We start from the raw sequence: 72,089 nt of genomic DNA on the forward strand, positions 1-72,089 counted from the left end.
AAGAGGGAGAAGACTGAGGACGGCGGTGTGGGAGCGATCCGTGTGCATAGGGCTGGAGAAGGCCCCAGGTATGTATAATTATTTTATTAATGTTCATTTCTGGTGCACTTTAACTCGTTATTTGGCTCTCCTTATCTGTTTATCTCTCTCTTATTTGTTTTCCTTATGTAATACCTTTTCTTAAAGGATACCCGAGGTGACGCGTGACATGATGAGATAGACATGGGTATGTACTGTGCCTAGCACACAAATAACTATGCTGTATTCCTTTTTTTCTTTCTCTGCCTGAAAGGCTTAACCACTTGCCGACCGCACGCTTATACCGTGCGTCGGTAAAGTGGCAGCTGCAGGACCAGCGACGCAGTACTGCGTCGCCAGCTGCAGGCTGAGTAATCAGGAAGCAGCCGCTCGCGCGAGCGGCTGCTTCCTGTCAATTCACGGCGGGGGGCTCCATGAATAGCCTGCGGGCCGCTGATCGTGGCTCGCAGGCTAAATGTAAACACAAGCGGAAATAATCCGCTTTGTTTACATTGTACGGCGCTGCTGCGCAGCAGCGCCGTAAGGCAGATCGGCGATCCCCGGTCAATCAGCGGCCGGGGATCGCCGCCATGTGACAGGGGACAGCCTGTCACTGGCTGCACAGGACGGATAGCGTCCTGTGCAGCGCGGATCACCGGGGGTGGACAGGTAGGAGAGGGAGGGGAGGAATCTCGCCACGGAGGGGGGCTTTGAGGTGCCCCCCCTGCAACACCCAGCAGGCAGGAGCGATCAGACCCCCCCAGCAAATCATCCCCCTAATGGGGAAAAAAGGGGGGCGATCTGGTCGCTCTGCCTGCACCCTGATCTGTGCTGGGGGCTGCACAGCCCACCCAGCACAGATCAGCTAAAACAGCGCTGGTCCTTAAGGGGGGGTAAAGGGTGGGTCCTCAAGTGGTTAAAGGATACCTCAACTGAAATGTAACATAATGAGATAGACATGTGTATGTACAGTGCCTAGCACACATATAACTATGCTGTGTTCCTTTTTTTCTTTCTCTGCCTGAAAGAGTTAAATATCAGGTATGTAAGTGGCTGACTCAGTCCTGACTCAGACAGGAAGTGACTACAGTGTGACCCTCACTGATAAGAAATTCCAACTATAAAACACTTTCCTAGCAGAAAATGGCTTCTGAGAGCAAGTAAGAGGTAAAAGAGGGGAATTTCTTATCAGTGAGGGTCACACTGTAGTCACTTCCTGTCTGAGTCAGGACTGAGTCAGCCACTTACATACCTGATATTTAACGCTTTCAGGCAGAGAAAGAAAAAAAGGAACACAGCATAGTTATCTGTGTGCTAGGCACTGTACATACACATGTCTATCTCATTATGTCACATTTCAGTTGAGGTATCCTTTAAATATCAGGTATGTAATGCTGGGAATACACCAAGATTCTTCAGCAGATAGATGGTTAGATAGATCATTTTCGTCATGTCCGATCTTATATACGATTGTTTTTCTGATCGATTTCTCATAGAAGTGAATGGAAACCGATAAGAAAAGATAATAAAATCAATCGGAAAATTGATCAGAAATAAGATTGGACAGTAAATCGACTGAAAAATCTCATCCTGTATTCCCAGCATAAGTGGCTGACTCAGTCCTGACTCAGACAGGAAGTGAGTACAGTGTGACCCTCACTGATAAGTAATTCCAACTATAAAACACTTTCCTAGCAGAAAATGGCTTCTGAGAGCAGAAAAGAGATAAAAAGGGTCAATAGTTCATAGATTTTAGCTCTGGCATACTTCAATGAATGTGTCATTGAGCAAAAACTTAAATAGTAGATTTAAGCATAAAATAAACGGTGGAATATCTTAAAAGTCATTTTTAGGAGAAGGAAGAGAGATACAATCGTTTATTTTATTAGTTTATTTTCGCCTCGGGTGTCCTTTAAGTTGCCCCTACATGTAGCGGTGTATGGGCAGATCGAACATGAGACAGATCTCCATCCGCCTGGCTGCCCCCAAATGTAAATGTCCCACAGCACAGGAAAGTCTCAAACTGACTTTCAAACTGACTTTCTGGACATGTAATCAAAGTCTAGAGGCGCCCATTAACGGTACAATTTTTTCACTAAATGCGATCTTTCAATGCGATTTGAATGATCAAAACGAATCTGAAGGTAATTATTGATTGTTCACATTTACTGAACGGTTCTTTTTTCAAGTTCAATCATAAAATCCAACTTTCGGATCGATTTTATCCTATTAAGCAATCGGCTAAAGAATCGTTTCTTATCGATTGCCTTCATAAACGTCGAATTTTCTATACAATTCGATCATTCAAATCGCATCGAAAGATCACATTTGGTGAAAAAATTGTACCGTTAATAGGCACCTTTACATACACAAAAATGAACACTACTAACCTTCCCTTCCTCTGATACAGGGGATTCACATTAGGTGTTATGTGGCTGCACTTGTTATGGGTGTGAAGATCATGATGCCAAACTTGTTTTATGGCCCTTGTGAGATGGGCCCCTAGGCCATGAAGGGCACCAAGGGGAGGCAAGAGAACATGGGGGAGGGGCATCAAAGTTTGGCTGGGGGGCCTTATGAATTGTAGTTACGCCCCTGTCCCTGTGATTATTAAAGGACCACTATAGCAAAAAAAAGTAAGAAGTAAAAAAAATTGAACTGACAGGTTTTGGACTAGTCCATCGCCTTAAGAAAAACAAAAGTTTGCTTTCCTAAAACAGAAAGAATTTGCGATAATTCAGGTTGGAGTGAGCTCGAGATGTCTCCCAGGCACCACTGCTGAATATATGCAAATTAACCATTGTACCCTTAAGGTGCGTACACACATGCGACTATAGTCGTTTGAAACGATCGTTCCCCGATCATTTCAAACGACGATTGTTTGAAAAAAAGCAGCCAACGACCATGAAGTCGAACGACGGACGAGCTAGATCGTTCAAAACGAACGATCTAGCTTGGCGGATTTTTCCCAACGACGATCGTTTGCAAAAGTAGTACATCCTTGGAAACGATCGTTCGTACTAGGCTTGACATGCGCATTTCACTGTTTCTCCATGGAACTTTTCATTTTTATGCGCAGGCGCAATAGGTGCTTTTACGTTGTGTAACGTTCGTTCTAACGATGTGATCGTTACACACCTTTTACAACTAACTTTACTTAGGTCGTTCTTTTGTCAGTTAAAAGTTTGTTCGTCGTTGACAACGAACGATCGTTGTCGCATGTGTGTACATAGCATTAGAAGCTAACCACACCTCCAGAACCGCTGGAATGCAATGATGTGTCAGCTTGTTAATTTGTACAGAGCCATAATAATCCAACATGCATACAGACTGTTTTGGATTGTTTTATCCTCATCAGTGCATGGCATGGATTAATTTGGCTCTATGGAGTAGGGCTTGTAAATCCGAGAGGTACAGACTAACCAGCAATCTCATGGTGACCCAGAACTTCTCAAGCTCACTCCAACCTGAATTATCGCAAATTCTTTCTGTTTTAGGAAAGCAAACTTTTGTTTTTCTTAATATCTTAATATCTTAGTAAGGGGGCTTTTAGGACCATTGTAGTCCCTTACACACTCCAATGAGTTCTGGGTCACCATGAGCTTGCTGGTTAGTCTATCCATCGCCTTAAGAGGGAGTCTGAGGGCCGGTTCACACCAAAAACCGCTTGGAGATCCGCAAAACGCTAGCGTTCTTTAAAGCGCTTTTTCTTATTATTATGAAGCATTTTGCTAGCGTTTTGTGTAGCGTTTTTTGGAGCGTTTTTGTGTAGCAGATTTAAATATTGTTACAGTTAGCTGTTACTGAACAGCTTCGGTAACAAAAACACCTGGAAAACCGCTCTGATCTGGCGTTTTTCAAAGCGTTTTGCGTTTTTCCTATACTTAACATTGAGGCAGAAACACCTCAGAAATCCAAAAAATGCTGCAGCCCGGGAGTATGCGTCTCTGCAAAACGCATACCGCTCTGGTGTGCACCAACCCATTGAAATACATTACCCAAGCGTTTCCACATCCGCAAACGGATTTGAAAATGCGACCAAACCCACTTGGTGTGCACCAGCCCTCAATATGTGGTTGCTCTTCCTATTTGCAACATGTTACTAGGGAATGGGATATCCTAGTAGCCTAAATTTCACTATAGTGCCCCTTAACCACCCTGGCGTTCAATTTCCCAGGATTTCTGTGCAAAAAGTGATCCAATTAATTTTCATAACGTTTTTTTTTCCTGTAACTTGCCAAAATGTGTCAAGCAAGAGTCTAGTATACAGTGCAGGAGATTATTGACGTGTATGCATGTCAATACTAGTGTTCACAGCTTGTTTTGTATTGACGTGTATAACCGTCAAACGTCAATACTGCTAGGGAGGTTAAAGCAAACTTGAACTGAAAATTAAAAGTCATAATAAACATAAACAGGTCATACTTACCTTCCGTGTAGTCTACTCATCAATCTTTCTCCTTTTCCGCGCCCTTTTTGTCCACTGTGATCAATGGAATTCTCCGTCCTCCATATTGAAAATTGCCATCACCCCATAACAGCTTCCGGGTGTAAGGATCCCTCCTGTAGCGTGTTCTGTCCATTGCAGTGGAGCTGCAAACGGACAGTTCTGGCTTATCTGCTTGCATTCGGTTGTGCATTCGCAATAAGCCTCATTGTCATTTGCAATTGCTCTGCAGTTCTGGGCAGCTCAGGATGCTGTCATCATTCCACCAATTGCTTGTTGCAGCTGAGCTGCGGCCAGATAGCCCTGGATTTCCTGCATGCATGTTGTTACATAATACTGCATGTATTTCTTATGGGAGTCCTTTGCAATCACAGCCAGCTAGCTAATGGTAATCAAGCCAGCTCAGGATAGAATGATTACCATGTGTGGGAATTTGCATACCTGCATCCATTGGCTGATGCCAGCATAAAAGTCTGCCTCCCATTTCATACCCCGCCCGACATAGCGTTCAGCTCTCTGAGTTGTCGTTGGGTCTATGCTTGTTATTGTAAATGTATAATGCCTTGCTCTGTATAGAACAGTGCTAAGCCCTCAGCCAGCACTGCATGACCGCTGCGAGTTCAGCGGAACTCGTTTGCTGGGGTTTGTTTCCTGGGGGGGGGGGAGGTTTAGTCAGGGGACTTTAGTGCAGGCAGACGGGATTGGTTAGTTAGAACTAGTGGGGGGCGGGGTTTAGCCAGGCACGCAAGGAGGTAACGTCAGTTACCTCCGGACAGGCAGCAAGAGCAAACGTGTTTGTTTGCTCTTGCAGCAGAGTTAGGCCCAGCGGGTTGAGCGGCAGAGCACTCGGCCAGGATGGACGGCGGGGACATCTCGGGCGCACTGCGCCAGTTGAGAGAGGAGGCAGATCGGCGGGGCGTGGATTGGAGGGGAGCCTTAGCGGCTTCCTCCTCCATGGCGGATTCCGCCGCGGGCACCGAGGAGAGCGGCGTTCGCGCGGCATCCAGGCCTCAGCGCGCAAAGCGGGCGGTGGATCGCCTCTCCCCATCCCCTCCGGCTGCTAGGAACAAGCGTGCAGCGGAGGCAGGCAGCATACCGGACGCCCCTCCGACTGGCACTTCCAGCCACCAGGTCAGTGCACCAGGGGAAGGGGGAGCAGCGACCTCGGGGTCCAGCGCCACGGGGGGGAAGGAGAGCAGGTCAGGTTGCAGGGGGAAAGAACAAGGGGAGGAAAGGGGGCAGAAAAGGGGGAGCGCAGCAAGGCAGGGCGGGTGGATCCCCCCGGGCAGGCCCTAGTTCACGGGCCCCGGTCTCAGCACAGGCCTCAGTCCCCTCGCAGGCCCTAGTTTCTTCACAGGCCCCAGCAGAGGCGAGCGGTAGGGGTGATGAGGCAGGTACATCTGGGGGGGCTGGTAGCGTGGGGGGAGCTGTTCCTACACCAGCGGGCATTCCTCCGTAGGGTTACGGTCCTCCGGCGGCATTTGGGGGGTCAGGTTTAGTTGGGAGCGCAGATGCGAGTCAGGGTTTCGGGGGTGGTGGCCATGTTCCCCAACAAGCCTGGGGAAATTTTTTCCCCGGTCCTTGGGGCCAGAATCCACCCTGGGCTCAGTTTGGACCCATGCAATGGCAGGGCATGGCAGGGGGTATGGGTTGGATTCCGCCTTATGCGGGTCCGGGCTGGCAGAGTTTCATGGGGCCGGGTGATGCTCGCTCTGTTTTTCCTCCCCAGGTTTCTTCGGCTGGTGCATGCCCCGAGAGAGGGTCCCCCTCTTCGGCAACCGTGATGCAGCAGGACCAAGCAGGACAAGCGGAGGTCTCATCGGACCGGACGATGGCGGTGGCGGGAGCCGCACCGGATGGCGGGCCTGATACACCCGCGCATTCTGAGGGTGAGTCACTTTCTATCATTCCCATATCTGACATGCAAGAGGTTAGGGGGGAGGGTCGGAGTGAATGGCAGAACTTTATCGGGGGGGGGGTTCGGTCATTGCTAGACAAGTTCCAGGGGTCAACTTCACTTCCCTCGGGGGCGGTGGTAGGAGACGTGAGCAGGGTGTGGGCACCCGCGGCTGCTGCGGCAGCCTCGGGTGATGGCGAGGCAGGCTCCTCTTCGGAAGGGGCATCCGCAACGGCTTCAGTTCAAGGGGAGGTAACGGCAGAGAAAGGGGGGGAAAAGAAGATCCCAATTTCGGATTCAGCAAAAGGTAATGCATATATTTGTTATGATAGTCCTCTGGGGGCGCACCTAAAAAGTGAGGTAAAGGAAAAAATTTGGCGAAGGGAATATATCGATATCTTCACTTTGCTGCCACTGGAGCGATTTAATATTGAAAAGTGGGTGAAGGGAAAGGAGCATAGAAAGGAGGAGGATGAGGATAGGAGGAGGCATAGGTTGATCCCCAGGACTTTCGGTAATTGGTTGCAGGCCTTCACCATCTTGGGTAGCGTGATAGGCGAAAGATCCCCGGAAAAATGTACACCCCTATTTTGTTATTTGGATGCAATCTGGGAGGCCCATAGAGTTTATGGGGGGTTAGCCTGGCTGCGTTATGACGAGCAGTTTCGTCAGCGCATGTCAGTCCAGCCAGACCTGGACTGTCATCACAAAGACATTGCAATTTGGTTAAGGGTCATGAGTGGAAAAGGGGGAGTTTACGGCGCGGCTACAGGCACTCAGCCCTTTCAGGCAGGCGGGGCCTCGGCAGGTGCAGGGGCAGTCGGTGCAGGAAAAAAGGGTTTGTGCTGGGCCTTTAATGATGCTACCTGCAAATGGGGCTCCAATTGCAAGTTTAAGCACGAATGCTCTTTCTGTGGGGGAGCACACCCAGTTAACAGGTGCTTTAAGAAGGGAAAGGGTGGGCCCGGGGGAAAGACGGACAGGTTTGGAAAGAGGGACGACGCCGGTGAGGGTAGAGGCGATGGGTCCCTGGTTAGATAGGTATAGGGATCGGGCTGTGGCACAGTTGTTGAGGGATGGGTTTCAAGAGGGTTTTAGAATTCCATCGGCAGTGCAGTCTGGGCCTCTGTCAAAAAGAAACTTAAAATAGGCCAGATTGCATGTTGATGTAGTGCGGGAGAAAATTGGTAAAGAAGTGGCCCTGGGCAGAATGGCGGGTCCATTTTGTGAAATTCCTATTCCGGGGCTTGTGGTTTCACCTCTAGGGGTTGTGCCGAAGAAGGAAAGCGGAAAGTTCCGTTTAATACATCATTTATCGTACCCAAAGGGTGAATCGGTAAATGATGGCATTGATAAGGAGTTATCATCTGTGTCTTACGCTTCTTTTGATGTAGCCTTGCACATGGTTCGCGAGGCAGGACAGGGTGCCTTAAAGGCAAAGACAGACATAGAATCGGCATTTCGACTGCTTCCGGTGCACCCGGAGAGCATGAGATTCTTGGGCTGTCATTTCGGAGGAGCATTCTATGTTGATCGGTGCCTACCCATGGGTTGTTCCATCTCTTGTTCGTTATTTGAAGCGTTCAGCACGTTTCTGGAATGGGTGATTAGGGAGAAGACGGGTTTCTCCTCGATCACACATTATTTAGATGACTTCTTTTGGGTGGCACCGGCTCAGTCTGGAATGTGCAGTCTGGTATTGAGAGAAATTCAGCGCACTTTTCGAGAATTTGGGGTACCGTTGGCGGAAGACAAGACCGAGGGCCCAGCGACGGTAATGAGATTCCTCGGCATCGAGATTGATACGAGTCAACGTCTCTAAACTCATAAAGTGAGTGATTTGCTGCGGCTGGTGTTGGAGGTGAAGGGAGCCAACAAAGTCACCCTGCACCAGCTGCAGTCCCTCCTCGGTAAATTAAATTTCGCGTGTCGAGTGATACCGATGGGCAGAGTATTTTCGAGACAGTTAGCTATGGCCACGAGTGGTGTAAAGGAGCCACATCACTTTATACGTATCACTCGTGAATTGCGGGAGGATTTGTGTGTTTGGGCTGAATTTCTCTCTTCCTTTAATGGTCTGGCATTTTGGATGGAATCGGTTGTGTCAAACGATCAAATTGAGTTGTTTACGGACGCGTCCGGGTCGGTAGGTTTCGGGGCTTATTTTCAGGGAAAATGGTGGGCTGCGGAATGGCCCCGCAGCTGGTGTGGGACGGAATTGGTCAGGAACCTGGCCTTTCTGGAGTTATTCCCGGTGGTGGTGGCTCTGGAGTTATGGGGTCCGTCGTTAACCAATCGATCTATTCGTTTTCGGTCAGATAATATGGCTGCGGTGTCAGCAATTAACTCCCTGTCGGCTTCCTCGGTTACGGTGGTAAAACTTCTTCGTCGTTTAGTACTGCTTTGCTTACAATTTAACTTGCAGGTATCAGCAGTTCACATCCCGGGTGTGTCTAACGGTATCGCGGATTCCCTTTCTCGTTTACAGTGGAGCCGTTTTCGGGAATTGGCACCAGAAGCCCAAGCGGTAGGAGAGGACTGCCCGTCTTGCCTTTGGGGAATAATTTAGACGCGTTGTGGCTGTTTGTTAGGCGATCGGTGTCGGTGTCGACCTGGGAGGCCTATCACAAGGTATGGTGCATGTGGTTCAAGTGGAAGAGCGATCTGGCGTTCCCGGATTCTGAGGAAGGTAGGAAAGACTTGATGCGTTGGCTTATGGGCACTTGGCTGGAAGCGGGTTTATCGCATGCGGTAATTTCTAAACGTCTGGCTGCCCTTTCCTTCTTAGCAAAACTGTTGGAATGGGGTGATTTTACGAGATTATTCGCGATCAGGCAGGCCCTTAAAGGTTTGAAGAGGAATTTGGGTGGGGGGAGGGGGGCCACCGTAGGCCAATTTCTTGGGAAATTTTGGGGGAAATAGTTGGGCAGTTGGGGTCGGTGTGTTCGTCGGTTTACGAGTCGTTGTTGTTCAAGATAGCTTTTTCTTTGGCTTTTTATGGGGCGTTGCGGATAGGCGAGCTAGTTAGTAAAAATCGCCGGGAGCAAGGGGGGTTGGGTTTAAACGATGTTTGGAGACAGGGGGAGGCGGTAGCGGTGTGCATTCGTAAGTCAAAAACTGATCAAGCGGGTCGGGGTACAACAATACAGTTGTTCCCGTTGGCTGGTTGCGACACGTGCCCGGTAAGTGCATGGATTCAGTTTATGGAGGTGAGGCCGGCAAAGGATGGTTCTTTATTAATGCACAAAGATGGGTCCCCGCTCTCAAGGTTTCAATTTACAGCACTGCTGCGCTTGTGTTTGCAACGCGTGGGGCTTCCGGAAAGGGAGTATGGTTCACACTCCTTTCGGATCGGGCCGCCACTGAAGCCTCTAGGTTGGGATTGTCCCCGGAGATGGTTAAGAGGATTGGGAGGTGGCAATCCCAGAGGTTTCTATTGTATGTTCGTCCCACTCGGGTTCAGAAGTTGTGATTCACGATAGACTTATGGCTGGGGCACGTAGATGCCGGGGGTGGTGGAGTTAGTGATTTTGGTCAGGCTTACTGATAATTAAAAAAAAAATAAAAAGAAAGAAAAAGAAAAGAATGCTAAGAATAAACGGGGGGGGGGGGGGGGGGTAGAAATGTATATTTAAAAAAAAAAAAAAATATATAGAAGTTTACTCAGCCGGGATTTGAATAAGTTTGTTTGGCTGTCTAATGTCATTTTCTTGTTTATTTAGATTCTTCGGTGTGTAGGGTTTGGCTGATCGGTCATTCCTTCATATATTGGGCGGAACAAGGGCTGGAGTCCGACGGAATGGAAAGCAGCTGGGATTTCCAACGAGCAATGTGTTTTTGTCCTGGAATGGTGTGAGGGGATTGCGCTGGGAGGCCCTGCTGGGTTTTTTTTACCGAATGCTGCAAAGGGAGGGATTTCCTCACGTTGTGGTCATTCACGCCGGGGGTAATGACCTTGGCCTCACACCATTGCGGGCACTTGTGAAACAGATGGTTTCCGCCCTGTCCGCTTTGCTGGAATCTGCGCCGGGCCTAATTTTGGTGTGGTCAGAGATCATACCTCGTTTTCGGTGGCGGTACGCTCGGAGTTTTAGGGCGATTGACAAGGTTAGAATTAAAGTTAACAGGGCCGTGGCGAAGTTTGTAAGGGGGCGAGGCGGTTTAGTAGCGCGGCATGTCAATCTTGAGGGGCGGAGGGAGCTTTTTAAGCGAGACGGGGTTCATCTGACAGACGTCGGGATGGACATATTTAATCTTCTCATACAAGCAGGGGTGCAGCTAAGGTTTCTGTGGCCCCAAGCGGACTGCAGGAAGTGGCCCTATCCTGCGGCTTGCGAAGCGCGCCGCGGCAAAAAATGGGTGTGGTTATCCCGCCAAAAGTGGGCGTGGCATAACAGGTGGGTGGAGCAGGGGGATGGGACGGGGCGTGTTTGCGCCGAAAAGTGGGCGTGGGGGTGTTTGCCATGGCCGTTGCCATGACATTGAAAATAAATGCAATGTGGGCAACATTTTCAGCAGAAAACGCAATTTGGGCAACATGTCAGCAGAAAAATGCAATTTAAGCCACATTTCAGCAGAAAACAAATGCAATTTGGGCCACATTTCAGCAGAAAACAAATGCAATTTGAGCCACATTTCAGCAGAAAACAAACGCAATTTAGGCCACATTTCAGCAGAAAACAAACGCAATTTGGGCCACATTTCAGCAGAAAACAAATACAATTTAGGCCACATTTCAGCAGAAAACAAATGCAATTTGGGCAACACTTCAGCAGAAAACAAACGCAATTTAGGCCACATTTTAGCAGAAAACAAATGCAATTTGGGCCACATTTCAGCAGAAAACAAACGCAATTTGGGCCACATTTCAGCAGAAAACAAACGCAATTTAGGCCACATTTCAGCAGAAAACAAACGCAATTTGGGCCACATTTCAGCAGAAAACAAACGCAATTTAGGCCACATTTCAGCAGAAAACAAATGCAATTTAGGGAACACTTCAGCAGAAAAACGCAATTTAGGCCACATTTTAGCAGAAAACAAATGCAATTTAGGTCACATTTCAACAGAAAACAAACGCAATTTGGGCAACACTTCAGCAGAAAAACGCAATTTAGGTCACATTTCAGCAGAAAACAAACGCAATTTGGGCCACATTTCAGCAGAAAACAAACGCAATGTGGGCCACATTTCAGCAGAAAACAAATGCAATGTGGGCCACATTTCAGAAAAAAAAAAAAAAAAGAATTTACTCACCTGACAGAAGTCTTCTCTCCCGGTCAGCCTCTGGCGCGCAGCTTCCCCAGACTGCAATCTCCCGCGCTGAACTGAATAGCAGGGCTACGGAAGATGGCGCCCGAAGCCCTATACTGGAGACACAAATAGTCTTCAGTACAGGGCTTCGGACACCATCTTCCCGTAGCGCTGCTCTGGCCGGGCGCAAGCCCAGTGCGGACAACAGTGTGACCCAGAGGCGTAGCTAGGGTTTTCAGCGCCCGGGGACAGACAGTTTTTTGCGCCCTCCCCATCCTGACAGTCCTGCGGTGAGCAAAAATGGGCGTTTCCACGCATCACAATGTGGAGCTGGGGAGGGAAGGAGCGCACGACCGAGGGGGCTGGGGAGGGAAGGAGCGCACGACCGAGGGGGCAGGGGAGGGAAGGAGCGCACGACCGAGGGGGCTGGGGAGGGAAGGAGCGCACGACCGAGGGGGCTGGGGAGGGAAGGAGCGCACGACCGAGGGGGCTGGGGAGGGAAGGAGCGCACGACCGAGGGGGCTGGGGAGGAAAGGAGCGCACGACCGAGGGGGCTGGGGAGGGAAGGAGCGCACGACCGAGGGGGCTGGGAAAGGGAAGGAGCGCACGACCGAGGGGGCTGGGGAGGGAAGGAGCGCACGACCGAGGGGGGGTGGGGTGTTGAGGCTGGTAAGGGAAGGAGCGCATGGCTGGAGACTGAAGGTGTGCACGACTGGGGGGGGGGGGGGGGGGGGGGGAGGTAAGCTGGGGAGGAAGTGAGGGAAATTCGAGGTTGCTTGGAGGTGAGAGAGTGAGGGCACATTGAGGGTACTTGGGTGGGCACTTTCTGGATGCAGGGGGAGGATGAGAGAGAGTGAGGGCACACTGAGTGGTGACAGAGCAATAGAGCATTGTAAGTGGTGGGTAGGAGTACATGAGGGCACATTGGGGGTTCTGAGAGGAAAGTGCTGGTTATAGGGCACTATAGCAGGATGAGAGAGCATGGGCTGATTGAAGATGCAGGGGACAAGAGAGGCAAACAGTGGAGGCTGCTGCATGGAATGAGACTAGAGACCAATCTTACCTGGTTCCCCAGACCAGGCTTCTGTGTAACTTCTGCGACGCGGTCACGTGTTCCCCGCACCGGAGGTGTACAGCACCAGTCCTTTACATTTTAAATCTCCCCCAAGCTTTGTGGCTCTGCTCCGTCAGGGACCTGGCTAATCCGTGCAGTTGTGGATTCTCTCGCCCTGTATGGCAGGCGGGGGAAGTTGCTAGCAGGCACTGAGCTAGCACGTGGCCTGGCTGAACCCATCCAATAGGCTTCAATGGGGGGGCGGAGTTAATGTTACCGCAGTCGGACAGTCCTCCTCCTCACCCATCACCAACGAATGGATCTGGCTGGCCTGGCTCTGCGTTCCACTGAAAATGCACGCTGCGCGGTGGTGCGGCAGCTGCGTGTGACGTCACTGGGGACGTCACAGAGGGAGACACGGCCAGGGAGTTCCGAGCAATGCAGGGGGAGAGCGGAGGAAATTAAAAAAAACGTCACAATGACGTCACATAGCCTCCGAGGCCCCTAAAGACATGAGGCCCCAAGCGGCCGCTTGGTCTGCTTGGTGCCTGGCGGCGCCCCTGCATACAAGAGAAGATTGAATATGCTGCGGATTTTTGGCGGGCACGCCAAAGGTAAGGTATCACCTTTGGGGTGCTGATGGCGGAAGTCCCTTTGCTAGAGGTGGTGGTTACGTGCTGGTGGGAGGGGCAACAGAGGGAATTGGTGGGGTGGCTTCTGCGGGGAAGCCATCAGAGCGAGGAAGGTTGGAAAAATGGACAAATTGGTGGCATGTAAGCCCACGGAGACTTCTGAGCCCAGGTCGCGGCTAGGAGTCTTTTGGTTTCATGCATGGTGGTTGCCCCTCAATTTGTGGTTCCTAGCAAAGGGATTAGGATTCTGGGTTAGGTTGTTGGGTTATTTGTTGTACGCATATGTATGTATATATATATTTTGGTCTGTTGTTGTTCATATATATATATGTATGTATTTATTATGACTTGTTATTGATATTTTGGTTATTATTGTTATGATGATGTTTTATGGACTGTTCTGTATTGCATTTTGTCACTTTGTTGTGGCCGATACTTAATAAAATTTGTATCATTCCAGCACTGTGTTAGTCCGTCGGTTATAGGTTAAGAAGGGGTGTCTGGAATATTAAGTGTAAGGGGGGTATCGGTCACTGGTTATTTTGGGTGGAGGGGGGCGGTACTGGTATAAGGGAAGGGAGGGGAGAGAGTACGTAGAGGGGAGCAGAGTAACGCTGCAAGGTCATGTCATGTCTGCTGGACGTTTGCTGACCTGCGGGGGTCAGTGAAGTCCTTCTGATCCTGATAGTTAGATTCTGCCAGCACAGCGTTGGTGACTGGTAGTATTCCTTCTAGCCTTGTTCTTGAGGACGAACTATAGCAGCGGTTGTTATTAGTTCGCTCCTACATGTTAGTCTTGTCTATCTCAGTGTGAATGTTGCTGTCGCTGAAACAGCGACTATATTGGCTGAGCATTCCGTCTGTCTGTCTGTTGTCTGTCTTGTTTATTATCATTACTTGTGCTTTAGCTAGTGAGTTATTTGAGAGCTACATTTCATATATTGCGCATCATCAGGATATATATGTACTCTAGTCAGTCAGTATTGTATTATTGTAATATTGTATTGTGTACTGACCTTTGCCTGCCTCTCAACTATGAATCTGCCTAATCCTTCCAATACGACTGACATCTGAGTTGGCGTGTATGGCCCAGGCCTGTTACCGACTACGTCTGTTGTGTATTGTACCACATAGCATCTAGCCTGATAGGCGGCCTAGAGCTGCATTTGCTCTGGGCAATCTTGCTCCCTTGTTCATCACTCCTGTGTCCATCTGTGTAGCCTCTTTCATTATCCAGCTCTTAGCCTTGTTATGCTGGGTGGTCTGAAAGTATGACCCCCCCCAGCATTACACCAGGTCAGCACACTGTTAAACTCTAATATTGCCCACTTGAGCCATAGGGAAACAAAAAATGGACATTACCTTGCTCATCAGTTGTCCTTTCAGTTATAAATGTCAGCCACTGATATATGACTGACAGCAGCTGATATTTTTAAGTTCTGACAAAATCTTGTTAGAACTGGAAGGAAATATTGTAAGAACAAAATGGTGAGCTTCTTAATGGAACTGACGGTGAGGTAACTATGTAATATTTATTTGCAGGCAAATCATGTGCTTATTTTAAATTATTTTACCCAGTTCAGGTTCACTTTAACGCTATTTTTTTCTTCTAAATCTATGCCCAGAGATGTATTTTTTTATTTTTTACAAATGTGGCTTGGCCATGCTGCCAGTTGAAGTTACTGGAAATAGGAGGATGGCAGCCAGGGCCAACTGACAACTGTCCTTTTACATCTGGGAAAACCCACTGTAAGTACAGCTAAACCTTTCTGCAAGCTAACTTGTTTATAACAGGCCATATAAAAGCTGGGAAAGCATAGATGATGCCCTTAGTTGGTGTGAGGGCGCTAGTCTACTTTAGGGGACCCACCGCAAATCCCCATAGACACTTTCAGCTGGGCTGCAAAACGGAACAAATGGCTTCCGTTTGCTTGATGAAACCCCCACAAGCCTTATATCCCCGGGTAGCTACGCATGTCCTCTAACGAATTTTGCGGGTTTCGGTAAAAAAAAAAAGTTTGAACTGACTGTGTAGGAGCCTCGGAACGACCGCAATTTCGGGTCCGTCGGCCATCTTGGTTTTGCTCTGCAGGTCGTTTCTTCCTCCTCATTGGAGGGATTGTTAAGTGGGGGCGTGCCAGCTAACAAACCCTCCAATGAGGAGGAAGAAAGAGACCTGCACAGCAGAATTAAGATGGCCGACGGAACCGAGATTTAGGCCGTTCGGTGGCTCCTACGCGGCCAATTTAAACTTTCTGTTACCGAAAACCTCCCAATTCGTTACAGGGCATGCTTACCTATCCATGGGTATATGGCTTGTGGGGGTTTCAACAAGCAAACGGAAGCCATTTGTTCCGTTTTGCAGCCCAGCTGAAAGTGTCTATGGGGATTTGCGGTGGGTCCCCTAAAGTAGACTAGCGCCGGTGTGAGGGGGTGGGTCTTAAATTATACAGGGCATTTGGCTTATCAAATCAAGCTAATGCCTTCATCAACAACAACAAAGTCCATGGAGGTTCCTCCAGTGCAAGTCTACTTTCCTGCTCACAAAAAACACTACATTTGATTGCGACCACTAATTTGTAAGAGATAGGGGACACGGAAGGAACCACTAAAGGGGCCCATACACCTAACGATTTTCCTGCCAATATACAGCCGTTTCGATCACCGTGATCGAAACGGCTGTGAAATCGCCGCGCACACCGCTAACAGAACGATCAATTTCCGTCCGAAATTGATCGTTCTCGTCGACCCATCCGTGCGGAATATTTTTCTCGGTCGCCGGCGGGGTCGGAAGTGCGTCGATAGCGGCGTTCGAATGCCCGACGACCGACGCAATGCAGCGGGTATACATTACCTGTTCCGGCCGGCGCGAGTCCCCGCTGTCACCGCTGTCTTCTCCACTCGCTCCACTCCAGACCATTCCTGCGGCTACACAGAACTTCCTGTCCCGGCAGGAAGTTTAAACAGTAGAGCGCCCTCTACTGTTTAAACTTCTCCTGGACAGGAAGTTTAGTAGCTGCAGGAACGGTCTGGAGCGTAGGTGACAGCGGGGCCTCGCGCCGGCCGGAACAGGTAATGTATGCAGGGGGGGGGGGCAGCAGCAGCTCCACAGATTGTGAACGGTTTCAGGCTGAAATCGATTCACAATCTGTTTGCAGTAAAGGTGGCCATATGATCCCTCTCTGATCAGATTCGATCAGAGAGGGATCTATCTGTTGGTCGAATCTGATGGCAGATCAACCAGTGTATGGCCACCTTAACACTAAAATTATACAGCAGGACGCTCACCTTTGGCTGCTAGGCTTCCATCACAGTGCTGGCTTCCACTACCACCTCCACTCATGCAATTTTACTAAACTTATCCGGCTAGTAGCGTGGATAAGTGACTCCTGCTGGATCCCCTACTTCTTACAAATAAAAGTGGCCATTTGTTTTTGGGGATTCCCATTAGGTCCGCTAAAATGGACTAGCTCAGTTTCTCCACCATCCTGCAGTAGAACACTCCCAGCCACATGAGCATGGCCATGAGCGGTGCATGCCTGCACTTGCACAGGCGCAGAAGTTGCCAACCTGACCAGCAGCCGCTATGGAGGGAACCAATCAGCTGCTTATACATGTCAGTGGTTTTGGCTATAGACCAATCAGCTGCTGATCGGAGCCGGATCATCCGCAAGGCAAATCTAGGCGGTTGCCTAGGGCCTGAAGAAATTCTAGGGGCCTGGTGGATGCTAACCCCCATCCCCTCATCAACAGTGGACCACAGACTGCTATTTTGCCTAGGCCAGCATTTCATCTTAATTCTTTTATACAGAATGGTGTACATTTACGTAAGTATGTTTGGTTATCTTACTCAGGGCTGGTGCACACCTAAAAGCGCTAGTGTAATTGCAAACGTTCAGCACTTTTAGAAGTGATTTTTTTAAAGCAATTCTAGGCATGTGCCTAGCGATTTTCTAGTTATGCCTAGCGATTTTTGGTGCATTTTAGTGTAACAATTTTTTATTTTTTTGTACAGTAGAGCTGGAAGTGTACAGCTTTTGTATAAAAAATGCTTGGAAAATCGCTCTAGTCAATCGTTTTTTAGAGCGATTTTCAACTTTCCAATATTTAACATTAAGGGTGGTACGCCTCAGAAATGCTGCAAGACCTGCGTTTGGGAAAAAATCCCATCGCTCTGGTGTGATCCATTCCATACAAATACATTAGCCAAGCGCTTTTCAAAGTGCTAGCGTTTTGAAAAGCTCTCAGAAGTGCTCTAGGTGTGCACCAGCCCTGTGTTTGGCTCCAGACCAATCAGGATTTAGAAGAACCAGTTTACCATTAGAAAAAGAGAATGTGACCGGTGTTCCCAACCAGGAAGTGCTTCCTTAACCACTAGCGGTAACACATGAGCTCTCTCACTATGGGGGCACAGGTCAGTCTTGGAGGGATTGGGAGCATGGACACAGTGGGGAGCAGGAAGGACCCGGCATTGCTTTTCTGCAACTCCGCAGATAAGAGAAGGGCGCCCGCGCATCCCCAACCAGGAAATTATGCTGACTGGCACTGACAAATGATGCTGCTCGCTCTGGGGGCAGGATCCGACTGCACGATGCGTTCCGCTGCACTGCCGGCTCTGCGAGCCAAATGACGCGGCTCGTTCCGGGGGGCACAGGTCAGACTTGTATTGCGCATTCACAATGTTGCGGTACGGGGATGGAGGACACGGACGCAGTGGGAAGCCAGCAAGTGCAGGATCCTGCTGCACGATGCGTTGCCGGGTGCCGGATCTGCGATCCATACTGATAAACTTCTGGGGTAATCGCACAATATGTTCTGCTCTGCAAGCACCCACTGACATAATGGTGACTTGCATATAAGCCGAAGGGGGGGCCATTTGAGCACATTTTTTGCGGGTTCTAAACCCGCATTATGCTGACATGGATTTCATACAGGAAAGGAAAATCGGAAAATTGTATACTTACCTTCGGTAATTTTCCTTTCCTGGTGCATCTCCATGGCAGCACTAGTGGGCAATATTTGTGTTTTTTGCCCTGATAGGACTCCTAACTAACAGTACTCAAAGAGTTAAACTGCCGGAGAGGAGGAGATATAAGGCAGCCATTCCCCCTCCTCCCTATTCCTTATTACCATGTCCGAGCGAAAAAAGGGCGGGAACCAATGCTGCCATGGAGATGCACCAGGAAAGGAAAATTACCGAAGGTAAGTATACAATTTTCCGATTCCCCTGGTGCCTCCATGGCAGCACTAGCGGGCCCTAACTATGAAACATAATAACACTTGGGTGGGATGCTCAAACATAATTTTAATATAACAAAACAAAAGAAGAACAGGACACAATTCACATTTTTGCATTTACTGCAGAGGAAATTACAGCCTTTCCAAACTCTGCTGCCGACAACAATGCTGGATCTATTTTATAATGTTTAACAAAAGTATTATGAGAGGCCCAGCTGGCCGCCTTGCAAATCGTGTCTAAAGAAACCTTTCCATAGTACGCCCAGGAGGAAGCTATGCTCCTCGTAGAATGGGCATTAAGTTCAGATGGAGGATTCAACCCCTTGTCCTTGTACGCTCTTTTTATAAACAACACAATCCATCTAGCGATAGTTCTAGAGGTGGCAGCTTTACCCTTGTTATATCCTGAGGGTATTATTAGCAAATTATCAGAACCTCTAAAGTCTCTGGTAGCACCAAGATATGTACATATACAGTCTACAGGATCTAATGGGTGAGGATTTACCTTCCCTTCGGGATCCACATATTTGGATAGTGTTATTTCCTGATTGAAGTGGAACTGGGTAGAAACTTTTGGTCTAAAAGAATCTAATGGAAGCATTACTATTCTGTCTTCAAAAACTGTTAAATAGGGCTCTCTACACCCCAGTGCTTGGATTTCTGAAACCCGTTTGCCTGAGGTTATTGCGATTAAGAATGCGGTTTTTGTTGTTAAATCTTGTATTGACATATTCTCAGTATTAGAGAAGACAGGTGAAGAGGAGATAAAGTCCAGGACTAGTGACAAATTCCATTTAGGAAATCTACTCTTGATAGGAGGACTAAGTTTTATTGCAGCTGAAAGAAATTGTTTTATTAGCATATTTGCGGACCATTGTATACCAGTGACTGCTGACAGTGCTGTTTCATTTCTAAACCCCTTTGTAAGAAAAGTAAAATGTCCTTTACTTGTGGTTTTAACGGATCGAATGACTCCTCTGCTGCCAATTGCAGAAATTTTTTCCAAACTCTATCATAAAGAACTCTGGTAGTTGGTTTTCTAGCTGCAATAAGTGTCTGAACCACTGAGGAATCACAACCTGCTATTAGAAGTCTATCCCTCTCAACTTCCAAGCTTTTAAATTTAATCTTTGGGGATTCGGGTGTAGGAAATCCCTCTGGGACAACAATTCCCGGAACACTGGAAGATGTAGAAATGTTCCTCGAGATGTGTTAAGTGTTAGAAGGAGTGAGAACCATGGCCTCCTTGGCCAATACGGGATTACAGCCAGGATTGTTCCTTTGAAATTGCTCACTTTCCGAAGAAATTTTGGAATCAGAGGAATGGGGGGAAAGGCATAGCCTTTGTTGAAGTCCCAGTCCTGAATCAGAGCGTCTGATGCTAGAGCCGCTTGAATCGGAAACCTCGAATAAAAAACTGGCACCTTTTTGTTCATTTCCGATGCGAATAGGTCGATGTCTGGGATGCCCCAAGTATCTGTGATTAGTGTAAACACTGTTGGATGGAGAGACCACTCGTTGTTGTCTAAACGAATCCTTGATAGATTGTCCGCTAATTGGTTCTGACTTCCTGGAAGGTATACAGCAGAGATATTGGTTAGATACTTCATTGCCAACTTCATTATCGGAAGAGTTTCCTCCATTAGGGATATAGTCCTCGTGCTCCCTTGGTTCTTGATATAGGCAACCGCCACCTTGTTGTCTAATCGCATGAGCACTGAATGTCCCTTGAGACGTGGGAGAAAGGCGCATAATGCCTGATGAGCAGCTCTGATTTCCAAGACATTGGATACTAGATGAAGTGTCCGACTGTTCCACACTCCTTGAACTGCCCACTCTTGGTATGTCGCCCCCCATCCCCTTTGACTGGCGTCTGAGGTAATAACTTTCCATTGAACCTGCAGGAGAGAATGACACCTTAGGAGATTCTTTTCTTGTTGCCACCAGATGAGACTGATCTTCATTTGATCTGTAATAAATATCAATTGATTGAGATCGTGGTTTCTCCACTGACTCAGGAAACCTATCTGGAACGGCCGAAGGTTCCAATGCGCCCACCTCACCATGGGTATGGTTGACGACATTGAACCTATTATTGACATACACTGCCTTGCTGGAAGAAAGTTTTCGGTCTGAGTTTGTTTCATTTTGAAGATCAAAGGCTTCACTTTGCTTAGTGGTAAAGCAATCGTGTTCTTTATTGTACAAAACTGGGCTCCTAGAAAGACTAGCTGTTGGGTAGGCGTTAATTGGCTTTTTCTCTCGTTTAACAACCAGCCGAACTTCATCAGGGTTGAAATGGTTAGATCTCGGTGTTCTAACAGAGCCGACCGACTCTGAGCCAACAGTAGGATGTCGTCTAAATAATGCACGATCCTCACTCCATTCTCTCTTAGATGAGCAATTACTACTAGCAGTATTTTTGAAAACGTCCTTGGGGAGGTAGCTAGCCCGAAGGGGAGACATGTAAACTGTAGGTGGAGGTCTGCCACCACAAAACGTAAAAAGCGCTGATATGAAGGATGTATGGGCACATAAAAATAGGCGTCTCTTAGATCTATTGAGCAAAGCCAGTCTCCAGGATGTATTATCATTGTTACTGAATTTAAGGTTTCCATCTTGAATTTTGGGACTTTGATAAAGTGATTTAGTCTTTTTAAATCGAGGACTGGCCTCCAGTTCCCTGTCTTTTTCTTTACCATAAATATTGGTGAATAAAACCCTGAGTTTCTCTGCAAATGTGGAACAGGAACAGCTGCCCCCTGCTGGATTAAAGTTTTCACATAATCCTGCAGAATCATTTTTTTGTGACTTGATCGAGGAATTCTCATCTGACATAACCTTGGCATAGGAGGAGAGGTTTTGAATTTCCACTGGTGGCCCTGCGAAACAGTTTTTAGCACCCAAAGATCCTGAAAGTGTTCTCCCCAAACGGAAGCAAAGCTCTTTAGTCGAGCTCCTACCAGATCCATTTGAGGACAAAAATTGTCAAAAAGTCTTCTGGTCTTCTTTGGGAGTTAAAGAGCTCCTAGGCTTGTTTACCTTAGAGAAAGTTGTCTGAGTATTCTTCCAATTTCTGTTAAATGCTCTGCCAGGCCTATATGATTTTGCTTCTCTGAATCTTGAAGACTGCTGTGGTCTCTGCTGGATAAACCTTTGCCTCCCAATTTTTCGGTCTTGTGGTAACAAACCGGATTTACCACCAGTCACTCTAGCTATCGCCTCGTCCATTTTAGATCCAAAGAGACTCTTCCCATCATAAGGGATCTTGGACCAGGCTTGTTTCGAAGCAATGTCTGCTGCCCATGGTTTAAGCCACAATGTTCTCTTTGCTAAAACAGAGAACAACATAGATCTACTTGAAGAACGTACCACATCAATGGAAGCTTCTCCCATAAAATCAGAGGATAACTTCAAGTCCTCTGGAGAGGCAATTAAAGATTCCTTGTCTGCATCCCTCCTAATTGCTTTTTCTATGTTATCGACCCATATTCTGTTTGCTTTCGCTACAGCTGCGAGTGCAACTGCTGGCCTAGCCGCTTCTCCAGATGACAAATATACTTTTTTAAGATCTAAGTCTATCTGCCTATCTAATACATCTCTAAAGAGTATTGAATCCTCGATTGGAAGAGTTACATTTCTAACCACCTTCATGAGAGAAGCATCTACGACTGGATAGGAAGTCAGTAATTTTTCATCTATTTCATCAAACGGATATAGTTTACGTAACCTATTTCTGGAGGATGGTTTTTTGACTGCTTTCGACCATTCAAGTTGGATTAATTCTTTAATTTCTTCTAAAAAAGGAAAGGAAAGCTGCTTTTTGTCCAATCTTTTATAGAAGCGTTTTCTTTTTGGTTTTGCTGAGTCTTGCTCATCTTCCCACCCCAATGTGTCTCTGACTTGGGCTACGAAAGGAGGAACTTTCGCAAATTCAAACTCTGTGTCTAAGTCCTCAGAAGCGTCTGATTCCTCTGAAATCCCTTGCTCTAGAGGAGAACTTTCCGCAGATACTGCTGTAGGTTTATTCAATTCTGACATAGCGTCCCTGACAACTTGTTTGATAATAGTCGATAAGTCCTGATTTTCGTTTGTTACATCACTGAGACAAGCTTCACAGACCATTTTGCCAGGAATCCTGGGTTTGCCACAAACCCAACACTGGTTCTCTTTAGGCCTCTTAGAATGGGATCTCTGTGGAGAGTGATGCTTGTAAGAGCGACTAGGTGACTCTGCCCCCTTCTTGTCACTATGCGATTTTGATTTGTCATGTGTGGAGGATGATCTTGCAACCTCTTGCATAGAAGTTCCTTCTCCAGCTGACTCTTGCCTTGCTGAAGGGGAAAGTCTTCCTGCCTCTTCTACCTTTTTATGGGTGCTATAATAGATAAAACAAAGCCTAATTAGAATGGATCCCCCGGCTAGGATCCTGCCTCTTTAAATTATCACTTACCCTCTCCTTACCTTGATTTAGACTGATGATCTTTATTAGAAGAGCGCCCCATTATTTAAATGGTAGCTGCAAAAAAGTAAATTGCGTACCATGAGTGCTAAGATTCTGACTACAGCACTAATATTCACTATAACATCTGTAATGGTGCACACCAGAAAGTAACCTGCTTTACAGTACCTTAATCCTGTGTGAATATCGCAGACCTCAGATGCAGCCGCCGGACCACGCCACTCCACGCTGGCTCGCTTGTCCCAGCCTCACTGTGGAGTTGGAAAGAAGGAAGGAGTAGGACGCCTAAATCCTGTTCCGGCGTGCTACTTCCTGTCTGACGTAATCGGAGACCAATACGCAGACAGGATTCACCGGCAAAATGGCCGCCGTCAATCTCCGTTCCCGGAAGTCGGAATAGACCTGCCGGAGACTACCCGGGACGGACACCAGCCACCGCTTGACCAGAGGAGTGAGGCGAGATTTATGGCATAGCTTACGAAGCTATATCGCCGCCCCTGTACAATGCGACAAGGGGCTCCCCCGCAATCTGTCAGTTTAGACAGGACAGCCAGGGACTCCATACAGGGGAGGCACAGACCCTGTACGGTAACCTACCCCATTTAGAGGAGGTGGTAAGGAGGAAACAGGAAAAATAGGAATCCCATCGTAGCGAGGACAAAAAAGGAATAGGGAGGAGGGGGAATGGCTGCCTTATATCTCCTCCTCTCCGGCAGTTTAACTCTTTGAGTACTGTTAGTTAGGAGTCCTATCAGGGCAAAAAACACAAATATTGCCCACTAGTGCTGCCATGGAGGCACCAGGGGAATTACAGATAGGTAAGTATACAGTTTTCCGTTTTACTGACTTATATGTCATTTTAATGACTTTTCAATAAAAAAACATTATTTTATACCATTGGTGGAGGAGGACTGTTTGCTATTTGGTCACAAGGTACAGTGAGTGAGAGCCTGGGCTTGGGTATGCCGAAGTCTTGCTGCATGTGTGCTTCTCCATTCCTGTGACGACTGCACTAACTATAATAATAATAATAATGCAATGGCAAGAACACAGACACCTATGCAGGCCCTGCCTGAAAGAGTTAGGGCCCATTCACACTAGAGTGTTTTGCCGGCGATTTCGTCAAAACGCTCAAGTGCTAGCGCTATTTAAAGCGCCAGTGCAATAATATCCTATGGGCCCGTTCCCACTTGGACAATTTGCGTTAATCGCTGACGATTAACGCAAGTCGCCATACGCAAACGTGTAGCCGGCACCATTTTCAGGCGATTTCCCGGCGATCGCGTTTCAGTGCTATAGAAGTGCTAATCACGTTCGCTAAAAAAATCGCCACGTGTAAATGGCGATTTTTTTCACGTTCAACACAAAAATTTGCCATAGCAAAACGCTAGCAAAAGTGCTAGCATTTTCCGATTTGCAAGTGTGAATGGGCCCTTAATATCCAGCTATGCAGCTGCCATTTGTTTTCTCCAGTTGGAGTCGAGCTATAGCTGTCCCTCACTGCTAACAAATTACAGCTGTAAAACACTTTCCTAAGCAGATAACTGGGCTTCTGACTGCAAGGGATGGACAAAAAGGTCAATAGTTCCTGTATTTTCCCTCTGGGACGCTCAAGACACTGCAATTGAGCATAGACAATAAAACATTAAATCTACGTTGCAAATGTTCATACATAAAACCATGAGATGTCTAAAAATTGTCAGGACAGATCCAACTGTTATCTCATCAGTTTATTTTCATCTCGGATTCACTTTAATGCTGGGATTACACCACACAATTTTCTGTTAGATTCTTCTGTTATGCTGGGCATACACGGTACGTTTTGTACTGCTAAATCGAGCCGGTGGCTCAATTCCGGCGCGTCACCGCGGGCGCCTGGATCGATTCCCACTCGTCCCCGCGGGGGCTTCTTATTTTCTGCTTATTTTCTTCCATTGTCCTGCCCGCGGTATCGAGCGCGGAATCGATCGGGCGGGTGATCGGGCACGTCGGATTTTATCAATCGAGCCATCAGCGGCTCGATTTAGCGGTACAAAAACGTACCGTGTATGCCCTGCATTGGATTTTCTGTTAAGGAAGCCATACACTGGTCGATTTGCCATCAGATTCGACCAACAGATAGATCCCTCTCTGATCGAATCTGATCAGAGAGGGATCGTATGGCTGCCTTTACTGCAAACAGATTGTGAATCAATTTCAGCCTGAAACCGTTCACAATCTGTGGTGGTGGTGGTGCTGCCGCTGCTCATCCCCCCCCCCCCCCCCCCCGAATACATTATCTGCTCCGCCGGCGCGACTCTCTGGGGGAAGTTTAAACAGTAGAGTGCCCTCTACTGTTGAAACTTCCTGCCGGGACAGGAAGAAGTGAAGCCTGCTGGATCCGGAGCCCAGCGCGGAGACGGAGCAGCGGTGACCGGGGGGATACGCACCGGCCGGATCAGGTAATGTATTGCAGCTGTATTGAGTCGGTCGTCGGACACTCGAACGCCGCTAGCGATCGACGAGATCGATCTATTTCGGGACGAAATAGATCGAAATTTAGCGTTAACGTTATCGGCGGGGAATCGGCCTAGTGTATGGCCAGCTTTAGAATGCATAATTAGATTATTTTCTGCAGAGACTGGTCATTACCTCTGGTGCATTGTATTCTGTTTATCTCCTGCTGAGTAGAACAATGCCTAATTGCTCAGCAGATAGATGGTAAGATAGATACATTTCCAACATGTTGAACTTATGCTGGGAATACACGTTTCGTTTTTGCCTTCGTTTAAACCTTCGTTTCGATTGTGCCTTTTGTCCTTTTCGATCCCGATATAATCGATCGTACGGTTAATATCACCACCCACGGTTTCGTTTTTTTTTCCGATTCTGATGGTTTCGTTTTTCCAATGATCGAAGGCTGCAAAGAAACGAAACGTAGTACAGGGACGGACGGCATAAACGAATATATAATCGATCTGAACAGCCATCAAGCCTACCAATGGCTCGATTAGATGGATAAAGAGAGATAATATCAAACATGTTCGATCACTAGTCGTTCGTTTTTGGGGTCTATTAATCGAAACTATAATGAGATTATGACTATTTTCACATACGTTTTCAACACTCGATTCGTTTACTGAACGAATCGAAGGCTAAAACGAAGGCAAAAACGAAACGTGTATTCCCAGCATTAGAGAATCTACAGAAAAATCTAACAGAAAATTGTATGATGCAATTTACATGCAATACAGAAACTCATTGGCACACGGAAGTCTGGCTCTGGCGGGGTATAAATACCTCTCTGATCAGATTATGATTGGTGAGACCGCCTTTAGGGGAGGGGCTGACAGAGAAAAAATAGATTGGAGTTAGGTTGTAGAAGCACTCAAGAGTTTCTGCTCCTATAGACTCATCCATGCTTCTGCATACTGAAGATATATGTCGGTGACTGCTATCCGATAATCGCCTAGTTCTTTAAAAAAATATTTCACAGTGGAGCGCCACAATTGTGGCCTGCATATTTTGTTCGACAATTTTGTGCTCTGTGATCTACGTCGCGTTGCAGTGAGTACCGGTATGTGATTTTTTTTTTAAATCATTGTGCTGCCTCTTAAAGGGAGCCTAAAGCAAATGAATTCACTTACCTGGGGCTCCTACCACCCCCCTGCAGCCGTCCTGTGCCCACGCCACTCCTCAACAATCCTCCGTTCCCCCGCCGCGGCTGAGTTTCGTTTTTGCTTGACTGGGAGTCGGCGGGACACCGCCCAACCCTGGCCATTTTTATACTTGTCCGCAATAGCGTCCTGCGTATTGCGGGTGGCAACCCGGACAAGTATACGTATGGCCATGGCTGCGCACGCTCATGTGGCCCGCCAGCAACAACGAAACTCACCCTTGGCATGGAAATAGAAGATCGTTGAGGAGCGCCGTGGGCACAACGGCTGCAGAGGGCTGGTAGGAGCCCCAGGTAAGTGAAACTTGTTTTTTTTATATTTGGTTTTGGTTCCCTTTAACCATTCTTTTAATACTGCATGTATATGCCTTCTGTGTAATGATGAGCACGAATTTCGCATGATCGTAATTTTGCACCATAATTTGCAATTACATTGCAAAATCGCAATTTGAAATGTCAGAAAAAAATAGTAATCATTTTTGTTTATAATCGTAATTGGGAACCATAATTTCACAATGACTTGTAATTTCACATCATTTTGTGACATTTTTAACAGGTAATAGAAAAACTCCCATACATTCTATTATCGCCAACATTGCCATGTGTTTTAGGGGAATAGTGGGAACAAAACTGATTTGTCAAACAGACCATGGCCAATATGCAATTCACTTTTTGTCCTAAGTTTTCTCCCAGGTGACCTTTATTCATGTTCTGTTTAAAAAAAAAAAAACTTTTCAGCCCTCTGCAATTGAAAAAGTACCAAAAGAATAAGGCTGGTTTCACACCAGGACGTTGCGTTTTAGGGGACGTTAAGGTCGCATAACGTGCCCCTAACGCAACGCCTGGTGCTCTCTGATGTGGACGTCAGAGTGAGCCGCATTGTGCAGCTCACTCTGGCGTCCGTGATGCCGTGATGCGCACTCTTGGACGCATGCGGCATCACGCGGTCCTGCCCGGCCAATCGCCACACAGAGCGGCCGCTCCAGGAAGTAAACACTGCACGTCACTGAGTGCAGTGAATGTTAATTAGCCATGTGGCTGGCCGCTCTCCACTCCTCCCCAACATTACTAAGCATGTGCAAGCAGTCTAACACGGCTCTGTCGCTTATAAAGTACTGCATGCAGTACGTTGTGTTATGGCGCAGCGTTACTAAGTAACGCAACGTGGGCACTGTGAACAGCCCGTTGATTTTTCATTACTGTGAGTTAGGCTGCGTTACAGGCTGCTCTAACGTGCACCTGTAACGTCCCACTGTGAAACCAGCCTTACTGTCAAAATTATTCTGAGCTTTTTATTGCATGCTGGTAGTTTAAAGGAAACCAGAGACGAGATTAACTAAAAGTTTTATACATACTTGGGGCTTCCTCCAGCCCCATGCGCACAGACCATTCCCACGCCGCCGTCCTCAGTCTTCTCCCTCTTCGGTACCGGGTCCCGTAACTTCAGCCAGTCGCGGCCAGTCTGTGCAAGGGAAGTGCGCCCTCTATGTATCTCTCTGGCAGCTGCCGAGCTGAGCTGGGAGTTATAAAAAGAGGTAGAAGTGGTGTCATTTGTGGGTGTCCAGTGAAAAATGGCGCCGGTTAAATAATGGCGCCCCCTTCTGCTCAATATTTGTTTAAAACTATATTTATCGTTTTAAAGGTTAAAATAGTGCAGACCTTGTGAACGTTATTTATCATTTTAAAACCTGCATTTTTTGTCCTGCCTGAACAATATTTATCATTTTAACCCTTGCTTTGCTGCCGTTTGGAAAATGTCTGCCCGCCGACTTTAACGTTTAATAGCACAGGCCCCTTAAAAGCTAAAAACACCAAATGTGTAGGGAATGTTAAGAAGAACAGTGGGAACAAGCAGAAAATTTTGTTTTTCAAAAAGACCTTATACTTTTTGAGAAAATCGATTTTAAAAGTTCAAAGAGAAAAAGTATACATTTAAATCCCGTAATGACAGTTCTCAGGGAAACAATTCCTGCCGACTTTAGCAGTTAATAGCAAAGGCCCCTCAAATCCTAACACCTAATTTTCATGATATGTTAAAAAGATACTGGGAAACAATATTTAAAAAAAAATTAAAACATTTTTTATTTCTTTTTTTAAATTTAAATTTTGTTTTATGTTCAGAGTGTGGGAAATTTTTAGAAAAAAATGACGTGTGGTCTGGAAGCTCTGTAACCCCTTGTCCCCCATGCAGGCTGGGATAGCCAGAATGCAGAGCCCCGGCCGACTGGGGCTTCGCACCCTGAGCTATACCAGCCCGCCTGATCCATCGTATGGGGGGGCTCCGGGGGGGGGGGGAGGGGTGGCCAAGCCTCCCCCTCCCCCCTGGAGCCCTTGTCCAATCCATGGACAAGGGGCTCTTTCCCCAGGTGGAGGTGGGGGCAACGACTCCCGGGGGGGGGGGGGTTCATGGTGGCATCTGGGAGTCCCATTTAAGAAGGGGCCCCTAGATGCCTACCCCCCTCCCAGGAGAAATGAGTATAGGGGTACTAAGTACCCCTTACCCATTTCCACAAAGGGTTAAATGAAATAAAAACACAACAACGAAAAAAAGTCCTTTAATAGTCTTAATTAACCAGAAATACTTACCTGTACCTTTAAAAAAAATGTTCCTACGACAATATCCTCAGTTAACGATCTAACGAATACTATATCCACCAATCTTGCGATCTTCAATTAAAGAGAGTCTGAAGCGAGAATAAATCTCGCTTCAGACCTCCTAAATAGCAGGGGCAGCGCGTATCTCCGCCTCTCCCCCGCCCCTCTCAGTCTTCCTTCACTGAGAGGGGCGGAGGAGAGGCGGCGATGCGCGGCTGATAGACGCGACTGGAGGCAGGGCTGCAGCCGTTAGCCCTGCCTCCAGGAGCGACCAAGTGTCGCAGTGGGGGGTTTGGGGGTGAAGGGACCCCCGTTTAGCAGCGCATATGCGGCGGTTTAGCAGGGGCACACGTGCCCCTGCTAACTATGAGCCCTGAAGCGAGAATTATTCTCGCTTCAGAGTCTCTTTAAGTTGATTGAAGATCTTCGCCGCCCCCACATAGCAGACAATGCATCCTTTGGGACGCATAGCTGCCGGCTCCTGCTGTCTCTCCTCACCTGCCTTCACCTGTCACCCTCACCTAGCCTGGCACCAGAATTGATAAGTTAAATAAATCATTTCTTATTGGATGAATCATTTTTATTTTTTCAGTTAATATGGAGTTTCATAGCACAAAGTGGATCCGAGATGAAAAACTAACTATAACAAGTAACTTGTCTATATATCTTATCTAAAGTTTAGATAGATTACACAGCAAATCCAGCTGCAAACAGCTTCAACCGTTTATGATTATTTATTCCTGTGATACAATGAGAGCGGCCATGTTCTGTTTGTCACATTACACACAGGCAAGCTGATCTGTAGTTCCAGCCTACAGGCTGTGAAAACTTCACTCCCCTCTCCTCCTCCCCTCTGCCTCTGAAATCTCTGGCTAGTAACCATAGCCAGCCTTTGATATCAGCGACCGGAGCGGTAGCTCAGGGCGCCAGCTTCCAAGGGGGCGCCTATAGCTGGTTGCCTATACTGAGGGCACCTACACCTGATTTCCTATACTGAGGGCACCTATAGCCGGCTACCTTTACTGAGGGCTCCAACACCTGGCTACCTATACTGGAGGCACCTACATCTGGCTACCTATGGGGGGATGGAGACCTTTAACTAACTTCGTATACTGGGGGCACCTATGCTTGGCAACCTATATTGAGGGCACCTACACATGAGATCCTATACTGGGGGCACCTGTACCTGGCTACCTATCTATACTGAGTCTGAGGGCGTTTTAGGGGGGGCGCACTGCGGCTATAACACGTGGGGCAAATTGTCAGTGCTGTGCTATCATTCTAAATGGTTGGGGAGGAGGCTAACTGTCCCACTGATTGTTTTTATTAATATTCCTGAAAGGTTCTAGCCTTCATTTGTAAGTGTATTCAGGATAATGCACTCTCTCCATCCATTCGTGGTTATTAATAGTATTTTTTTCTGTTACACATACGTGACGTGTCACAGAGATCTGAGCATTTGGCATGATGTGTCACAACATCAAAAAGGTTGGGAACCACTGTTCTAGGAGATATCTCAGGAGAAAAGGGGAATTGCATATGGGCCTGTGTGTGTATATACGTGCGTGCGTGTGTGTATATGCACGTGGGAAGAGGATGAAGGGGGGGGGGGGGGGCACAAAAATCTGTTTTCGCTCAAGGCACTGTGAAACCTAAGGCCGGCCCTGCTAGTAACCTCCTCCTCCTCCTGCCCAGACTGAGCTCCCATAAGCCCATGCTAGTAAGGCTCAAAGTGCCAAGGTACTCTAGAGAAGCTGTGGGCGAGGCTTGTTTAGTTTATAGGGAATTAGAGAATTAAAACAAAAACAAAAAGTATTTGGCTTGAGTAATGCCCTATAGACAATATGAAAGGAACACAATTATGCAATGTGTAAAAGTTTTATCTCGGATCCACTTTAAGGCATAGGTTTGGCTGGAGATGTTACATAGTTACATAGTTATTTTGGTTGAAAAAAGACATACGTCCATCGAGTTCAACCAGTACAAAGTACAACTCCAGCCCGTCCCCCATATACCCCTGTTGATCCAGAGGAAGGCGAAAAAACCCTTACAAGGCATGGTCCAATTAGCCCCAAAAGGGAAAAATTCCTTCTTGACTCCAGATGGCAATCAGATAAAATCCCTGGATCAACATCATTAGGCATAACCTAGTAATTGTAGCCATGGATGTCTTTCAACGCAAGGAAAGCATCTAAGCCCCCTTTAAATGCATGTATAGAGTTTGCCATAACGACTTCCTGTGGCAATGCATTCCACATCGTAATCACTCTTACTGTAAAGAACCCTTTCCTAAATGGCTAAAACGTTTTTCTTCCATGCGCAGATCATGTCCTCTAGTCCTTTGAAAAGGCCTAGGGACAAAAAGCTAATCCGCCAAGCTATTATATTGCCCTCTGATGTATTTATCCATGTTAATTAGATTCCCTCTAAGCAGGGCCGGCCCTAGACTTTTTGCCGCCTGAGGCAAATTTTGAAAAAATTTTTGCCACCGCCGATAATAAAAAATTATTGCTGCCAGGGCCGCCGCCGCCGCCGCCGAGCTGGAGGGGTAGTGGGCAGGACGGGGGTATTGGGCCTAGCGGCGGGGAGGGGGGTCGGACCCCCCCTCCTTCGCCTGGGTTCCCCGTCCTCCGCTCCCCTCCAGCCTTAAATAGATCAGAAGCGCTACTCGTAAGAGGCAGTGGGCGGGGAGGACTCACCTCTTCCTCGCTCGATCCAGCGTGCGCTCCACTGACGTCACTTCCTGCAACGCCGTCCACTTACAATACAGTGGGCGGCGTTGCAGGAAGTGACGTCAGTGGAGCGCACGCTGGATCGAGGAAGAGGTGAGTCATCCCCGCCGACTGCCTCTTACGAGTAGCGCTTCTGATCTATTTAAGGCTGGAGGGGAGCGGAGGACGGGGGACCCAGGCGAGGAAGGGGAGGGTCCGACCCCCCTCCCCGCCGCTAGGCCCAATACCCCCGTCCTGCCCGCTACCCCTCCAGCTCGGCGGCTGGCTCCCCGCACCCACCGACGGGCGGATGCCGCCCCTAGAAATGTGCCGCCTGAGGCAAAAGTTTCACCCCGCCTCATGAGCGGGCCGGCCCTGCCTCTAAGGCGTCTTTTCTCTAGACTAAATAAACTCAGTTTATCTAACCTTTCTTGGTAAGCGAGACCTTCCATCCCACGTATCAATTTTGTAGCTCGTCTCTGCACCTGCTCTAAAACTGCAATATCTTTTTTGTAATGTGGTGCCCAGGCCAGAACTGAATTCCATATTCCAGATGTGGCCTTACTAGAGAGTTAAACAGGGGCAATATTATGCTAGCATCTCGAGTTTTTATTTCCCTTTTAATGCATCCCAAAATTTTGTTCGCTTTAGCTGCAGCGGCTTGGCATTGAGTACGATTATTTAACTTGTTACTTATTTCTGTTATTCTTTTCAAGGTTTTGCGCTTGCCTGGGGTCTCCCATCCGCTCCCCTGGAAGTGTGTTCTCAAAATCAAACAGACCTGTGGATGCCATATCCTAGACAGGGAACATGATGGGTTCTAGATTATGGTCACAGTGTTTTGAGTGGGTAAGTTATATAGATATATACAGGACCTGAGGGTATACATACTAATGCTGGGTACACACCATGCGTTTTCCCGCTCAATCCGCAGGTCGATCGGGATCGATTTGACTATTTCCGACATGCTCGATTTGGTCTTCGATCGTTCCTGCCGTTGACTTTGCATACTTAACATACAAATCAACGGCAGGAACGATCGAAGCCCAAATCGAGCTCGTCGGAAATAGTTGAAACGATCCCGATCGACCCGCGGATCGAGCAGGAAAACGCATGGTGTGTACCCAGCATTAGAGATATTTCGAGGATAAGTGGTTATTATAGTGACAGATCACAGCTTCTGATTCACTGAGCATTCTTGTAGGAATAAAGTGGCCCAGCTGAGATATTCCAACAGGACACTATTGTCATTTATCAAGCCTTGTGCACAACACCATTGTGTGACATTATTGGTGTCCTATAAACAGGTCATCTTTACCCTATTAATATGCAGGATAAGGATCTCCCCCAGTGTTCTCCTCTATTTGCAATACAATGGGGCCATCCACACTGGAAAAGATGGAAAACCACTGAAGTTCACTGGAGCTTTGGTATTAAGATGGCCAATCCATACATCCAGCGATTTTGCTGCTGATCAACCATCCGATTTGATAATTATGCCGCAACAAGCGTGTCTTATTGACGCATACAGTCAATGAAAAGCATGCGTCACTGCCACTGCTGACATGTATAGCATGTGGTGCACGAGTGACATCACACATGTGCCTGATGGTGGAGAAACAGCGAACAACAAGGCCGGGAGAAACTGGAAAGCTGAAGTAGGTGAGATATGAATGAATGTGGGGAGGGCATATTTACATTTGGGGGGACGGCAGCTGGTCGTTTTGTTGCTAATCCAGATATCGCACGCTGTTACCGCTGCGCAACCGTTTGACCATATCTGCACGATATTGCAGCATGTTTGATCGATACATTTTTAATGATTTCCGATACGATAAAATTATTTAAATCGGATGGTCGATCAGGCCGCAAAATCACCCGATGTATGGCCAGCTTTAGTCTTGGTTAGACGCAGGGGCGTAACGAGAGGGGAGCGCGTACATCAAAAAGGCGCCTGGAAATGTAGGTGCCCAGTAAGGCAGATAGTAAAATATCGGTATTAAATATTGATATTTTACTATGGCCAAACCTAACCCTACTCTCACACAGAACCACCCCCCTGACGCCTAAAGGGGCCCATACACTGCTCGATTTCAGCATTCGATAGATCTAATCAATCGCAAATCGATGCACGATCGAACGGCTGATCGATCGATTTGCGGCCGATTTCATCTATCTGTCAGGATGGAAAATCTACGTCGATCTGCTGTTGGCAGTAGATCGATGGCCTATAGTGTTGCATTGGAACTAATGGTGCAGTAATGCCTTTAGATTGATTTTCAATAGATTTCCAATAGATTTCTTCATTCTGAAATCTATTGGAAATCTGTTCCTACTTTGTGGCACATATCAGATAGATTCGACCTGACAGGCATCTGACAGAAATCTATCTGATGGTCGAATCTGCTGCAAATCTATCAGTGTATGGCAACCTTAACCCTTAAAGGGATACTGTAGGGGGGTCGGGGGGAAAATGAGCTGACCTTACCCGGGGCTTCTAATGGTCCCCCGCAGACATCCTGTGTTGGCGCAGCCACTCACCGATGCTCCGGCCCCGCCTCCGGTTCACTTCTGGAATTTCTGACTTTAAAGTCAGAAAACCACTGCGCCTGCGTTGCCATGTCCTCGCTCCCGCTGATGTCACCAGGAGTGTACTGCGCAGACACCGACCATACTGGGCCTGCGCTGTGCGCTCTTGATGACATCAGCAGGATCGAGGACACGGCAATGCAGGCGCAGTGGTTTTCAGACTTTAAAGTCAGAAATTCCAGAAGTGAACAGGAGGCGGGGCCGGAGCATTGGGGAGTGGCTGCGCCAACACAGGATGTCTGCGGGGGACTGTTAAAAGCCTCGGGTAAGTTCAACTTATTTTCCCCTGACCCCCCTACAGTATCCCTTTAAAGAGGCACTTAAGTCTAGTAAAAAAAATGAGTTTTACTCACTTGGGGCTTCCCTCAGCCCCCTGCAGCCGATCAGTGCCCTCGCCGTGTCTCTGCAATGCTCCAGTCCCCGGCGGCGACCACTTCCGGTTTCGGCGCCAGGACCCGACAGGCATGGGAACGCGAGTGATTCTTCGCGTTCCCAGCCAAAATATCGCTTCCTATGCCAGGAGGCCGCAATAGCAGCATAGGGGGCGATATTTTGACTGGGAACGCTAAGAATCACTCGCGTTCCCATGCCTGTCGGGTCCTGACGGCGAAACCGGAAGTGGTCGCCGCCGGGGACTGGAGCATCACAGAGACACGGCAAGGGCACCGATCGGCTGCAGGGGACTGAGGGAAGCCCCAGGTGAGAAAAACTCCTTTTTTTTTACTAGACTTAAGGTTCACTTTAAACCCCCCAACCGCATAAACTACCTACCTAATGCCTAACCCTTAACCCCCCTGCACAAACTACGTACCTAACGCCTAACCCTTAAAGTGAACTAGAGACGAAGCACCTTCATGTATTTTACCATATATATTAGTGGGAACATTAGAGAAAACACCTACCCTGCTCTCTGTTCCATTCTTCACTGCTCAGTCTGCCTGTTACAGCCCTGATAAAATCCCTGACTGAGCATTCAGTCTGGCTTTGCTCAGAAATCATTATAGCTGAGGCTGAGGCTGTCTTCTGTGATTGGTCTTTTCAAGCCCAAGCCTGCAACCCCTTCTGGCTTTGCTATAATAACTCAGCCATAATGATTCCCGAGCAAAGCCAGACTGAATGCTCAGTCAGGGATTTTATCAGGGCTGCTAACAGGCAGGCTGAGCAGTGAAGAATGAAACAGAGAGCAGGGTAGGTGTTTTCTATAATGTTCCCACTGATATATATATAAAATACATGAGGGTTCTTCGTCTCTGGTTCACTTTAAACCTCCCTCCCCCCTGCACACACTAACTGCCTTATTCCTAAACACCCCCCCCCCCAACACACACATTAGCTACCTAAACATAACTCTTCCCTCTGCACCTACACATCCTGGTGTTTATGTGGCTACACTGGTTATGGGAGTGAAGATCATGATGGCCACACTTGTTTTATGACCCTTGTGAGATGGGCTCCAGGTTGTGAAGGGCAACAAGAGGAGGCAAGGGAAAGGGTGTGAACAATAGGGGGCAAAGAGCAATATCATCCATTCTCTGACCTCTCTCCACTTCAGCTTCCCAAAAAGACCACACAGGAGCCCCAGATCTACTACCTTGCCTGGGGCCCTATTACATCTTAATCCATCTCTAGGGGGCTCCATCCAAGTTTTGCTGGTAGGCTCCATGAATTGTACACAGTGGCGGCGCCAGGGAGATGCAAGGGGGTGCTCAAGCACCCCCTAAATTTGTCCAAGCACCCCCAAAGCACCCCCTGGCGTGAACTGACTTCAGGCGTTTAAGAGACGCCGAGTCAGTTCACAGCGGCAGCCCGAAGCAGCAGAGCAGGGCTACGGGCTATGGGCAGTGCAGGGCTTCGGGCGGCCATTTTCCTGTAGCCCTGCTCACCGGGTAATGCAGGCTGCAGGCAGGAAGTCACGTGAAGGAAGAGGATCGTGGGAGCTGCGCGCCACAAGGAGGTCGGGACAGGAGGAGGTCGGGACAGGAGGTCTTCTGACTGTAGGTGAGTAAATGGGTTCTTTTCTTTTTCAGGTGGTGCTGCTGATTGTGGTCAGAGCTGCTGAGCATTGTGCATATTGGGGTCAGATCTGCTGAGCATTGTGCATATTGGGGTCAGAACTGCTGAGGATTGTGCATATTGGGGTTAGATCTGCTGAGCTTTGTGCATATTGTGGTCAGATCTGCTGAGGATTGTACATATTGTGGTCAGAACTGCTGAGCATTGTGCATATTGGGGTCAGATCTGCTGAGCATTGTGAATATTGGGGTCAGATCTGCTGAGGATTGTGCATATTGGGGTCAGATCTGCTGATTGTGCATATTGGAGTCAGATCTGCTGAGGATTGTGCATATTGTGGACAGATCTGCTAACGATTGTGCATATTGGGGTCATATCTGATAACGGTTGTGCATATTGGGGTCATATCTGATAACGGTTGTGCACATTGGGGTCATATCTGATAACGATTGTGCATATTGGGGTCATATCTGATAACGATTGTGCATATTGGGGTCATATCTGATAACGATTGTGCATGTTGGGGTTATTGAACGTGTTTTTTCTTCAAATCTGCTCACATTACGTGTATTTTCTTGAGAAAACCTGCACAATTATGTGAACTTTCTGGGGAAAGGGGCACCAAAACTTGGGCCCTCTGTCTTTGCGTTGCACTTTTAAAGGGAGCCCGAGGTGAGAATAATATTGAGGCTGCCATATTTATCTCCTTTTAAGCAATACCAGCTGCCTGGCTGCCGTGTTGGTCCTCTGCCTCTAATTCTTTCAACCATAAACCCTGGACAAGCATGCAGCAGGTCAGGGGTTTCTGACAATATTGTCAGAACTGACAAGATTAGCTGCATGCGTGTTTCTGGTGTAATTCAGTTCACTACTGCCAGGGCCGGATTTGTACTTTTTACCGCCCAAGGCCCATTGTCATCAACTGCCCCTCTTCCCCTCCCCCCCCCATTGTCCTCTTTCCTTCTGCTCCGCCCAACTTTCTAAAACATTTAGGGCAGGTCATGGGACATAGGCTCTGAGGGGGTGAACGTATTGTATGGCTGCTGGTGAGTTGGGCGCAGGGCGTGCTGAATGACAGCTCTCCATCCTGCCGCTAAACTCCCCGAGCATTAACTATTCACCCACACTGGGAGACATAATTCGGGGTCTGCTATCACCGGAGCCCCAAATTACTCTTGCAAGTAACCTGCCTTGTCTGAGTAATAGTGCAATTCTCTCCCACATCCCAAGCCCCCCTTCCAGTGCTTCCCTGTAGCTGCAGCTCAAATAAAACTGCTGCAGTTCAGAGTAGCACAGCAGAGCATGTTATTTTAAAGGGAACCTGTAGGGTAAAAATCGACCCGGGGGTACTTGCCTAAGGAGGGGAAGCCTCTAGATCCTAATGAAGCTTGCTTCTGTCCTCCTCTGCAGCATGGATCCAGCACTGGCTCCCCTGGCAAAATGAACACCATAATATTTACACTGCGAGCCTCGCGCAGGCGCAGTATCAGCTTCTTGCATGGGCGGAAATATAGGGTCCGCTCTACTGCGCAGGCGCAAGGCGCCTGCACAGTAGAGTGAGTCCAATCGGGCTTGGCTATTTCCGCCGGAGCCCAACTGGAAAGCAGCTGCTGCACCTGCATGAAGCGCATTGTTCAGGTGGAAGCCATAGTGCGCCTGCGCAGACTTTCCAGGGGGCCAGCGCTGGATCGGGGTTGCTAAGGAGGACAAGGGGAGCCTCATTAGGATCCAGAGGTTTACCCCTCATGAGGCAAGTATCTCCCAGGGGCACTTTTTCACTACAGATACTCTTTAAGTACTGTGATTGGACAGGTTCACATACCTCTCCTCTGCGGGAGCTATGCTGTAGCATACTTCTATACAGCACCTGACATGTCACACCTGAGAGCCATACAGAAGTATGCAGCATAAGTCCAGGTTTACATTGACACTAAAAACAGACTGTTAGCAGATGGTGGCAGAACAGATCCTAACGGATGGTAACGGATCCAATGTTGCCCTATGGATTCCACTCCCATTGCTCCATTAGAATGGATCCGTACCGCCAAAATCGAAAACTTGGGTCTGCAGCGATTTTACCGATGGACGTCACAGTGACCGCATGCTAATGGCATGGATAAAAAACTGATACCTTTAAAAACGTATCAATTTTAATAAATACTTTTTTATGCGAGTCAGTTTTTTATCACAAGTGCGAACCAAGCCTAAAAAAACCAGAACTTGCAAAACTAAAAAGATGTATACATACCTGGGGCTTCGTCTAGCCACATCCACACGGATCGCTGCCACGCCGCTGTCCTCCGATGTCTGCAGCACTGGTACCAGGTCCCCATACTTCCATCAGTCGGGTCCAGTCTACGCAGGAGAAGTGCGCCCTCTACGGATCTCTACAGTAGCTGCTGGAGACATACACAAAGCACTTCTAAATGCGCAGACTGGAGCCGACTGACGGAAGTGCAGGGACCTGGTACCGGCGCTGCAGACATCGGAGGACAGCGGCGTGGGAGCGATCCGCGTGGATGTGGCTGGACGAAGCCCCAGGTATGTATACATCTTTTTAGTTATGCGAGCTCTGATACACTTTTAAGTAGTTAGCTGCAATGAAGAACAGAGAGGAGAGTTTAGATCAGACCTGCCACTGGAATAGGTAGAATACCCATGCTTTGCTATGCTACTCTGAATGTAGGGAGAGGGTGTTATTATGGTAGAGGGTGTCACACACTAGTTTGTGTTTCTGCAGCACTGTACAGCAAAAGCATTTGCATTAGATGCATGTTATGTGAATGGCACACACATAATAACTTCTTAACAGCAATGTGCTGCCTTGTCAGCCTCCTCTCCTGCCCAGACGAGCTTAAACTTACTTTTTCTTTGTGGAGGTCTGCACCTCTGCCCTGGGATTCCAGACCATTCATCACTCCCAGCGGCAGGGCAAAACCTCCCCAGCACCATCAGTGACAGTGAGGAGAGAGTAATGGGGATTGGGGAAGAGCAGACGTTTGAAGCATACAGCAGATGCCAAAAGAATACAGCGAGACACAGAACGGGGAGAAGCAGGGAGTGCAGCTCTACAGCCATGTGCACATTACAGCAATAGCTAGTGTTGTCCGGATCATGAACGATTCGGATCTTTGATCCGAATCTATTTTGTGAGTCGAATCATCCGAATCATCAACATGAGTGATTCGGATCGAAAAAGGGGCGGGGCAAAGAGCGACACGCCCCCTCTCAGCGTGCCCAGCGGTGTCCTGGAAGCAGAGCAGAGATAGATCGCTCTGTTGAAGGGGAGGCAGCCTTGCAGGGAGACAGGTAGATGGGAGAGAGGGGACATGGGTGCCACTGGCAGATATGTGTAGAGCACACATACTGGCTATACGTGCTGCTCGTTATAGGCTGTCTGTTCCGTAGTTGTGCCCAGTGAACACATTGGAAGCTTTTGGCTCAGCTCAGCATAGCTCAGTAACTTTGCAGGCACTGTGATTGCAGGGCAATATGATCCTCCTGCACTCGGCACAGCTGCACTTATCTTCTGGGAATGCTTTCTTTCACTGTGCGAGGTTTGCTTTTAAAGTATAAAGATGAACATGTAGGTGAAATAGATGTAAAGCATATGATTGCAGCGTGTGGGTATTGTGTGCAGACAAACATTTCTGCTCTCTGCTCGTTCCTCCTCCCATCTCTCTCCACTCCCTGCCCTCTGTCCATCTTCTCCCCTTCTCTGTGTGTCCACCCCCCTCCCCTTCTCCTGTCCACAGACCTGTCCTGCTGTTCATTTCACCCCCAATGCTTCGGTAGTAAAATGATCCGAGATTTGGATCAAAGATCCGGATCTCTTCAATGGTCCGATTCGAATCATCCGGATCATTGAAAAGATCCGAACTTCCCATCTCTAACCAACACCATACCGAACAGTCTGGTGATGTCTTTTCCTCCATCATCTCCTGTATCCCCGCCCCTCTGAATTTCCGATTGGAAGAAGCAAAGAGGAGGGCGGGGATACAAAGTGCTGCACTGCCTCCTCCTCTACCATAGACTGAAAGGGAGGCGGAGGGAAGCTTTGAATGACAGCGGGCAGAGCTGCATTGATTCGGCCACTGCTCCTGTCATATAGAGATGGGAAGTTCGGATCTTTTCAATGATCCTGATGATTCGAATCGGATCATTGAAGAGATCCGGATCTTTGATCCGAATCTCGGATCATTTTACTACCGAAGCATTGGGGGTGAAATGAACAGCAGGACAGGTCTGTGGACAGGAGAAGGGGAGGGGGGTGGACACACAGAGAAGGGGAGAAGATGGACAGAGGGCAGGGAGTGGACAGAGAAGGGAGGAGGGACGAGCAGAGAGCAGAATTGTTTGCACGTAATACCCACATGTTGAAGTCATATGCTTTACATATATTTCACCTATATGTTCATCTGTACACTTTGAAAGAAAAGGTCGCACAGTGAAAGAAAGCATTCCCAGAAGATAAGTGCAGCTGTTTAGTGCCGAGTGCAGGAGGATTATATTGCCTTTCAATCACAGTGTCTGCAAAGTTACTGAGCTGTGCTGAGCCAAAAGCTTCCAATGTGTTCACTGTGCAGCACTACGGAACAGCCAGCCTATAATGGGCAGCAAGTTATAGCCAGTATGTGTGCTCTACACATATCTGGCAGTGGCACCCATGTCCCCTCTCTCTCATCTACCTGTCTCCCTGCAAGGCTGCCTCCCATCCAACAGAGCGATCCCTGCTTCCAGGACCCCGCTGCCCGCTGAGAGGGGGCGTGTCGCTCCTGGCCCCGCCCCTTTTGCGATCCGAATCGTTCATTTTGATGATTCGGATGATCGACTCATAAAATAGATTCGGATCAAAGATCCAAATCGTTCATGATCCGGACAACACTACTGTCATAATAGCAAAGCGCCCGCTCTGTCCGTGTCTGTAGCTGCCCCTGCACACACAGAGATATGCAACTGAGTTCAGAGTAGTGGTGGGCGGCTGCAGACAAATAAGGTGACGCTGCATCATTGTGGGGAATGGCATGGGCGGCTATTGGAACACTGCTGCCTGTTTAACCCGCCCCTTTCTTAGCTCCGCCCTAGTCCCAGGCCTACTGTGCCTGCCCACAAATCCGGCCTGTCTACTGCAGCCAAATAGATCAGCAGGGCTGCCAGGCAACTAGAATTGATTAAAAGGAAATAAATATGGCAGCCTCCATATCACTCTCACCCTGGGTTCACTTTAAATTACAGTTAGCCCCGCCCTCATCTGGTCATGACCACGCCCATTTTTTTCCGCTTCGCGCGATGCAGGTTGTAACCACACCCATTTCAGCTACCCCGGAAATTGGTCCAGCACCTGCATAGCACCCCCTAAAAAAAATTCCTGGAGCCGCCACTGATTGTACACCACTGGTTAGGCTGATCCTTTAAAGTGAACCTAAAGCCTAGAAAAAAAAATGAGATTAACTCACCTGGGGATTCCCTCAGCCCCCTGCAGCCGATCGGTGCCCTCGCAGCCCCGCTCTGACGCTCCAGGACCCGCCGGCGAGCACTTCCAGTTTGGCAGTCACCGGCCGACAGGCATGGGAACGCGAGTGATTGTTCGCGTTCCCATCCTGTATATCGCCCCCTATGCTGCTATTGCGGCCATCGGAGCTGGGCTGCGAGGGCACCAAACGGCTGCAGGGGGCTGAGGGAAGCCCCAGGTGAGTTAATCTAATTTTTTTTTCTAGGCTTTAGGTTCACTTTAAATGTTTCAGCCTATCTCCCTCCAGCTCTGAATAATACCAGAGCGGTGAATTACTGTACTGCAGTCCCCGGGGTATCGGCAATTGCAGATTGCACCATTAATAATTCATGCTCCAATATGAAGGGTAATGTTTGTGCTGTAGCTGGGATCTGCGCAGATCTCACATCCCGGCTCGCCGGAGCTCTCGCTACTCCCTGGCAAATAATTACAGCTGCTGTGTCTCTGCAAAACAAGAAGCAAGCATACAAAAAAACGTAATTAAGATGCCAACAAACCACATTATTGTGCTAAATGGATGAAAACACAGGATAACATGAACTCAGACTGTCAGTAGAACTTAAAGTCACCCCGAGATGAGTGTTGCCTAAAGTTTTATACATACCTGGGGCTTCCTCCAGCCCCCTCTGGGCAGATCGCCCCCACGCCGCCATCTAAAGCCTTCTGGATCATCCGGTATCAGTCCTGTACTCACCGGCCAGTTGGCCCGCCCCTATCGCTGGGAGCATTCTGCGCCGACTGGTTAATTTGGATCTGCGCGGAGGGGGCTGGAGGAAGCCCCAGGCATGTGTAAATCTTTTAGCAACCCTCGTTTTAGGGTCTTTTTAAAGGTGGCCACACACGATACAATATAATGATCCGATTTTATGTCAATTCGATAAATATGATTGGATCTACTGAAAAAATCGAAAGCTTTTTTTTTTTCATTTGACTAAAAAAATCAGATCGGATTTCTCGTTTGTTTTTTCAATTTTTATCGATCCGGAATGCTGGAAATTTGTCTTCAATTTTTCTAAAGATTGTATGGTGTGTGTTAGATTGTCAATTTATTAATATACACACCCTAGCAATTTTCTCAGAGTTTCCAATCCTTTTTATCATAATTTGGTAAAAATTGAACATATGTGGTATATATGCTACATGGGTCATATTTTTGAAATGTTACAATCAGTCAGAGAAATTGATTGCAATTCTTAAATTGAACAGATATTTAAAAAATTGTATGGTGTGTGGCCACCTTAAGGTGCATACCCACGTAGCGATTTCAGCGCACAATTTTGCATGGCAAGCAATTTTTCGCACTATATTGTTTAACATCGTTTAGTGAAAATTTGTTAAACAATGTTTAATGATGCACGCCACCCATGGCGATCATTCCTTCTTGAAAGACTGACACGTCCGATTGAGTCGCTGAGGATCGTTTCAATCCTCATTGACTTGCGTGGTTTTTACTGCGATCATGTATACCCTCATTTACATGCTTGTTTGTTTCTGACGCCACAAGCGACGCTTGGAAATTCGGTGCGCTCAGATGGGACTCCGTGGAAGGGGGGGGGGGGGCGCCTGTCCAGCGCTGGTCCCAAGCGCTAGCAAATGTCAGCTACCCTTCTTAAAGTGGACCTGAACTCTTGCACAGGACAGAAGGAAAACATAGAGAAATCCACCCTGTATGTATTTAGAGAGTTTACCCTGTCTAATTCCCCCTCACCTGTGACTAATCACAAGTGCAATTTGATCTCTCGGTTGTGTCAGCTGACAGCCATGGCAGAGCAGCTAATTTGTAAACACAGGATGTTAACCCTATGTCTGCTTCCATGAAAGCAGGACGTAGAAACTCTGCAGATTTATTGCAGGATTTGTATCAGCTGTAACGAAGAAATGTTTTTTTCTTTGAGGCCAGCCAGGGTCACACTTAGCAGAATCGCATGAGTTTAGTCTGCTAAGTGTGACACTAGCCTAAAGGTTATTATGTTGTTGCGTATGTTATAGAGCAGAGAGAAAGTTTGGAGTTCAGGTCCACTTTAAGAGGTTTTCAGGTAAGAACAGCTGATAACAAGCTTGTAAGGTCGACCAGGTGTTAAGGTGCGTACACACATGCGACTATAGTCGTTTGTAACGATCGTTCCCCGATCTTTACCAACGACGATAGTTACAAAAAACGAACCACCGACTATTAAGGCAAACGACGAACGAGCCAAATCGCTACAAAAGAAAGTTCTGTCTCTGCGGTTTTTAACCAACGACGAACGTTTGCAAAAGTAGTACATCGTTGGAAACGGTCGTTCGTACTAGGCTTGACATGCGCATTTCACTATTTCTCTGTGAAACTTCTCATTTTTATGCGCACTGCGCAGGCGCAATAGTTGCTTTATGATCAGATCGTTACACACCTTTTAAAACTATCTTTACTTAGGTCGTTCTTTCATCAATTAAAAGTTCTTTCGTCGTTCTCAACGAACGATCGTTGTCGCATGTGTGTACGTAGCATTAGACCTGTTAGGTGAGAATTGTCCCAGGGCTGGACAGGTGCAGAAGGAGTGACACAGCTGGACATGGATACACTGGGGACCAGCAGAAATAATCTGATACCCCTGGAGGTGTTGGAACCTGTCCATCTGGCCTGTCCATTGCTACAGAGGCGAGGAGGACACTGTGCTCCCAGGGAAAGGTGAGGAGGACACTGGTCCCAGGGAAATGCGAGGAGGACACTGGTCCCAGGGATGGCGAGGGGGACACTGGTCCCAGGGAAAGGCGAGGAGGACACTGTGCTCCCAGGGAAAGGCGAGGAGGACACTGGTCCCAGGGAAAGGCGAGGAGGACACTGGTCCCAGGGAAATGCGAGGAGGACACTGTGCTCCCAGGGAAAGGCGAGGAGGACACTGGTCCCAGGGAAAGGCGAGGAGGACACTGGTCCCAGGGAAAGGCGAGGAGGACACTGGTCCCAGGGAAAGGCGAGGAGGACACTGGTCCCAGGGAAAGGCGAGGAGGACACTGGTCCCAGGGAAAGGCGAGGAGGACACTGGTCCCAGGGAAAGGCGAGGAGGACACTGTGCTCCCAGGGAAAGGCGAGGAGGACACTGGTCCCAGGGAAAGGCGAGGAGGACACTGGTCCCAGGGAAATGCGAGGAGGACACTGTGCTCCCAGGGAAAGGCGAGGAGGACACTGGTCCCCGTCCCAGGGAAAGGCGAGGAGGACACTGGTCCCAGGAAAAGGCAAGGAGGACACTGGTCCCAGGGAAAGGCGAGGAGGACACTGTGCTCCCAGGGAAAGGCGAGGAGGACACTGGTCCCAGGGAAAGGCGAGGAGGACACTGGTCCCAGGGAAATGCGAGGAGGACACTGTGCTCCCAGGGAAAGGCGAGGAGGACACTGTGCTCCCAGGGAAAGGCGAGGAGGACACTGGTCCCAGGGAAAGGCGAGGAGGACACTGGTCCTAGGGAAAGGCGAGGAGGACACCGGTCCCAGGGAAATGCGAGGAGGACACTGGTCCCAGGGAAAGGCGAGGAGGACACTGGTCCCAGGGATATGCGAGGAGGACACTGGTCCCAGGGAAAGGCGAGGAGGACACTGTGCTCCCAGGGAAAGGCGAGGAGGACACTGGTCCCAGGGAAAGGCGAGGAGGACACTGGTCCCAGGGAAAGGCGAGGAGGACACTGGTCCCAGGGATATGCGAGGAGGACACTGGTCCCAGGGAAAGGCGAGGAGGACATTGGTCCCAGGGAAATGCGAGGAGGACACTGTGCTCCCAGGGAAAGGCGAGGAGGACACTGGTCCCAGGGAAAGGCGAGGAGGACACTGGTCCCAGGGAAAGGCGAGGAGGACACTGGTCCCAGGGAAAGGCGAGGAGGACACTGTGCTCCCAGGGAAAGGCGAGGAGGACACTGGTCCCAGGGAAAGGCGAGGAGGACACTGGTCCCAGGGAAAGGCGAGGAGGACACTGGTCCCAGGGAAAGGCGAGGAGGACACTGGTCCCAGGGAAAGGCGAGGAGGACACTGGTCCCAGGGAAAGGCGAGGAGGACACTGGTCCCAGGGAAAGGCGAGGAGGACACTGGTCCCAGGGAAAGGCGAGGAGGACACTGGTCCCAGGGAAAGGCGAGGAGGACACTGTGCTCCCAGGGAAAGGCGAGGAGGACACTGGTTCCAGGGAAGGGCGAGGAGGACACTGGTCCCAGGAAAAGGCGAGGAGGACACTGGTCCCAGGGAAAGGCGAGGAGGACACTGTGCTCCCAGGGAAAGGCGAGGAGGACACTGGTCCCAGGGAAAGGCGAGGAGGACACTGGTCCCAGGGAAAGGCGAGGAGGACACTGGTCCCAGGGAAAGGCGAGGAGGACACTGGTCCCAGGGAAAGGCGAGGAGGACACGGGTCCCAGGAAAATGTGAGGAGGACACTGTGCTCCCAGGGAAAGGCGAGGAGGACACTGGTCCCAGGGAAAGGCGAGGAGGACACTGGTCCCAGGGAAAGGCGAGGAGGACACTGGTCCCAGGGAAAGGCGAGGAGGACACTGTGCTCCCAGGGAAAGGCGAGGAGGACACTGGTCCCAGGGAAAGGCGAGGAGGACACTGGTCCCAGGGAAAGGCGAGGAAGACACTGTGCTCCCAGGGAAAGGCAAGGAGGACACTGTGCTCACAGGGAAAGGCGAGGAAGACACTGGTCCCAGGGAAAGGCGAGGAGGACACTGTGCTCCCAGGGAAAGGAGAGGAGGACACTGGTCCCAGGGAAAGGCGAGGAGGACGCTGTGCTCCCAGGGAAAGGCGAGGAGGACACTGGTCCCAGGGAAAGGCGAGGAGGACACTGGTCCCAGGGAAAAGCGAGGAAGACACTGTGCTCCCAGGGAAAGGCAAGGAGGACACTGTGCTCCCAGGGAATGGCGAGGGGGACACTGGTCCCAGGGAAAGGCGAGGAGGACACTGTGCTCCCAGAAATCTTCTAAAGGGAGGACGTTTTGAATCAGAATGACACCATTGATTGGCTACCTTTCATGCCCCTTTCACATATACCAATTTACATCGCTGTGCGGTACGCTCCCCCGTTGCAAGGGCAATGAAAGTCTATGGAGTTTTTCATACTCATGCGAAGTGTCGCACTGCGCCAGAAAAAGTCGTCAAATCGCTGCAGTCCCATCGCAAAGTCATCCGTGCATTACTGCATGATTCGTGCCTGCTGCAGTAAGTGCAAATGGCAGAGAGTGGAGCGAAGTGGTGCGCATACACGGACCACGGGAATCCCGGTGACATACTTTCTGTCCTTTAATTGACAACTGTAAGGAGATGGATATGGTGGCTGCCATATTTATTTCCTTTAAAACAATACCAGCTGCCTGGCAGCCCTGCTGATCCTCTGCCTCTAATGCTGGGAATACACCATACGGTTTTTCGGCAGATAGATGGCTTGATAGATAATTTCAGACAGGTCCGATCTGACTTCGATTGTTTTTTTGATCGATTTTCTCATAGAAGTGAATGAAAATCAATCAGAAAAACAATCGGAAAAACGATCGGAATATGGATTGGAAAGTAAATCTGCCCAAAAAACTCATTGTGTATTTCCAGCATTATACTTTTAGCCATAGACCCTGAACAAGCATGCAGCATATCAGGTGTTTCTGACATTATTACAGTGCTGCGTAATATGTTGGCGCTTTATAAATACAATAAATAATACTAATTATTATTATTATTGTCAGATCTGACAAGATTACCTGCATGCTTGTTTATGGTGTGATTCAGATACTACTGCAGCCAACGTGGCTGCCAGGCAACTGGTATTGTTTAAAAGGAAATAAATATGGCAGCCTCTATATCCCTTTCCTTACAGTTGTCATTTTAAGGACAGTTGAAATTAAAGGGATATGGAGGCTTCCATATTTATATCATTTTAAAGGGAACCTAAACTGAGAAGGATATGGATTTTTCCTTTTAAAATAATACCGGTTGCCTGACTCTCCTGCTGATCCTGTGTCTCTAATACTTTTAGCCACAGCCCCTCAACAAGCATGCAGATCAGGTGCTCTGACTGAAGTCAGGGCTGGTGCACACCAAAACCCGCTAGCAGATCCGCAAAACGCTAGCAGATTTTTAAACGCTTTTTTTTATTTTTATGAGGCGTTTTGCTAGCGTTTTGCGGATTGCTGCTGCGGTTTTCAGTATAGTAGATTTCATATATTGTTACAGTAAAGCTGTTACTGAACAGCTTCTGTAACAAAAACGCCTGCAAAACCGCTCTGAAGTGCCGTTTTTCAGAGCGGTTTGCGTTTTTCCTATACTTAACATTGAGGCAGAAACGCACCCGCAATCCAAAAAATGCCTCACCCCGGGAGTATGCGTTTCTGCAAAACGCCTGCCGCTCTGGTGTGCACCACCCCATTGAGATACATTGACCAAGCAGATCCGCAGCCGCAAGCGGATCTGAAAACGCCCAAAAAGCCGCTCGGTGTGCACCAGCCCTCAGACTGGATTAGCTGCATGCTTGTTTCAGGTGTGTGATTCAGCCACTACTACAGCCAAAGAGGTCAGCAGGATGCCAGGCAACTGGTATTGTTTAAAAGGAAATATCTATATCCCTCTCAGTTTAGGTTCCCTTTAAGCAATACCAGTTGCCTGACTATCCTACTGATCCTCTGCCTCTAATGTTGGTATTTTACTGGCCAATCGATTTCCATTCACTTCTATGAGAAAAGCGATGAGAAAAACTATCAAAATCAGATCAGACTTGTTGGGAATTGTCTAGTGAGCCATCTATCTGCCAAAAAACATATTGTGTATTCCCAGCATTATGCTTTTAGCCATAGCCCCTGAACAAGCATGCAGCAGATCAGGTGTTTCTGACATTATTGTCAGATCTGACAAGATTACCTGCATGCTTATTTCTGGTGTTATTCAAACGCTATTGCAGCCAAATGGATCAGCAGGGCTGCCAGGCAACTAGTAATGCTTAAAAGGAAATGAATATGGCAGCCTCCATATCTCTCTCACCTAAATTGTCCTTTAAACCTTTTTTGATCCTCAGACCCCCCCCCCCCCCCCCCCCCCCCTTCAATTTACAATCTCTCGGCTCTGGCGGTTGCTTTCAAGCCAGAACTGAGACAAGCCCTCTGGGCATTTATGTGGTTAATTAACATCGACTCTCCAGGAAATTCCTTGCTGCTGGATTAGTTCCCTGGATCGAAATATTTCCACACTCTAGTCATTGTATGGAGGCCATTAGTTGTTAGAAAAAGCATCCAGCGTTTTTTCTTCTTCTTCTCCAGCCTGCAGTAAATTGCTGCATGTGCAAATCTATAGGGGGGGAAGGGGCTGTGCTTGGAAGATGTGAGGCGATAGCATCATCCCCGGCGCTAATGGCATGATCCACCCAGCTAGCTCATGCGACCAATACATGGCGAAGAGAAGCAGAATCAAGCACTGCAGCAAGCTCCTGGGGAGGAGGACGCACGTTAAGTGCATCAATCTGCAGGGGGAGTAGGGGAGGGGGAACAGGAGGGAGGTCTTTCCTCCTGTCAGATGTTTGAGGGGCTTCAGCAGCTGTCAGAATTCTGCAAGCCTGCATGCCGGGGGGTCTTACACGACTGAAACGAAAACCTCGCAGCTGGAACGGCAAGCGTTAAACGCAGCGAAGGGTCGGGTGTGACAACATGAACCTACAGCAAGGATGTCCTAAGCTATCCCAGCTTCCTTCTCTCTGTACCATGACTGTATGATGGACTGAATTTCCTTTTCCAGGCTCCCGGCTCAGAGATATTCTGTGAGCGTCTTTGTTGCAGCCCTGCCGTCGGACTTGCAGTCATGTGCAGCAACCAGGTCAGCTTGCAGAATGAGCAGTGTAAATTCTATTCCTATATGTTCTACCAGGCCGTACGAGACCAGGAGCCCGTGTGGAAGCTGGAGGAGATGAGGACCATGGAGTATTTCCACTGGGAAGAAGAGGCCAGCATGAGGTGCTATTCCCCCTCCGATGCTCTGATGTACGCCGTGGTCCATAATCACCTGCGCTACGCCCAGTATCTGCTGTCTCACTTCCAGGAGGAAGCTCTGAAGGTGGCAGCCACAAAACTCCACTGCTGCCCCCCCTCTGCACCCCACTTGGCCCTGGCCGTTACCTACGACAGGCGAGACATCTTAACCATGATCATCAAGATTGCCCACAAATTGCCCGGCCTCCACTCCTACATCAACAGAGCCAGCTGCTCCCACCTCTCGGATGGAAAGACCCCGTTGCACCTGGCCTGCGAGCTTCTGAGCGCCGAAACGGTCTTGATTCTCTTGGGCAATGGTGCATCTCCGAGAGTCATGGACGGAAAAGGGGAGACCCCTCTGGACATCATCCTAGAGCAGATGTGGAGCTCCAAGGTCAACGTGAGCTCGAAAAAACTCTGCTTGTACTACCTGCTGCTCTTCACCCCATCGCTCAACTTCAAGATGAGGAACATCCTGCAGGACAATCCGGAATTCTGGACTCCTCTTCTAGGAGAAGATAAATTTAATTATCTGGTAGGGAAGACACCTGCGACGTTGTATCTGACAGCTATGCAAAGGGTCCTGCAGTGTTTGTCCCCGGCCCATTTCCCGCACAGCATCAAGGCACTTCCAATACCTCACTCGCTGAAGCCGTTGCCCGAAACACAAGAAGACAATTCCTTATAGTTCCATCAAGAGGCCTCTACACCTAAACAAGGAAATAAATTGTTCTCTGCGCTATCATGTGCTTGATCGATACGTAAGAGGCATCCACAGACCTCTGGGATCACTTTGGGTTTGGCAGATGTATTATGTTTACATTGACCTTTGATGGACATTTTATGCACCTTGTCTTTTAATTTTTTTATTTTTTTTTAATTGACAATGTGTTTTTAAAACTTTTATTTTATGCATTTGTTGGAAGGGGCATGGTTTACAATGGTTCTCCTTAGAGAACATAAGGGAACATACAGTAGCGATGCCCATACATCAGACGATAGAGATCTGTTGCTTGCCCATACATTGCGGGCCGATTCCCACTCAATTTCATGCTGAAATCGATCTGGAAACAGCCTTGTGACGCTGCATCCGCTGCCTCGCTGGCCCAACGCAGTCCCCCCTAATATTCACCGTGTACTATACATTTGACTTTTTGCGCGTACCCCCCCCCTCCCCCCCCCCCCCCCTCTCCCAGCACTCCACTGCGCGCAACGATTTTGTGTTAAGCACTTTTCCAAAGCGCTTTTGCAGAGTGATTTGTTCTTTCACTTCCTGACGCATTTCAGGAAGTGAACTCTTTGACCCGGAAAAGAATAAATACAATGTATTTATTCTTAAAAGTGCAAATGCAATCGCCGGATAAAGCGATTTGTGAGTGTTTAGCGTTTTTTCCTATACCTTCCATTGTAGCAAAATCCCCCAAAAAATGGTACATGCAGCGCTTTGCTGAGTTTAAAGCGGATGAAACGCGCTGATATGAAATATCCCATAAGGATTCATTGCACTAGCGATCTCAGGTCGTTTTTTTTTTTTTTAAATCGTCGGCGCTCAAAAAAAACGCAAAACGCCCTAGGTGTGAACGAGCCCTAACTGCCCGCGTCTGCTGCTGGCTCCATGCTGGGACCTTCGTCCATTCACGCGCCCCATGTGGTTGCCGGAGTAATGTGGGCGCGTGTCACACACGTGCACTGCCCACGTGTATGCCAGCAACCACGTGGGGCGCATGTATGGATGGAGGACCCAGCACGGAGCCAGTGGTGGACGCGGACAAGTTATATATAGTGCACTGGGCACCAGAGGTGGGGGGGTATACATTGAGCATTAGGCGGGGGCAGTGTTGGGGGTTTCCTCCCGATATTGTTTGCTGTTACCGCCACGTACCCGACCGACCACGACGGCTCAACATCTTGCAGCATATCTGACCGTTCATGCGGCCAATTTCTGCCCGAAATCAGTTGCACCGTCGATCGGGCATGCACTTGGCGGCATCAATTTTCATACAATTTGATTATAATTAATCGAATTGTATAGTCGATCGGCTGCCAAGTCACCTGATGTATGGCCAGCTTTAAGGATTCAGCCGGGATTTATTTAAAAAAATGAAATGCTATTGGGTGTCAGGTATTGGCAACCCTTGACTGAGTCATATGGGAACATAGTATGGGTCGCTGAAAGGTAAAGTGCTGCTGCAGGTGCATGATACAAGCAATCACAGCAAGAACTTAAAGTGAACCAGAGACGAAGCACCCTCATATATTTTACCATATATATTAGTGGGAATATTAGAGAAAACACCTACCCTGCTCTCTGTTTCATTCTCCACTGCACAGCTTGTTTCTTATCACCCCTGATAAAATCCCCGACTGAGCATTCAGTCTGGCTTTGCTATAATGACTCAGATATAATGATTCCTGAGCAGAGCCAGCAGGGGGCAGGCTTGGACTTGAACAGGCATGACAGAACACAGACTCAGCTATAATGATTCCTGAGCAAAGCCAGACTGAATGCTCAGTTGGGGATTTTATCAGGGCTGATAAGAAACAAGCTGTGCAGTGCAGAATGAAACAGAAAGCAAGGTAGGTGTTTTCTCTAATGTTCCCACTGATATATATGGTAAAATACATCAGGGTGCTTCGTCTCTGGTTCCCTTTAAAGGTAACCGGATGTGAGAGTGATATGGAGGCTGCCGTATTGATTTCCTTTTAAACAATACCAGTTGCCTGGCAGTCCTGTTGATCAGTAGAGTCTGAATCACACACCTGAAACAAGCATGTGGCTAGTCTAGTCAGACTTCAGTCAGAGCACCTGATCTGCATGCTTGTTCAGGGTGTATGGCTAAAAGTGTTATGCCTGGTACACATGATGAGATTTTCTGGGAGATTTACTGTCAGATCGATTATTTACAACCAATCTGATTTCCATTCAATTTTACGATCAATTTTCCGTTCACTTCTATGGAAAATCAATTGGAAAATCGATCAGAAATCAGATCAGACATGTTGAAAGTAATTGATCTGACAGCAAGGCCTCTTTCACAGTGGGACGTTAAAGTCGCACATTATAAAAAATAATGCAGACTAACGCACAGCAATACAAAGTCTGTGCGACATTCACATTGCACACGTTGTGTTGTGTGTAACGCGTAGCAATATTTAGAAAGTGCTGCATGCTGTGCGTTTAGCAATACATTTGCTGCGTTATGTGTGTTGCACATGCTCAGTAATGTTTTTTTTTTTTTTTTAAATGTAACACGGCGCACCAAGGGCCATATACAATTCACTTTTTCACCTGAGTTTTCTCCTAGGAGATAATTTTTCATCTTCAATTTAAAATAACTTTTCATCACTTTTCAACTACAAAAGTACCAAAAAGTTGGTGAAAAAGTACTATCAAAATTATTTTGAGTATTTTCTTGCTTTCTGGTGGCTTAAAAAGCATTTTATTGACAAGTTTGAAATTATCACCTAGGAGAAAACTCGGGTGAAAAGGTGAATATGGGCCCAAAAGACACATAATGCAGTGCAAAATAACGTCCAATTTTATAACCTACATGCGCTGCGTTAGGGGCACATTGTGCGACTTTCACGTCGCATCAAACGCAACGTCCCACTGTGAAAGAGGCCTAAATCTGCCAGAAAATCTCATCGTGTGTACCTAGCATTAGAGACACAGGATCAAGAGGACAGCCAGGTAACTTGCATTTTTTAAAAAGGAAAACAATATGGCAGCCCCCATATCACTCTCACCTTCCCTTTGAAGCAATGAATCCAGAGCAGTCTGGTTCTTTGCCCGAGGTGTGTGTGTCATGTGATTGCGGCACCAATCTTATCTAGATACCTTTGGTAGGACCCAAGCTATGGATGCAAACATATAGCAAGTACAGACATTTTTGTTTCTTTTTTCTCTATGAACTACAAACCAAATATAATTTTTTGTTTCTGTTTCTCAATCAGCGATAAGTGAAGATGCCGATATTCTTTTTGCATTAATTTTGGCAAAATAATGTAAAATTCGACTTTCGAACAAAAATACCTTCGAAAATCATTTTGTAATAAGTGTAGGATTTTTTTGTGTGTGTGTTTTTAGCAATTTTTAGCTTTAGAATGTCATTTGCTCTTAACTCATGAATGGCAATTTAGGCGAAAAAATTCTGGCGATTTTTATTTTTTTTTAAATTTATTTTCTTTTTACAATGTATTTTTGTGAATATATTTTCAAAGTCGGAAAGAACATCTTCGATGCAAAAATGACAGGCGAAAATTTGCAAGCAACACTGTTCCCAATGTTCTTCAACTTGGTTTGAAATTTGGAGAACTGTTGTAAACTAGGCCCGGTGTGATTGGACACCATGGGCTTGATTCACTATAGCAAATAGCGTGCCTTATCAGAGTTAACACGCCTTATTAGAGTTACCATACCTTATCAGAGTACCATAGTGAGCGCTACTAACTTATGCCTGCTAATTGGCAATGACGAGAGCTCCCCTCGTCCTGCCCTGAGCCCCTGCGGGTCCAATCCCTTTAAAGGACATTATCTCTGCACTTTGATTGGCCCAAAAGGGCTCAAGTTGACAGGCAGCCTATTGGGCCAAAGTGCGGGGATAATGTCCTTTAAAGTGCGGGTCGCAGGGGCTCAGGGCAGGACGAGTGGAGCTCTTGTCATTGCCAATTAGCAGGCATAAGTTTGTAGCGCTCGCTATGCTACTCTGATAAGGTGTGTTAACTCTGATGAGGTACATTAACTCTGATAAGGCATGCTATTTGTCCTAGTGAATCAAGCCCCATGACGACAAGAGGATCATGTAGACAACCTGCATGCTGAATGTAGACGCTGACAGCGACTCAGGCCAGGTACCAATGTATCTGGCATGACCAGGATCTCTGATGGTGTCCATATGAACTTGCACAGACGACTCAGCCTAGCATGCATTTCCTTTCCTGCAAAGAGGGGGAGGGGGGAGCACAACAAGAAATCATCTGCTGCTGGGGAATGCAATAGCGAACAGCCAAAAAAATAAAAAATCATTGTTTCAAAATGCTTTAATCCTGAGTGAGGTCACAATGAGATGTTTTATATAATTGACTGTAAATGACCAATGTACTTCTGCATGTTACCGATCCTCGACTAAATGGTGAGCATTTGGGACATGGTCGAAATGGTGATACTCTGTAGTCCTGTTATTTGGAAAGTGATGTTTTCACTGGGACATGAACCAGGGAAATGTAATGTATTTAAACAGCTTAGTCCTATCAGCCCTGATTGTTTAACTGTAGGCCCCCCTAACTGACACCACCCTGTCAGACTTGACCTCCCCTTCCTTAAAGCGGCATTGTCACCATAAAAAATAAATTTCAACAGCAACTGGCCTGAGTGTATTAAGTCATAAAGATGCTAATCCTGCATTCAAAACTTTCAAAACTTTGTCTGCGGTTATGGTTTGGAATTATCACATACCTTAGGAGCACTGGCCCTTTAATTGCCATTGCCAAACAGTTGCATGCTGGGGGGTGTCTTTTTATCTATAATATATTCCTCCTCTTCCCTTTATTTCCACCTCCTAATGACATAAGACAGTGCACTTCCTAGTATAGACCTCAGTGGGAGAGTCTGAAGACTCTGAGAGGAGGGCGGGTAACAAATACACAATTAGCAAGAGGAGAAAAAAAAAGGGTTAGGGAGGAAATGACGTCAGGATTAGCTTAATTCAATGCTAACCAAGATGGAAACTGTCTAGAATAGGATTCTCTGCTTTTCCTTCATAAAATGCACAGGAATCATAACAAGGACAGTGCAATACATATGTTATGTAAGTAGAACTAGTATTTATCTACTTGTATATGTGTTTTTTACTTCTAAGTTAGCATGGGTGTCACTTCTTCTTTAAAGTGGCGTGGGGTTGAAGCCAAAATCTCCCGCCCCCCAAGTCTCTAGCCAACTTTAACTGTCGCTCCCTGGAGCCCCTGCAGAGTCTATTTTAACATTTTACCTGTCCTGGCATGTGCACTGCTTTGTCAATCTGTGCTCTCCGTCTTCATCCACTGCTGGCTGGCTAAATGTTCTCTGTGACCCGCAACATGTTATTATATAAAAATATGCACCAGGCCATGGAGGAGAGACGCCACTGCTAGGATGAAGGCAGGAGTGCACAGAGCCACGGAGTGAAAAGGGAGTGTGCCTTCCGGAACAGGTGAGACACTACTCTTCTAAAGACTCTGAAGGGGCCCAAAGGAGCAATAGTTAAAGGACCACTGTCGCGAAAATCTTAAAATTGAAAATACATGTAAACATATACAGATAAGAAGTACGTTTCTCACAGAGTAAAATGAGCCATAAATTACTTTTCTCCTATGTTGCTGTCACTCACGTACAGTAAATAGTAGAAATCTGACATTACCGACAGATTTTGGTCTAGCCCATCTTCTCATAGTGGGGTTCTTAGGGTTTTCTATATTTTTAAAAGCACATAGTGAATGGCAGTTGCTCCGTTCAACTGCCAAAAAAGTGTGCAGTAAGCAGGGAGTAGAAATCTTTTTTCAGGGAATGTCTTTACAAAGAATAAAGGCCATGCTGAGAATCCCGCATGAAGAGATGGACTAACCCAAAATCTGTCGGTAATGTCTGATTTCTACTACCTACTGTAAGTGACAGCAACAGGGAGAAAAGTCATTTACGGCTCATTTTACTCTGGAAGAAATGTACTTCTTATTTGTATGCGTTTCAAATTTTAAGATTTTTTGCGACAGTTTCTCTTTAAAGGGACACTTAAAGAGAAACTCCGACCAAGAATTGAACTTTATCCCAATCAGTAGCTGATACCCACTTTTACATGAAAAATATAATGATTTTCACAAACAGACCATCAGGGGGCGCTGTATGACTGATTTTGTGCTGAAACCCCTCCCACAAGAAGCTCTGGTACCGTATGGTACTCTGGGCAAACTGCCACAATGTAACAATGACACACACAGGAAATGGCTGTTTATAGCTGTCTGTTAAAGCCAGAACAGCTACATAATCTGCCCACAGTAACAATGTCACCATGTAATACATGTCAGAATGTGAATCTGGGAGAGGAAAGATTTTACAATGAGCAAACACTGACTAAATCATGTATACATAATTATTGTAAAAATTAAGCACCTTTTTATATAAAATTATTTTCACTGGAGTTCCTCTTTAAGTCAAACAAAAAAAATGAGTTTTACTCACCTGGGGCTTCCAATAGCCCCCTGAAGCTGTCCGGTGCCCTCGCCGTCTCCCTCTGATCCTCCTGGCCCCACCGGCAGCCACTTCCTGTTTCGGTGACAGGAGCTGACAGGCTGGGGACGTAAGTGATTATTCGCGTTCCTGGCCACAATAGCGCCATCTATGCTGCTATAGCATACATCATATACCATATAGCAGCATAGAGGGTGCTAATGTGTCTGGGAACGCGAAGAATCACTCGCGTCCCCAGCCTGTCAGCTCCTGTCACCGAAACAGGAAGTGGCTGCCGGCGGGGCCAGGAGGATCGGAGGGAGACGGCGAGGGTACCGGACAGCTGCAGGGGGCTATTGGAGGACCTAGGTGAGTAAAACTCATTTTTTTTTGTTTCACTTAAGTGTCCCTTAGAGTTGTGGGGGCCTGACAGCTGGCTCGGGACACTGAGCCAACTGCCCAGGTAAGGTTGCCCCTATTGTAGTGCAGGCCCTGGTTATATTATGCTGTGTAAAGGGAAGGAGGGGGCACTCTGACCTGTCTGGGAAGAGATCCAAGAATTGTGGTGGAGAGATCTTGTCAGTACGTGTCCCGAGAAATTTCGGTTTAATGAGCTCTCTAGACCTATTATTGGCAAACTACTTTACAATGGACTGGCACAAAATGTTTCTGCAGACAAAACAATTAGAAAATGTTATACTTACCTCTCCAGTAAAACCACCAGTGGTCCATCTTCTTCTTAACTCTGCAACCCTCTTCTCCTCCAAGTGCTGCAGTGGATGTTGAGTGTCCCAGCATCTTCATTGCCATCACCATAGTGGCTCCTCTTACCTTTCTTCGGGAGGGATAGGACGTATGACAACCTTGGAAGATGTATCTGAAAGCTCTATATTGCTGGCACACCAGTACCTGGGGGAGAAAGGATATTTGGAGGAAAGAAGAAATAGGGAACCAATGTGGTCTTTTTTGTGTGGAGGTATTCAAGTTCTTCTGCAGATGATCCTTATAGTAGACAAGAAGACCTGTCATTAGAGAGCAACGGAGGCTACCATATCCATCACCTGCTAAAAAAGGCCCAAGTTTACTGGTGGTACTGCTGATTCCATGACTATAATATTCTGTAAACCACAAACCTAGAAAAAGCATAGAGATCAAGGGTTCTGACTTTTATATGACTTTCCTGAACTGTGTACTGAGAATCAACCAGGAAACTATTTTTTTTTTTTGTTAAAGGTAAAGAGGGCAGCCGCCCACCATAATTCTCTAATAACGGTTGCACTTTAAAGCATAACTGTAGTAATGAACATAAATATAAATAATAATTTTTCCTTCCAAAGTGCATTAAAAACTAAATTGGGCCTCCGGCTTTGGATGTCTGGACAGAGATCTGCCCACCAGGGATGAGCTCACGAGTCATTACGAGTAGCTAGCTACTCAAATTTGTGATTCTAATGAGGCGTACGCATAGAAGCGGTGGGCAGCTGGGCAATTAACCCCCTCTCTCCCAGCCACATACCTGAAGCAATTACGCCTCATTAGAATCACAAATTCGAGTAGCTAGCCTAGCTACTGGTAATGACTTGTGAGCTCATCCCTGTTGCCCACTATGGGAGTGGACCTTGGCAGGGAGAGTGGCAATAGTAGTCTATGGCTGTGATATTACAAGCCCCTTCCTTGCTCCAGTCATTCAAAGCCCTGTCCACTGACTGCTTCCTGGCAGGGGGGCCGGTATAGTTTTTCAGTGTAGTTTGAGGGGAAAACAGTTACAAAATTATTCTTTAAAGTGAACCCGAGGTGAAAGGTATATGGGCATACTTCCAGTCCCAACTTTTTGAGATGAGAAAGAGGGACACTTAAGCCACACCCCTGATCACACCCCCGTCACACCCCTAGTCACACATATCATAAAGATTTCATAAGAAAAATATGTTGTTTTATAATTCAAACCACACTGGTCCTTTCTATCCTGGTTTATTTTCCTTCATATTAACATTTTAAAATTAGTAATATATCAGTTTAAAGGATGGGAATAAAGTTTAGAGTCAAACACATTTTTTTAGTAGAGAAATATATATATTTACATAGAAAGAGGGTAGGGTTGCCAGGTCGGCTGATGGAGAAAACCGGACAGGGGGTGGAGTTAGGGGCGGAGTCAGAAGCGCACTTTTATGTAGAGTGGGGCTAAGCAATGGGCTTTTAAAAAAATGTTTTTTACAGTATTTATATCGCACTGACATCTTCTGCAGCACATTACAGAGTACATAGCCATGTCACTAACTGTCCTCACCAGTACATGCACATAAGAGACCACTTTTCACCAGTAAATGCACATAATAAGAGACCGCTTTTCACCAGTAAATGCACAAGCATTACACGTAGCAACGTCGGGAAGCGCGGGCTCGGGGGCGGTACTTAAGCTGGCGTAACTTACGCCGCGTAAGCTGGCTGGCTGTGCCTTTGACTGACAGCCAGGCAGCGAATCAGCAGTCGCGCAGCGCTGGCGGACGGGTGGCGGGCCTGTTACCCAAAACGGGCTACACTGACTTCATAATCAAACTGTATTTCAATTGCTGTAATCGTGTTGAGAGACAGCAGTAAGATAAGGTTTGACAAGCATGATGTGTGACAGCGTGCTGCTTCTATACAACACCCCCCGAGCTTTGTGTCCCCATCTCTCACTATCTTCCTACCTGTTAGTGCTGGCCCCTGTAGCAGATCCGAAGTTGAACGCCATACTGCTGGTGACGAGTCCTGCACAGTTTTGCCGAATTACAAACTGCAGGAAAACCCCGCTCCCACCATCAGGAGACAGCCTCACTACAGACACTGCGCATGCGCACACAAGTTAGCGCGGCATGTCGTACATCACCATGTCGCAACTTCGGAGCCGTACAGGCCGCCATGTTGGAGGCGGATCTCAGTATTGTGATGTGATGACAAACAGGGGCGGTGCCATATCCACAGTAGTGCTTCCCGAATCCCTATTGCTAATCGGGCAGAATGATCTCTGTGACTCCGAAACGGCTGATGAACGGATGTTTCGGAGTTACTGGCGGCAAGTGGCAAAAGGGAAAAGGCATAAAACCGGACATCTTAATTGTCCGGTTTAACATGCCTTTTTGGACAGGACACAGCGGCCAAAAACCGGACTGTCCGGTCTAAAACCGGACACCTGGCAACCCTAAAAGAGGGACAAAGTCCTGAAAGAGGGACAAATGAGGAGGAAAGAGAGACTGTAGGACAGGGCTCCCAAAGAGGGAGCTATGTATGGAGGCTGCCATATTTATTTCCTGTAAGCGGTGGCAATCTTGTGGCCAAATAGTAAAACTACATGTGCATACATTTTTTTTCGCACTAACACAATACATTACATTTAAAATTAACTGTTTACCTCCCGCACCCAAAAAAATACGCAAATAATATTTAGGTGGTGATTCGGATTTGTGTGGGGGGGGGGGGGGGGGGAGCTGGAGGAATGCTGGACGGACACACAGAACGTGCCTCTGTGTCCTAATATGGTTTATCAAACCCACCTCGGGTTCTCTTTAAAGTACTAGAGGCAGAGGATCAGCAAGATAGTCAGGGAAGACAGGGTCAGGCAATGTGCATTGTTTAAAGGGAAATAAATATGTCAGCCTCCATACTGTATGTTTCTCAACTCAGGTTTCCTTTAATGTTGGGTACAAACTATGAGATTTTATGGCCGATTTACTGTCAGATCGGTTATTTCCAATATGTTGGATTTGCTTTACGATAGATTTCCGAGCATTTTCCGATCGACCGCCTGTTAACGTTAACGGAAAATGATCGGAAAATGCTTGGAAATCAATCAGAAAGCAAATCGAACATGTTGGAAATAATCGATCTGACAGTACATCGGCCAGAAAATCTCATAGTGTGTACCCAGCATAAAGGACCTGAACTCAGAACTTCCTCTCTGTTCTAAAAGATAAGCAACGACATAACGTTTCAAAAAAAAAAATTTTTGTTACAGCTGATACAAATCCTGCAATGAATCTGCAGTGTGTCTACTTCCTGCTTTCATGGAAGCAGACATAGGGTTAACATTCTGTATTTCCAAATTGGCTGCTCTGCCGAGGCAGCCAGCTGACACAGCTGAGAGATCAAATTACAACTTGTGATTAGACAGGCTAAAATCTTTAAATACATTTGTGCATTTCTCTATGTAGCAAAATGTACCACCCAAGAAATCCTAATTGGTGATGGAAAAAATAAGATATAGATCAATTCATTGTGATAATTAGTGATAAAGTTATTGAATGAATGGGAGGTGAAAGTTGCTCAGATGCATAAGGTGAAAAACCTGACAGCTGAAGTGGTTAAGCAACTTTTATAGACCCTAAACAAGCATGCAGCAGATCAGCTGTTTGTGACATTATTGTCAGATCTGACAAGATTAGCTGCATACTTGTTTCTGGTGTGATTCAGACACTACTGCAGCCACATTGTTCAGCAGAGCTTCCAGGGAACTGGAATTGTTTAAAAGGAAATAAATATGGCAGCCTCCTTATCACTCTCACCTTGGGTTTACTTTAAAGTCGGGCTCCAATTAACTGCTTGCCGACCGCATCACGCCGTGTCACCGCATCACGCCGTGTGACACGGCTGTCCCCCTGGGAGACCTGAAGGCTGAAGCCTATGACAGCTGATCACAGTGAATGGCTAGTGGGCGGAGGGAGGGAGGGTCCACAATAAAAATAATAAAAAATAGTACAATTTATTAAAAAATAAATAAAACAAATATTTATATAAAAAAAAACACAGGGGGGGGGGGGGGGGAATGGGGGATCCGATTCCACCAACAGAGAGCTCTGTTGGTGGGGAGAAAAGGGAGGTGTAATCACTTGTGTGCTGTGTTGTGCGGCCCTGCAGCTTGGCCTTAAAGCTGCAGTGGCCCATTTTACATAAAATGGCCTGGTCACTAGGGGGGTTTAACACTGCAGTGCTCAAGAGGTTAACACTTTGCATTGTTTTTATAATATTCAGTATTTTTCTTACTTTCAATATTTTTTTTTTATTTTTTTTGCTTGTTGGGTGCTTGATAGATTTTATGCAGATAAGGAGAGGAAAGCTTTGTAAATCAGCCCCTTGGTGTATATTGCTGTCAGGGGATTTCTTCTAATAGGAAACAATGGCAATTCATCACGACTAGAATATGGCAAGAGAAAAATCCCAGCAGATGTTCTGTCCTTGCCTGACTGTGCCGAGAGCTAAACAGATTGCAGCTACATTTCTCAGCAGGCCGGGGGCCCTGAGAGGATGCTCTATTGCTACCGCTCTGCGCTAAAATCCTATACTGAAACATGATCGCTAAATATGGTGAAAACCAAGTGCTGTGTGCAGACAACGCTACCAGAAATCACTGCAATGCCTTACAGGGAGCATGTCAAATATATCCATTTCTGGTAACCGAGGTAAAAGCAAGTACACTATAAAAAGCAGACACAGAGGGCCCAATATAGTGTAGTATGTACTGGAGATGTATGTATGAAAGGTAAGTATAGTTTATACTCACAAACATGGGTAACCACTATAAAGGCAGGTGGGGAGAGTTAGACCTGTCCCCATTTAGGATTAAGAAGTCGCTCTCTGTAGATCGGAAGAAAGGGGCCAAGTCCCCTCCACTAAAGGAGTACTCAATAGCAGTACGGTAGTACAGAGGCGCCAGAAGAGTAAAAACAATGCTTAAATGTTTAAAATGAAGTGGGTAGTGGTGGACTTACCCCTTCAATGCAGACACAAAAGGTTGCTGGTTTGAACAACAACATAATTTATCTACATACTCCAAATAAAAGGGTGCAACGCGTTTTGCAGGTATATCCCACTTCCTCGGACAATACAAAAGGTGAATAGCAGGCTAGCGATGATCTGTGTCGCTAGCCTGGCACTTTTGTTAATGGGGGATGTCCTAATATGATTTATCAAACCCACCTCGGGTTCTCTTTAATGCTGGGAATACATGAGGAGTTTTTTTTGCAGATTTACTTTCCAATCGTTTTTAGGAATGATTTTCCAATCGATTTCCATTCACTTCTATGAGAAAATCAATCAGAAAAAAAAACTGAAATCAGATCAGACCTGTCCGAAATTATCTATTGAGCCATATATCTGCCGAAAAAACTCATGGTATATTCCCAGCATTAGTCATAGACCCCAAAAAAAGCATGCAAATCAGGTGTTTCTGACAAAAATCTGACAAGATTAGCTGTATTCTTGTTTAGGCGTGTGTTTCAGACACTGCTGACCAGAAAGATGAGCAGGACTGCCAAGCAACTGGTATTGTTTAAAAAATACATAAAAATGGCAGCTTGCATATACTGTACCTCTCAGTTCAGGTTCCTTTTAACCAGTTCACCCCCAAGGGTTTTTATCCTAACGGACCAGAGCAATTTTCAGTTGTCAGCGCTCCTCCCTTTTATTCCCTAATAACTTTATTACTACTTATCACAAGAAAATGATCTATACCTCGTTTTTTTCGCCACCAATTAGGCTTTCTGTGGATAGTACATTTTGCTAAGAATTTTTTTATTCTAAATGCATTTTAATGAGAAAAACAGAAAAAAAAGAAAAAAAATCATTATTTCTCAGTGTTCAGCCTTTATAGTTTTAAAATTAAACATTCTCCTGTGGATAAAACAAACACGTTTTATTTGCCCAGTGGTCCCGATAATTAACCGTTTAGATTATGTCCCTACCACAATGTATGGCGACAGTATATTATTTTGAAATATAAGTGGTTATTTTTCTGTTTGTTCTGGCCATAATTACAAGCCCCTATGTAATAAATTAAAATTAATTTTCCCCCATAAAATATAGAATAAAAAAAGCTGAGTCCCTAAGGCAACTATTTATTTATTTTTTTTAAGCTGATTTTTTTTTTTTACAAGTGTTTTTTTTTTGGGGGGGGGGGGGAGGGTTGGAAGTGTAATTTTATTAATGATGTGTATATACTTGAAAATGTATGTATTTTGTAGGTGTAATATACTTTTTGGCCACAAGATGGCGCTGGTGAACACTCATAGGACGTGTTCACTTTTTTTTTTACACTTTATTAAACTGTTACATTTCCTGTTTATGTGAATGGACGTAGCCGCTGTTCGCGGTCACGTCCATTCACTCCAGGCACTGCGATTGGGTAGAGGACTGTTCGGTCCTCTTCCCCAATCGCCCACCACGGGATCCCGACGGTAATGGCGGCGGTAGCGGCGGACACACGGCGGTAGCAGCGGCGGGAATGCGCGACGTATTAAAACGTCATGTTGCTGTTAATAGCGGTAAGCATGACGTTTTAATACGTTAGGATGGCGGTAAATGGTTAAAGAAATACTCTAAAATACCTGTAAAAAGTACATTTCTCCCATAGTAAGATGTATAGGAAGTTACTTTTCTCCTACATTGATGTTACTTACAGTAAGTAGCAAAATGCTGACGTATCTGACACATTTTGGACTAGTCCATCTCCTCATGTGAGATTCTCAGTATTTACTTTATACTTTAGAAAAGCACTCCCTTCAAATGACCTATAAAAGGCCTCTTTTCCATGGACTGTTGAGCTGTGTGCTCAGCAAGCAGTTACCAGACAGCAGTGAGCAGTTACCAGGCAACAGTAAGCAGTTTCACTGCCTATCAATAGTCCGTGGAAAAGAGGCCTAAGTTCGTCAGCTAGCCTTCCTACTCCTTTGCACACTATTTTTTAAACCATTAGCAGCTTCAAAAGAGTTATCTCAGCAGTCATTGCTCTGTAAATTTTTGGAATGCTTTGATGCTCGTGTGGTGCTGCCGCTGCTTGCCTTTTCCTGGAAGTATGGGAGGCCTACACACAGCGCCACTGTTGAGATGCAATATATTTTGCGTGGGCCAACTCCGGCAAGGAACGCTGCCAGTTAGTTTTAGGCCTCTTTTCCACAGACAGTTTTCCACGGAACTGTGTGCTCAGCAAGCAGTTACCAGACAGCAGTGAGCAGTTACCAGGCAACAGTAAGCAGTTTCACTGCCTATCAATAGTCCGTGGAAAAGAGGCCTAAGTTCGTCAGCTAGCCTTCCTACTCATTTGCACACTATTTTTTAAACCATTAGCAGCTTCAAAAGAGTTATCTCAGCACTAATTGCTCTGTAAATTTTTGGAATGCTTTGATGCTCGTGTGGTGCTGCCGCTGCTTGCCTTTTCCTGGAAGTATGGGAGGCCTACACACAGCGCCACTGTTGAGATGCAATATATTTTGCGTGGGCCAACTCCGGCAAGGAACGCTGCCAGTTAGTTTTAGGCCTCTTTTCCACAGACAGTTTTCCACGGAACTGTGTGTTCAGCAAGCAGTTACCAGGCAGCAGTGAGCAGTTTCTAGGCAACAGCAAGCAGTTGTGACAGTTTGAGAGGCATTTTACTGCCTATCAACTGTCCGTGGAAAAGAGGCCTCAGACCCTGCATATTCTGGCAAGCAAATTAACATTTGCTATGGCATTTTAAGGCCCCTTTTCCATGGACAGTTGATAGGCAGTGAAAAGCCTCTCAAACTCTCACAACTGCTTTCTGCTGCCTGGTAAGGGCTCGTTTCCACTATTGCGTTGTGAAATCGCTGCTGCAAAATTCGCATGCTGATGCGAATGCAAATTTTCATGCAAATTCGCATGAATGACGATGTATGCAAATTTAACCATGGCAATGCCGGTGTGCTTTTCCATTGATTTCATGCGAATTTGCATGAAAATTCGCATACCAAAACAGCATGCGAATTCCCTATTAAATACATTAGCGGCGATTCGCCTGCATTCCACTCGCAGGCGAATTCTGCGTCTCTTTTGTGCGTTTTTTCACCGCTGAAAAAAACGCACCTCAACAACGCTACAGTGGAAACAGGCCCATCCACTTGCATTACATGTGCGAATCCGCATGCGCTGGACGCATGCAGATTCGCGATAGTGGAAACTTGCCCTAACTGCTTGCTGAGCAAACAGATCAATTGCCCATGGAAAAGAGCCCTAAATTAGTCAATAGACAATTAGGCAGCCAGTATATAGTCAGGTCAACCTGGACAGAGCACACACCTGTTTGGATTTCTGCATGTGGATCCTTAAGGTGGCCACTAATGGGCCAATTTCTAGCGAAAAATCGTTTGAGTGATCAGAAATTCTGATCGGATTGGTTGTAAATAATCTCCATTGGTGGACACAATCGATTATGAACAAGTGAAAAAAATGTCGCCCGAATGAATTTTCGTTGAACCAAAATTTGGATCTTCTTGTTGGTTGTGATAGATAGTAAGTAAAGATTGGTTTGTTGCTGGTGTAGTGAACGATTTATTAGAATATTTCACTTCCGATCAGAATTTCTGATCGTTTGAACGATTTTTCGCTAGAAATTGGACCGTTAGTGGCTACCTTTATGCTGGGAATACACCATGCCTGACTTTTTTGGGCAGATAGTTCGATAGATAATTTCCGACAGGTCCAATCTGATTTTGATTGCTTTTGTAATCAATTTTCTCATAGAAGTGAATGGAAATCGATCAGAAGAACGATCGGAAAACACGCCTGTGGAGTCAGTACAAAAATCATCCAACTCCTCAGTTTATGAAACCACTGACTCCAACTCCGACTCCAGGTATTCATAATTGCTCCGACTCCTCGACTCCGACTTCACAGCCCTGTGGCGGAAAATCGATCAGAAACATAATCAGAAAATTGTTTGAAATGTAAATGCCAAAAAACTTGTGGTGTATTCCCAGCATCAGAGGCTGCCAGTGGGATCTCGGAGAGGACCGAAGCTGCAGCAAGAGACCCAAATGACTTCTATGGGCTTGAAGAAGGCCCGAGTAAATAAAACTACATTTATTTTGTGGCCTTGTATTTATCCTCCTACTCCTAAAATTGACTTCTTTAGATATCCCCTGGTTTTATTTTATATTTAAACATTTTCAAAGTACATTGAATGTTTTGTTGTCTCTGCTCAGTGGCAGCCTATTAAGTGTCCCTAAATGAAAATACATGAGCTATTGACCTTTTTCAATATTCCTTTGCTCTCAGAAAGAAGTATTCTGCCAGGAAAACTTTTATGGCTGTAATTTGCTTATCAGTGATGTTTCCTATATTCCCGACAAGGTAACGAGAAGACAGACGCTGTCACTTGCATGCCTACAAATTATCTCTTTCAGGCAGCAAAATAAAACAAGTAACACAGCCTGGTTATTACTATGTTTGCACTGTACATACATATGTTTATGTCATATTTCTCATGTCGCCTTGGATATTGGGCCACTTTAAAGAGAATCTGTATTGTTAAAATCGCTCAAAAGTAAACATACCAGAGCTTTAGGGGACATCTTCTATTACCCTCTGTCACAATTTCGCCGCTCCTCGCCGCATTAAAAGTGGTTAAAAACAGTTTTAAAAAGTTTGTTTGTAAACAAACAAAATGGCCACCAAAACAGGAAGTAGGTTGATGTACAGTATGTCCACACATAGAAAATACATCCATACACAAGCAGACTGTATACAGCATTCCTTTTGAATCTCAAGAGATCATTTGTGTGTTTCTTTCCCCCATGCACTGAAGTTTCAGGCTGCTCTTTTCTTCCTGCAAACAGCTTTGCCCTTGTTTGTAATTCCTCAGTATGTGAAAGCCCAGCCAGCTCAGAGGACGATTTATCCAGCTTGTAAAAGATAAGAGAGAAGTGAGAAGCTGCTCTAATCTAAATAACACACAGGCAGTGTGCAGAGAGGGGCCTGGAAGGGTGAGTTCATAGCAGAACCACAACACTGAAGAACTTGGCAGCCTTCCAGACACAGGCTGACAAGTCTGACAAGAGATAGATAAGTTGATTTATTACAGAGACAGTGATAGTATAAAGTGCTGCAGTTAGCCAGAACACATTAGAATAGCTTTTGGAACTTGTAGGATGATAAAAAACAGGATGCAATTTTTGTTACGGAGTCTCTTTAAAGTAATTGGAGGTGTATGGAAGGGGTTAAGGGGAGATGTCAGGGCTAGATATTGGGAAGGGCTAAATGTTAATGGGAGAGGTTAGGGTTAGGTGTAAGGAAGGATTTAATGTCAAGAGGGCAGGTTAGAGTTAGGTGTAAGTCAGGGTTTACTGTTAGAGGGAGATGCTAGGGTTTGGTGTAGGGAAGTTAAAACGGAGAGGCTGGGGTTCGGTGTTGGGAAGAGGATAATGTGAAAGTGAACCTAAAGCAAAAGTAGGGTCAAAAAAAGAGATGTAAGAAGAGGGAAGCGTCTGGATCTTGTAGATCCCACTTCCTCCTCCAGGTCACCACGACTGCCTGGGACCCTCCTGAAGATCGCGGCTGCGCTCCTCTTCATGCACAAGCATGGCTTACTGCGCAGCCGTAATTGCGCACATGGCAAGGTACAATTGTCCTGCAGCAGGAGAGCCCACCGCAGGACACTCACACCGCATCATTTTGTATTTTAAGCACCCTGTGACAGAGTGTGCTGACAGCGTAATTTGTTTAGCTCCACCCACGCTCAGTGACATGCTTCCTGTTGTACAGGAAGTATGCCACTGGATTTTGAATGATCAGCACATGCGCGCCGCACTGCTACTGCAACAGTCTAAACAGATTGTTGCAGTGCCATTAATTCCTATGCAATCATGTGCAGAGCTCGTACCGCTCGGCAAAACACTGCGCAGTCTGCATCACCTTTGCGTCATTGGAAGAACTCCGGTCGCACTGCGGGTACTTTGGCCAGTTTCATAGAGGTCATTGCGAGGTGGGAGCGGTGAGGGAGAGTACCATGACATGATGCGATCACATGCAAAGGGAAGGAACACTATCGATTAACATTTTTTTTAGTCCAGCCATAGTATCCAGACGGCACCAATTATTATTTAGGTCGGGGCAGACGTGACGTCACAAGCAATTTGGAGGTTAGTTGTACAAATCGCATTTTCGGCATGCTATTTTTCTCGAACATTTGCAATTTTTGGGGTAAAATTTACCTCAGTCTCCCATGAGAAAGGGCATAAAGTCTGGTACACACTTTCAACTATGAGTAGCCCATCACTGACCAAATTTACCACCTCCATGTAGTAGGAAGGTTGACAATTGGGCAGCGATTGGCCAATCATAATTAAAAATCTGTACTTAGTACTGTACAAAATAAATGAATCATTCAATCATATATTTCATAATTTATTCCAAACAAGTCAAGAACAAACAAAGGCAACAAATAATTAAATTTTTAAATGTATTAAAATATATATTTCAGCGACATAATTTGTGAACATTTTGAAATAAATATATGTATATTTTGGCAATGAATAGAATTACTACAACAATTACATTTCACTTTCTTAAAGGACAATAGTAATAATAAATAAATCATCATCAAAGCCGCAGCGTTTGCAGGGCAATTCAGCGCACACTCCACAGACAACTGCAGGAGCACCCTGGAGCTATACAAAAAAATGGACCCTCAGCAGCGATTAAGAGCCGGGCGGAGCTGTGCAGCGCAGCTCCGCCTTCTAAGAGGTGGTCTTTGGAGGAGGATGAGTTAAACCTTGCAGAGCAGGAAGCCACCCAGGAAGAGGGGCCTAAACCTGGGCCAGCTCCACACACACAGAAGAAGAGAAACCTGAGATACCTCCTCCTCCAGAGAATGAGAGTGGTGCAGCCAAGCTCCGCTTTCTAAGGAGGCAGTAGTTGGAGGAGGACGAGTGAAGCCTTGCAGAGCAGGAAGCCGCCTGTTATGATCATGTCTGCAGCATGTACTGCTGGCTGCAGTTTTACTGAAGACAAGCAGTTTTTGATGTCATTACATGCATTTGCCTGCATAGTTTGGTTTGCACTCAAACTAGTTGCTGATTCCATCTGCAGTGGCTCTGCAGTGCTGGCCAGCTCAGGATTGAATGATTACCATTCACCTGTGTGGGAATCTGCATGTCTGCTCCCATTGGATGACCTCAGTATAAAGATCTGCTTCCTGCAGGGCTCCTCGGGCTATCATAGTCTCAGCAGCACCAGCCTGTCTTGCTGTCACTTTGGCCCCAGATCGTGTTTCTAGTTTTAATGCTAGTTTGTGGACTGCACTGCTCTCCTGCGTAGGAGTCAGCGAGTCCTCCTAGTCCTGCTCTTGTTATCAGAAGTTGTTACTTTGCTTGTCTTGCGTCATATATTGGTTCATCGCCGATATATACGCATACTAGCACGTTTGTTATTTTCCTTGTATTCGTGTTACGTTAATACATCAGTGTCGCTGATATATACGTACACGAACTGTTTGTATCCTGTGTTCAGTCAGTCAGCTTCTGGCACGCTTTGGTAGGTTGCGCGTATCGTGATCACCCGTGCTTAGTTAGTTCAGTCCTGTTCCTGTTACCTTGCGTGGATTGCGCTCACTTCTGCGTAGAAGTAGCGAATCCTTCTGAGTCCTGTTTCTTGTATTGTTCCAGTTCCTAGCTAGCGTTCCTTGCTTATGTTATAGATCGGTTCATCGCCGATATATACATATGTCAGTCAGTCATTTGTAGCTTCATTGATAGCTGTAATTGTAATACGCTAGGAATATCGTATCCATTGTATTTTAGTATTATTTGTGGTTGCTCGGATCTACACCTGCTCTGTGCGCCACATCTACGGGAGTCAGTCCTCTCCTCCACTAAGCTAGAGATATCCTGGTTCCTTGTGCTAGCGTGTGTACCTCCTCCACATCAGCATTTACACCACATGCTGACTGTGGAGAATATACCACCGAGCGTAACACCGCCCAGGGGGAAGGGCCTAAACCTGGGTCAGCCACACCCAGTACTGGTGAAAATGAGAAGTGAAACCTGAGACACCTACTCCGTCTTGTTTTTTTTTAGAGTGATTTCAGTTTTTTTTTTTTATTTCACGTTTAAGTTGACACATGTTAATATTTGTATATTGATATACATGTTTAAAAATACATTTTTATATAAAAGGAAATAAAAAATCATCATCACCATCACCATCATCATCCAGTATAATTATGATCACCATCATCATCCAGTATAATTACTAACCATGAGCTTGCTGGTTAGTCTGTGCCTCTCGGATTTACAAGCCCTACTCCATAGAGCCAAATTAATCCATGCCATGCACTGATGAGGATCAAACAATCCGAAACAGTCTGTATGCATGTTGGATTATTATGGCTATGTACATATTAACAAGCTGACACATCATTGCATTCCAGCGGTTCTGGAGGTGTGTTTAGCTTCTAAAGGCAACAATGGTTAATTTGCATATACTCAGCAGTGATGCACTGGGAGACATCTCGAGCTCACTCCAACCTGAATTATCGCAAATTCTTTCTGTTTTAGGAAAGCAAACTTTTGTTTAACTTTTGTTTTTCCAGTATAATTAGTGCAATGATGATCAATTTGCTATTGTGATTGTAATTTTGGATACTGTGGGCCATATGCAATTCACTTTTTCCCCAGAGTTTTCTCCTAGGAGATTTTTTTTTAACTTCTTTTTAAAATAACTTTTCAGCATTTTGTAATCGAAAAAGTACCAAAAAGTAGTAGAAAAAGTACCATCAAAATGATTGTATTTTCTTGCTTGCTGGTGGCTTAAAAAAGGTGTGAAAACCTCACCTAGGAGAAAACTCTGAAGAAAAAGTGAATTGCATGAGGCCTGTGGCTGTTATTCAATTTTTTCTCCTAAGTTTTCTCCCTCCCCCGCGCGCAGCTTGGCGCAGTGGGCATTAGTCTCTATGAGACTGACCACACTACCCTCAGTGCGACACAATGGAAGTGCTTCCAATGACACAGACTCTGCAGTGCGTTGGGAAGCGTTAACATTCGGCACACAAGTGCATTGGAATAAATGCCCCTGCAACAGTCCATGTAGATTGTGGCTGCG

The 72,089-nt window shown here is 46.8% G+C and overlaps 1 protein-coding gene across 1 annotated transcript; it reads left to right on the top strand.

Annotated features, from left to right (window-relative positions):
* The first annotated feature begins 14,979 nt into the window (after positions 1-14,979).
* Positions 14,980-50,771, top strand: LOC137570967 (ankyrin repeat domain-containing protein 9-like). Its single transcript, XM_068279664.1, has 3 exons — positions 14,980-15,050; positions 32,679-32,811; positions 49,926-50,771. Exons 2-3 carry the CDS (start codon positions 32,773-32,775, stop codon positions 50,715-50,717), a joined length of 831 nt encoding a protein of 276 aa, XP_068135765.1. The 5' UTR covers positions 14,980-15,050; positions 32,679-32,772; the 3' UTR covers positions 50,718-50,771.
* Positions 50,772-72,089: the final 21,318 nt, after the last annotated feature.

This window comes from Hyperolius riggenbachi, chromosome 4 (assembly GCF_040937935.1).
Source record: "Hyperolius riggenbachi isolate aHypRig1 chromosome 4, aHypRig1.pri, whole genome shotgun sequence".
In the NCBI taxonomy this organism is placed as follows: Eukaryota; Metazoa; Chordata; class Amphibia; order Anura; family Hyperoliidae; genus Hyperolius; species Hyperolius riggenbachi.

Coding starts and splice junctions, on each gene's coding strand:
- LOC137570967 (XM_068279664.1), top strand. CDS start 32,773: ATGATGGGTTCTAGATTATGGTCACAGTGTTTTGAGTGG. Junction 32,812..49,925: donor GGTCACAGTGTTTTGAGTGG/GTAAGTTATATA, acceptor ATGTTCTACCAG/GCCGTACGAGACCAGGAGCC.